We start from the raw sequence: 71,551 nt of genomic DNA, 5'->3' as shown, positions 1-71,551 counted from the left end.
GTCCAGTAAGACTTAAGTATTGTCTCTAAGGTTTAGAGTATATACAGGGTGGACCCATCTTTTCTTTTCTCTTTCTTATTTCTGAGAATTGTTACATGCTAATTGAAGAGTGGTTTTTAATACGGGAACTGGCAGAGTTTCAAGTGTTGTTACCATAGCCATATCCACATTTTAGGAGCAACTGTTTAAGTCTGTGACATATCCAAAAATGAATTTAAAAATGGAGACAGAAAGATACTTTTCCAATGGAATTGTTTGTATTTAAGTTGGTGTCTGTACTGTTCTTTGTAGCTTATGTTCATTTTTAAAATGTGTCTCACAAAAACATTTTTTCCCAAAAAAGCAAAATTAAACAGTCTTAAGTCATACATAATGTTTTTTAAATGTTACCGAAATGTGCTGGAGATGAGTGTGTGTTTCCGTAATGTGAGTGGTGTGTATCACCCGTAATGTTTTGGCTTGTTATCTGAAGATTTGTTTAGAGTGCTTGTTAAAATTACTCCTTCCTGTAAAATCTTGCCTTGCACATATGAGGAGTCACTTGCAAAGCCAATATCTATTGCTGGTATGTTATTATGGTATCTGCCATGGTGGAGTTTGGCTTATGAATATCTTATTAAGCTCTGAAAAATTAAATTGTGCAAGACATTCTGTTGATCATCACTCAAGCTTAACTGTTTGTTTTTGATATTTATATAAAAGCCAGTTTTAACATGTTTATTTTTTTAATCTTTTTTTTTTTTTTTTTTTTTTTTTTTTTTTTTTTTTTTTTTTTTTTTTTTTTTTTTTTTTTTTTTTTTTGTTTTTTTTTTTTTTTGCACATCTCTTAAGGAATTAATAAGTTCTACTAGCCTTGTGGGTTTTCATTCCTTGTTTTGAAGGAGACAGTGTCTGTTATGTTTACATTATCAAAGCTTGTGTGTGTGTGTCTTCATTTCTAGGTCCTGGTTTGCAGAGTCTTTACATAGCTCAGTACAGCAGCTACAGTGTTCAAAATAGGCTGTCTAAATGTGCTAGAAATAAACCCTTTGCTCATCTGAATAAACCTATGTTGTTAATGTTTGACATGGTTTAATCATTAAAACACTTTTGGTGATCTCTGCCTGAATTCTATAGTGAGTTTGTACATATTCTGTGTAAGGCCAAGTAGGAATTGTCTTGATGGAGGGACAGCTGCAGATATTTAGAGAAATTTAGCAAACCAGAGGTTTAGTATCAAATTCCTTACAGAAAACTTTGATTGTTACTAAACAGTTCTGTTGCCTGGCCATAGAAATAATTATCCATGTGATGGACTAAACCTCTCAATGGTTTACTAACTCCTTGACTGCAGAACAGCCTGAATGACTTCTAGACTGAGTGCTGGAAACAAAACTTGTGTGGTCTGAGAGGGACTTTCTGCCTCAGATTTCTCCCGTCTGCAAAATGGCAATAATGCCTCTTTTCAGAATGTGAGCATTAAATAACATTTGTACAACTTTTCTGTAGCTCCAGCTGCCCTTTAGTGATCATTTCTGTGCCCTCTCTGATTTGAGTGTTTAATTAATGTGTTGTGACCAGCTCAGATAGCGCAATGATGATGGACTTAGCAAAACTAGAACTACTTACATAGTTGTCCTTCTTCTAGTTTGTAGACTCTTAATACAAGAAACCTAGTCCAAGGAAATGGGCTTTGCATTTTGCTCAAAAGGCTCAGAGGTTTTATGTTACTCTGGTCTCTTCTGGGAGGGAGCTGCAGGTTCCTGAGACGGTTGCTAGGAAAGCTTTTTCTCCTGCACATACAAATTCAACTGTGAAAGTGAGTGTTTTTCTGAGCAGGGCAGATCTGTTTTGAAAGGTTACCGAGGGCAATACAGGTACAGTACAGATGATCAGCCAAAGCCACAGAGGGTACCTAGGAGGTAGAAGCCGTAATACCAACCTGGAGCTTGCTGGGAGCCAGTGGAGACAGGGCTGCTGTGCTCTGAACCTAGCCTTCAAGGTCAGTGGTACTCTGTGATGAAACATGATTGTTTATGATCATTTTGATTTATGATCATTTGCCACTGTATAAAACCTTGACTCCATCCAAAACTGCCAGGAAATGTGGTCTCATGAAGATGTATAGTTGGGTTTGGGCTGTATTTTGGGGGCTTGGGTGGTGCTCTGGGCCTGCAGACAGCTGCTGTAGCATCCATACCAGCAGATCGGAAGACAGTGGCTGCCAGATGCTCCTTCACTGTCCCAGCAGCAAATGAAAAGTGATCAAGAGCTGCAGAGGTTAGATCAGAGGTCCCTTTTCCAGTCTGTTTGCTGGTTTTGGTAAAATGATGGACTGAGTTGGGAAACTGGGTCTGTGTACCTGGCTCTGCTTCCAGCTCATTACATGATTGGGCGCAAGTCACAGCCTCTCTTTGCCTCCATTTCCTGGTTAACTGAAATTTTACTAATAGTTATCACTGTGATTAGTGTCCGGGATTGTAAGAGTCCTCTGAAAGGACTTTCTTACTTCACATTATAGAGATTGGAGAGGTAAAAGAGGACCAACTGTTGCAAACTGGATTTACTTTTTCACGTAAAGCAGGTTAAGGACACCAAGATACTCCAGTATCCAGTATTTACAGAGTGAAAGGTCAAGCTTCCAACCTTTATGTTAAGATCTCCTGTAGCTGCTGAGTTGACCAAACCACTTTGAGTACTCAGACCTTATAGCTTTTCATGACAGGGAGGTGAATGCTTTTGGTAAACTGGAAATGGGATAGGAACCCTGGCTCAGATGCCTAGGACATGGCTTTTCTTAAAGTAGTCCTGATGCAAATACCCTGAGTGCTGAGTCACTGAAGTATAAGCAGCCTCTAGGGCTGGGTTCACTTAGGTGCTGCAATTGCTGGAGTTTGTGGAGGGTAGAGGAAAAGCAGAGAACAATTCTGGAAATCAAAGAAATCTCTTTATTTTACCTACTTAAAACAAGACAGTTATTCAGTAAGTGCTGGAGCTTCTACCACCAAAACTGGGGCAAAGAAACCCCAAAACCCCAAACATGATGCAGAAATGTTCTAGGGATTGGCCTCTACCTTTGATATTCAGTGGGTGTCTTGAGGCACAAGTTGATAGAAATGTATGTGTGCTGTATGTGACTGGAATATATGTTGTTAAAGGTACATATGTTGTTAAAGGTACACATTATTCAAAAAGATACAAGTAAAAATAAGTGATACATTAGATGTGGAAGAAAAGTGTAAATAAAATCTACAGTGCAGGCTCCACTGGGAATGTGTTATAAACAGTGCAGGGGATGATTAAAATATGGATAGAGATCTCTCTTATTAGAGAAATGCTGCTGAGAATTGTTGTAGTGCGGAAGATTAACTTTACATTGTCATTGACATCGCTTACTAAGACTTACTGAACCAACAAAGATAATTAGTTGTAATCATCAGGATATTGAAAGAACTGGTTGGAAAAACAAAAGAACAATTTTGAACATTCAGTTTGTTCAAACTAGATCTGGACATTTTTTGATTTCAATAGAGCAAATCTGGGTAAGCAAAAGAAGCTTTGAGTCCCCAGGGGATCCAAGGATGTGTCAGTAGAGGTGGCATCTTATTTAAAGTCAAAGGTACTAAAATCATCCCAAACAGGGGAAAAAGTGAGTGGCAAAGGTCCAGTTTTAAAAAGTGTTTTGTTTAAATTGGTCAAGCTGTGATGGGGAGAAGGAGAAAAAGGAATTATATGTCTTGTTTTTCAAGAATGTATAATGTAGATAGTGTGTTTTCTACAGGAAGAATTTATAAAATGACCATGTTGGCTGATAGGCCTGATAGTCTGATCTCAGTATTGTGCAAAGCTTCAGAATAAACGTGGATGGAAAGAATGAAGAAGTGCATGGAAATAAACACAAAATGGAAGAAAATGTAACAGGTTTTCTGGAAGTGATTGCACCTGATTTACCAATATTGTTGTTTAATAAAAACATTGTCAAGACAAAGGAAATATGTATTGCATCCATCTGGAATCAGTAAAATTTTTAATCATAGAAATGTTTATTTAAACTAGAGAGGGTGGTGACTAGCTGCAAGACTTAGGATAAGTAAAGGTCAAACTGGTTGGGAGATGGTATGGCTCAACACTCAGCTTGAAGGGAGCCCATTAGTAATGTTTTTAGTAATGACTGGTATGAAAAGTAGGAATATTTGCAGTCATATTTGCAGATGACAAAGTTGGGAAGCAGTATCAGTGCAGAAGAGGACAAGATATCCTACAGCAACAACCAGATGCCCTTGATGACTGGAGTAAGAGAGATTAGTGTAAGTGTAAAGTCATGCCCTTAGGGAGCAGTAACAGTTTCTGCTATTTCCATGAGAGTTTTATTTGGAAATTACTGAAGAAGATAGAAAGAAAAATCATTGATAATCATCTGATCAAGAGCTTTAAACAACCCCTATGAAAAGAGGGGGAAAAAAACCTCATAATAGGCTAATTAATCTGTTTTTAGTAGAAACAGGAAWGTATTACAGCTGGAGGCAGAGGCTCTGGTAAGACTTCCCTTTGAAGAATACCTTCCTTCCCTCCCCTCCTTCCCTGTGTGGTCACTCATTTTCAAGAAAACTGAGTTTAAAAAACCTGCTAGACAGAAGAGATGATCAGGGGAATGGAGAAAGCTTGCAGAATGAGACTGAAGGAGTTGGGCTTGTTTTGCGTAGCAAAACAAAGGTTGAGAGGGAATGTGATTGCTTTCTATAAATACATCATGAGAGTAGACAGCACGAAGGAAGAAGAACTATTTTAACTGTGTTGACACAAAACAAATGGGTATAAGCTAGCCAAGAATAAACTTAAGCTAGAAACTGGAAGAGTGTCTTTGTCAGTGGAGCAGGACTCGGAGCAGTTTTGCAGTGAGAGCTGTGTGGTGGCTTAGGGTAGCTTGTGCACGGAGTGCTGGCCCAGTTTAAGGGAGACGTCTGTCGGGGTTTGAGCGGTGTTGACAGATCTTGGTTTGCAGGAGCAGAGGATCAGGCTCTGTGGTGTCCGTTTGCAGAAGCGTGGTGACAGTGACTGATCTGTCCTGCAGCCACGGGCTCCTCACAGAGCCCCGCAAGCAGCCTGGGAGCTGGTAACGGAGCACACGCTCCCTCTCGCCTCTGTCAGGGTGGTACAGCAGTTGTTTGTGCGCTTTTTATTCTTATGCACTCAACAGTGCGGGAAGAAAGTGACTTTCTGGCGTGAGAGGAAGGTGTGCCTGTGGCCATAGGGTGCCATGGCACAGGTAAACATAGCCTGAAGGGAATTGGCCATCCTGGCACACCTTGGGCTCTTGTATTCCAGAAAAACAGTCTCTCTGGAGCGAAGCAATTGCATTTTTTTTTCTTTACCGTGTTCCTTCAGAGTCTAATCCATGGTAAGGCAGAGCACCTTTCCCAGGGATCTGGCCTGTAATGCTTAGAGTTTTTAAATGTAATGAGCTCACCTCCCACTTGCTGAGGGAAGATCACAAGGTACCGCGGTGGGAGCATGTCTGGAGTAAGCCTGTGGCCACCAGCAGGGTAAAAAGTGTCCCTGTGAGAGCAGTTGCCCCTTCAGAGGGTGGCTAGAATTCAGTTTTCTCAAACAGGGAAAGGGAGAGTAGTGGATCAGCAGGAAGTGCAGAATGGGTCTTCTTGAGCTTGGTTTGAGAACAGGTAAAACCTCAAGGGAAATGAATCCATTCATGTAAAAATATAATCCCATATAAGGATTCTCTCCACCTGTGCTTGTTTCTTCTGAGTATGCGTAATGGGGAACACATGACCTTTTATGACAGAATTTGACTCTTTCCACCTTAGACTTATTTTGGTTTATGTCAGGAGGAGCAGATATTCGTAGTATTCTCTCTAGTATTAGCCATCACCAGAGAGAATTAGGAGAATTTTGAAAAGAAAAACAATCTATAAAGTTACTTAAGTACCTTGCTCACATTAAAATCAGTGGGATCTTGGTGCTTCAGGGCCTTTGTAGGTCTAGGTTTCTGACATTTTTCTGTACCTTTAGAAAGCATTCCCTCTTTGAAAGATCTTCTGTTAATTTGTCAATATACTTTGCTTCCCACAACACAAGCAGGGAGAAGGAGAGAGAGAGAAACAGTTCTTGGACTTCAGGCATCTTTGATGCAAATAAACTTTTGCTCAGTAGAATAGTGATGAGTTTTCAGAAAAGACTAGGAAATACCTGCCATGCATACAGATGGCATAACTATTATCAGCTGATTATTATCAATTGTGTTTCTTCTTAAAATCTTATTTTTTTTTTTTTTTGCAAGTCATCATGAAAAAGACCCCTCTATCTTCAGAAGTTTTAATAAAGCAGCTAAGAAGTCTGTACGTTTGAGTTTGGTTTCCATGCTAAGTACAGCTTGGCAGGAAACGTTATGAAGAGTTGTTGCCCATTCCCACTGTTATAAAGCTGTACACAAAGATTTTGAGGTGAGCAGGCAGTCCTGAACTCAGACCAGGCAATTTGGTGATGAATGCTCTGCAGGGTATGTTAACACTTTTTTTCATTGCAGTATTTAAGTAAAGCTCCTTTGCAAACAGGAAAATCAGAATAATTAATGACCAACTCTCACTTTGGTCAGAAAGGAAGTGAGGAGGCAAGGTTTTCAGAAATCTCCTAAGTGTCAGCCAACTACCTAGCTCCAGCTGACCAGAGCACTTAGCAAAAATGATGGTCAACATGAGATTTTACTTTATGAAGTAGAAGTTTAAAAAAAAGAAAGAGAAAAACCACAAGAAAACAACCAACCACTCCCAAATCCCAATCAAAAAAACCCAAATGTGACTTCCTTATGAAGGCATCACCATATTCCCTTCCATCCTCAAAAGCAGAGAGGTCAGACCTAAGCTGTAGAGGGGTTTTGTCTCCTGCACAGCTGATTTTAAGGAGGTTTAGGAATGACATAAGCAAACACTTGGATTTTAAACCAAGTCCTCCAAAGATCAGGTCTGATTAAACCCAGGACTGATTTTAACCTATTTTTCCTGCTTCCTACCTGAAAAGGAGAAGCATGACAGGTTATTGTGAAATCCGGTAAATAGAGTGAATATCACACAAATCCTATATTAAAAAGTGATGTTAACTTGGCCTCTCTGAGCAGATTTACTATAACATGATGCCCTCTCCTGGTAGCACATGTGGCATGACAGATGGGGACAGGCTAGCTTCTGTCTACACAGTAAKATCAGAAGGCTTTAATAAATAACTGTAGCTGACGCAAGTAACAAATATGCTGGAATTTAATACAAGCAAGAATAGCATATAAATATTTATATTGTGATACAGATTTCACAGTCTACAATCACTTCACTCTTTTTCTGTGTAATTACACTGTAGTTTGTTTTTCAAAGATCATGTTTAGCCCCCTTTTAAGAGGAGTACCAAATAGAAAGGTAAGATTTAGGTAAACAGAGCCCCCATCGTATATCTGAAACACCTTCAAAATGGTTCCAAGAAGTACTGATGATCAGAGTATCATTTTGCATAACAGAGACAAGAATAAAATAACATCTTGCCCCTTATTTCACCACTGAAAAGATTTTGCAGTCAAGAGTTATTGCTTTCTCTAATGTGAAAGTAGGAAAAAGAGATTAAAAGCAAGCATATCCTACATAATGGCTTTTATCATGCATCTGACCTTGATTATACCAATAACCTTGGGAGCAGTGTTTTCAGGCAAAAAAACAGAAGCTGTTTTGATAAAAGTGATTAGAATGCACATCTGTGTATTCTGATACCCAGGACTATTGCAGAACGTATTATGTTTAGAGGTAAATGAATATGTTTAGGCAAGGAAGGGAAAAAAGGAAAGAATTCATAAAACTCAGCCTAAATCTCAAATCARGTGTATCTGAAGGTTAACCCATAATGGTTATGAACTTAATATATCATCAACTGTCCATCACATAGAAGAGGCTGGTAATTATTTAATAGTATTCAGTATTTATTGTGCTTTATATTAGATAAAATCAGGTAATCAAAATGCCTGGCCTTTAAAAAGCACAAGGAAAGGTGGTCATAGAAGGAGAACAGCGACGCTGTAATAGAGTGAATGTCCTCAATGTGCCAGCAAGCACATCAGACTCGGACTCACCTGGGGGGGGGARGCAAAAAGGTGAGCTTTCAAAACAAAATGCTGGGGGATGGAGGAACTGGGATGTGTTAGTTAGTTAGAATTAATAGTAATTAAGAATCTGCAGTGCTCCAGAGATCACAACTGGAGCAGTGGGGAAAGACCACTGTTGGCCCCTTCCATTGGGCAAAGCAGGAGGCTGTTTAGAAGAAAATGTACACACAGTTCAATGGAAAACTTTCAGAGGAAGCAGAAAACACTTAAACTGTCAGCAGAAAAAGATGAGGAGGAGCTAAAGAGAGAGAGAAAACCTAGTGGGCAAGAAAGAAGGTTGCCCTGGTGACTGTTTTGAGGAGAAGAGGGACAGGAAGAAAAACTGGAGAATATAAACCAAATTGTTCTCATTTTCAGCAAGTCAAAGGGGATTCTGCATAGATGCTAACACGGCACTAGATCAGTATTCTGATCAGCTATATTTAATGTCTGCCTCAGCAACTGGCACTTAACGAATACCCCAGAACGCTCCTTCCCTCTTCAGATCAGTTGCAGCTTGGGCTCGATGCAAGTATAGGATTCCTTGCGGCAGCACCGAGAAGCGCGTTCTCTGCCCTTAGTCCTTCTGCCTTATTTCATAGCAGCCATGTTCATCCTCTAGGCACAGGTTTGCTTCTCGAAGGGTTAGTCTGAGTCAAATGATCAGTGTGGATCAGCTGGCGATCCTACTGCCTCTCTCCCTTTTGGCTGTGTGGAAACTCAGCGGCGGGTTGCTCTGCATACTGGTGTCACTGTGTGCTAGTAGGACCATCTGGAGTAGGCTAACTAGAAACATTTTTTGCCTTAAAAGCTGTTCTGCATCCTGTAACTCTTGTCTCAGGTTTTGACGGTTCTTGCTGAGTAGGATCATTAAAAATAATATAGATGGAGAAATAAATCAGCATGCAGAGCAGCAGGAACAATACCCCAGTACTGACCGTGAAACGAGCACCTCTGCTCTAGGTGGTCATCATGGTCATGAAGCATTTCCGACAGAGCGGTCTGGGGTCTGGAGGTGGTGCAGGAGTCTCTCTGCTGACACCGGGCCTTGGCTTACAGCATAGGAGTTCAGCAGGCAGCAGCTGAAATACAGAGGAGTGCTGGGGACATGGGGCGAGGAAAGGAAGTGGGTTCCAGCCTCCCTCCTCTCGCAGGTCCCCTGGCCCTCCCGTGGCCAAGCTCTGCACAGGCTGCTCCCCAGGGCAGCGCTGCAGAAGGGGGCCGGCACCCCACAGTGAAAGGCAGCGCAAGCATCACAGGCACACACCGCGGTGCGCATGAACCAACCTGAGAGCATCGCATGTGGGTAGGATCGCGGTGTAGCCCGCTGTCAGTATATCACTCATCACTGTCACAAAATGCAGCAAAGAGACACACAAGTCTGTACGTGACATTAATCCAGTATGTCCTGGCATACAGTCAGCACCATTTATTCCACTACAGATAGTTATGCAAGAAGATCATCCCGTTGACTGGAGCCTGTTCTTTCCTCACACTTCTGTCTTTTTTCTAATGCTGCTTACGGGTTTCACTTCAAAGTTTTCAGAGTAATTTTTGCATGGCTGTTAGTGGGTTCCCACTCTCAAATGAAGAACAGAGTTGTAGCTACCACTTTCCAGGGTTTGTGTTCAAGCTACCTCTTTTCACTGGGTTGAATTTATATTTATTCTTTTGGCCAGACTTAGCTAACTTTGGATTCTTTTTATTCCAGTTTGCTGTTCAGAAATGAAAAATAGGGCCTTCAGCTAAGCAATCCTTGGAAGGAAAAAGGAAAAAGTCAGGGATTTTTTTTTAGATGATTTAAGTTTTCATCAGAAATCCAAGATCCCAAATCTGAGTTTCTGATCAGAGTTGTAGGATTATTTCCTTAGCCCAGTTCAGGCACCCCAGGTTTTCATTCTCTCACCTCTGTGGGTGTCCCCGCATCAAAATGCAGACACACTCACTGCAGCAGCCTGGCAAGAGCCCTCAAACCCTCTCCATGAGGATACCCTGTCCCTTGGGCTCCTGAACACCAGGTGCCACTGAGATCCAAAGACAACATTTCCTTACCGCCTATTTTAGCTGAAAATTTTCAGTTCTGTCTTTTGCTGAAAATGTCAAATTTTCCCCATGGAAAAAAAGCAAGTTTCCATTTCTGTCAAAATTATCTATGAAGAAAAACAGATCTCTGAAAAGCAAAAAATCTCTCCTATTAGCAGTACTAAAATATAAATTAAGAGACCTGCAAATTTAATGACTGAATTTCTCTTCTAACCAACTCTCGGCCATGTATTTCAATTACTTCTTTTAAACATAACTTTATAAATTGCTGAAAACCCAGTGTGTCAAATATGTGTGGGCACAGAGTGCTAGGTGTTGGGAAGGCTGCTCAATGTTTGCCATCCTAGAGCAACCACCTGTAAAGCAAGTCTTGTCCTGTAGGCTGGTGAAAGATCAAATCACTTCAGTGCAGCAACTTTCTATCAAAATAATGATGACAACTGTATTTAATGATTGGGTCAGAAGTGCACTTGAGTTGCAGAACTGTAATAACTTTGCTGGCTGTTGAGATGCAGGTTACTCCTGAGGGAAAGGTTATACATTAATCATTTGTGGTATAATGCGAAGAAACCAGGTCACAGGGAGACTGAACACATCCTAAAAATAATGTAATCTGGTTAGAAAATGAAGAGGTCTGCAAGATGCAAAGTTAGAGGACACTCCAGCTTGACTCTTTCATCCTTTGAAACTAAAGATCCCAGATCAAATCCTGTCTTGGTCTTTTACGGCATAAAAACTGAACAAGTAAAGGCAGCATCCCACATTGAACTTCTGATGGAGTGAGGGCTGGATACCCAGCCTGCTAATGATGGGAGRGGGGGCTGTTCCCACTGACTCCACTGGACTTTCTAGGAAACTTGAGATGTTTTAAAGAAGTGCCTTGTCTGTACTTGATCAGTCTTTCAATCATCCTCCCTCTTCTAGAGTGGCTAATGGCAAAGCATCTGTGTTTCCAAGTCCTTGGTCTACCAGAGAGGAACACCAAGATTGCTATGGGGCTGCAATGTAAAGGTAGAGGGGACCTAATCGCTGTCTTCAACTACCTGACAGGTGATTACAAAGGAGGAAGAGCCTGACTCTTCTTGGAAGCTCGCAGCAAAAAGCAGGGGGCATAATGAAAGGACAAAGGCACAAGTGGCAGCCAGGGACATTCAGATTAAATATAAGAAGGGAAATTCAGATTAAATATAAGGAAAATATTCTTCACCATGTTTGACATGTTTCTGAGCGTAGTCCCTGCTACATGACAATTTCCAAGCAATCTGAAGCTTAGTTTGATTTTTGCTAGACTAGTTGGGTGTTCCCCATGCAGGATCTTCCCCACTGGACACAGCATAGCTTTTTTCTCTGCTCTGGAGCTGAGGAAAGATACTATCAAAAAAATGTGAGAGTCATAGATCATGCTACTTTGGGTCCACCTTTCTCAAGCCTCTGCAAATTTCTCCTGGCTTTTGTTTATGTCTTCTAGGTGGTCCCTGGCTCCACCAGTCAGACTTCCACATTTCTTGTGCAGTCATTACAAAATTAACATCTCCTCATGGTTTTCTTTGTCTTATTAAACAATAAATAAATTGATACTCTGATACTTGGACAAGCAGCCCCATATTGATTTTAGGGTGTTTTATGTCCCATATCTGTTAACACTGATTGTCAGAAAAATTCACCCTCACTTCCTCAGTCTTTTGGAGTATGTCCCATCCCTATTTAGCTACCTTAATATTTTACCAAAAAGTCAAGTGTGCTTGGTCTGTTTGCTTCTCTGATGAGCTATTTTCTTCTTTCCTACATTCTGCTTGCTACAAGTGAGGAAAGACTTCAACATTATAAGCTACTTTGCCTTCCAAGAAGCTCATCAAAGCTCATCTGTGCTTTAATGGATGTAAGAAAAAAAAGTTAATAGCCTGGTTTGTAATCAGTGCCACTGAATTACTATTAGCAATAAAGTGCTGTTTACTTGTATCTGTGTCCTACAGGGATTGAGTCAAAGAGTGAGCTGAGTCTTAAAGAAAGGGAGGTAATTAAGGTAAAACAAACAAACAAAAAAAAACCTGGAAGAGAAATTGCTTGTAGAGATGGAAGTAAGAAGAGAAAATGTTATTGACAGCTTTCAGGTATGTATTTGCTTCACAAAGGGAACTGCCTGCTATCTCCTATCAAAGGAAATAAATAAGGGCATTTATCAAAGATATGTTGGTCTGCTTCATCCATGATGATTTGCTGGAGTGCAGCTCACTYGTTTGCTGGATGCTGCTTCACTCTGTGATAGAGCTCTGGCTTTTGGGACCTGCTCTTCCTTCTGTTTCCTACTACATGGTGTGCCAAACCATGTATGTCATTTACTGTCAAACCAGCAAGCCTTTCAACATCCTGATTGTCAAAACTTGCTGTCTCCAAGCTCTACGCTGTGCAGAAGATAGCTTTGTTCCTGCCCTGGACACCTTGTACTTCTGCTTTGCCAAGGACCTGCTGAAACATTGCTAATTAGTTCTTTTAATCACCTGCAAGTGGCAAAGCCAATGAGTCCCAGGAGCAGGGAATCTGCATCATGGTTGTTGGTTTTGGGGGTTGGTTTTTTGGGTTTTTTTTTGGTCTCTATTCTTATTCTGTCCAAAGACTGTAAAATACACAGATCTGTATCACTCTAATGCTCTTAGCAAAGTAAAAGAACATGAAGGAGGGCAAGGAAAACAAACTGCCCCACGCAGTGGCAGGTTGGGTGTGGTGCAGTTTTACCCGAAAGTGGGGATTACAGTGACTCACTGATATATCAGCACCGCGGCACCGAGAGCCATTCCAACATTTCTAGCTAGCGAGATCATTTGTTGTAGTGAAATGATTCAGTGACCTTAAGAAGCAGCCAGAGGCTCACTCCGGAGACTGCTATCCTGGCAGAGTCAACTAATAGATGGGAAACTGCACAGAATATATCTTTTCTTGGTCTTGTTACTGATCTCAGCATGCACAACTCATTTCAGCTCTCTGAATAGATTTGAAAACTTCTATTCTCTCAGAGATTTTCAAACAGTTTTAGGGTTGGTACTTAATTACCACTGAAAAATATAAAACATGGCTGTAGTGTTTGCTTTTCAAAGTGTTTTTTGAGATCCTGCATAACCTGTGGGTTCAAGGGAGCCACCTGAATTTCGTCATTTCTTATTTATAAAGATTTCCACAGAGCACATAAAGAAAATAGCAGAAACAGACATTCTCCTTTCCCCTAAAAAACACCAACGCACCCTAAGGCAAAACTGGAAAAATGTTGGGCATTTGGGTGCAAACTACATTTAGTTTGAGGCAGAAGGAAGCAATTCTACTAAGTGATGGGTTTAGGTGACTCTCAAATTTTGCTATTTCCAATTTCTATGATTCTGGAACATTTTAAACTTTTCATATTCTTGTGCTAAATATGAAGGTACATCACATGAAACAGAGGATCAATTAAAACTCAAAGCAAGAAGATAATGTCTGCCCCTAGGAGCAGCCTGAGGACCTTACAAACTTCCCTTTCAGATCTGTGCTCAGGAACTGCTGCTTCCCATTCTCATCAGATTCAAATGGGAGTTTGCATTTTGCAAAGCTATGGTGAAATAACGATTCCTGAACGTGAAATTATGTCAGTGCATCTGCAGCACTGAGGCTCTGTTGGGCCTTCTCTGTGATCTCTGGGAAACTGGTGATTTCTCAAGATCCTGAAAGTCGGGCCATGTCTCCTCCTGTCTGAGCTCTAGTTCAGATACGAATGAAGAGCTAGTACTGAGGACAAAAGGAAAGCAAGAAAACTGAAAACAGTATCTGACTGCTCCACAGCATTTTAACCTGAGGTACTTACCAGACCTGTTTAGCAGAAGAGGGGCTCAAAGGTGTTTGGAAGTCATTTTGACTTGGGAAGCCACTACATAAGTTGTCGAAGATGGCAAGAGAAATTAGTCCAGAGCAACGTGTAGACGCATATTGTGCATCCTGCACCTGCAGGAAGCCCTTTCTGATTTTGTCCYGTGTTTTTTCTCCAGATTGTCTAAAATTGTAAAATCCAGCCATGTATTTGATTATTTTCCCTAAGGAGATGTTTGTTTCCAACTAGATTACTGAATCAACATTGTATTTTTTTCCTGTGGAAGACTTTGCTGAATGCAAGTGAAAAAAGAAACTTTCCCTGGATGASTAACCACTTAAACTTTTGAATTCCTGGCAGTTTAATGCTTCTTCTTTGTTTTCATTGTTATGTGACTAACAAATGTTGTAGTGGTTGCTATAGTTATGGCTGGTAAAAGTCCCTCTGCACAAATCCTTTACACAAACTGACTGAGTTTTATGGTTTACAAAAAATCTCCAGCAAGCTCTGTTGTTGTTCAACAACAGTCCTCTCCTGCTCTGTAATGATTATTTGTTAAAGGCCTGATACGCAATCCACAGTTCTCACATGTCCCTGAGAAAAGTTGCAGGACCAGTTCTTAATGTCAGTATTGCCCCTTTTCTTGCTCTTGCTTTTCTCTGCTTTTCTGTGCAAAATCTTTTAGAGATTCTTTTGGTGATTTGATTGCCTCAAGGGACAGTACATATTAAAAATCTTAYGTGCCTCAAATGTGCACACTAGCAGCAAGATTAAAAGACATCACTTTTATGCACAAGAGAATTCATAAGAATCTCTTGCCTGTACTTATTTAAAACTTTTAGATGTTTAAAATATTTTGCCTTTTACCTGAGAAGGATGATCAGCAAAATGGAGTGGTCAAACAACAGCTATGAATGTAAGGCATCACTCGCAAGTCCAGATGACTAAACCATAGCCAGTCCGTATGGAAAAGAGAGGGGCCTTGCCCAATGAGGAAAAGGCAGTGGGGAATACATGTCAGACCGGAGTGCAAAAGAAGTTTTTGAAGAAAGTAAGAAAACTGCTGCTGGTTAGAGGCACAAGGACACCACTCTATTTTAGCAGGTCTTCTGAAGATTTCACTCCTCATATGGAGATTTCTGGATCAGTTTGCCTCCTTTGTCAAGGTGAACTAGAGTCCTGCACRTACCATGAGAAGAACAGAACAGAACACCCTGACTTTCGGTGTCTTTCTCATTTTGGAAAAACTTCTGGGTTAGAGACTCGGACAGAACCTTTATGTTGCTGGGGGGTGTTTTAAACACAATTTCACACATGTATCAACAACAATAAAAGGGCATTTTTGCCACAACATTAAGACTGTCAAAATTACCAAAACTACCAAAAGAAGCAACTAGCTAAAATGCAGCTAGAAGAAAGGTAGTTCAGAAAACAACAGTAAAGCAATTTTGGTCTCAGTGCTTCGATGTGAGCCATTTGGCATCACAGGTGCATTTTTTCCTTAAGATTAAGATGGCTAAATACAATCACATAGTCAGTAGGACTTCCTGCAGAACACGGGCAACAGAGCTTAACAAAAATAGTTTTTTATTTCAGTTAACAACCTGGCTCAACTGAAGCACAAATCTGAAGAAGAAGAATAAACCTGAAGGAAGACTTCAGATGATTAAGAATTTATTATATGGTAATATTATCAGTAACATGGAAAATCCATTAGTTAATAGGTAAGGGTGAAAAACACTTTGGGGGGACTGTGATTTCTCTCCCATGAACGGCTCAAACTAATTAAAACCATGCAATCCAGATGAAGACAAAAGACAGACTGAGCAATTAAAAGGCTTCACTGGACACAGAATCATAGAGCAATTTGGAAGGGACCTCTGGAGGTTGCCTGGCCCAACTCCCTGCTCAACATGGGGCTAACTCCARAGTTAGAGCAGCTTGCTCGAGGCCTTGTGCCTGAGTTTTGAATATCTCCAAGGAACTGAGATCCCACAGCCTCTCTGGGCAGGCTGCTCCAGTGTTTGGCCTGCCTTATGGTGAGGAGTCTTTTTCAAAAATCTAATCTGAATTTTCCCTGCTGCAATTTGTGTCCATTGGCCTCTCATTTTTTTGCTGTACCCCTCCAAGAAGAGTCTATATCTGATTTCTATAACCACCTATCAGTCAGGTGAAAATCATCAGTCAGCTAGAACCCCACACACACCTTTTTGTGTCTTCAGGGTAAGCACATCCAGTGCCTTCAGCCTCTTCTCATATGTCAAGTACTCCAGCCCCTCAAGCAGCTTGGTAGCCCTCCACTGAACTCAGTCCAGATAGTCAATGTCATCTTGCCCTGGGAGCCCAAAACTGCACACAGTACTCCAAATGTGCTCTCACCACTGTCAAACAGAGGTGAATAACCATTTCTCTCAACCCTCCCCGGTTGTATTCTTGTCAATACAGCCAGAGTGAGTCTCCTTCACCACAAGGGTTCACAAGCCAGGTCACGTTAAGTTTGCTGTGCATGAGGACCGCCATGTATTTTTCTGCCAAGCTACTTTCCACTGATCAGCACCCAGCTGGTACCATTGTATAGGGTTATTCAGCTTCAGTGCAAGACTCTTGAGGTTCCTCTCAGCCCATTCTCACAGCTTGTCAAGGCCCCTGTGAATAGCAGTCCTGCCCTCCAGGGTGCCAGCTGCTCCCCCCTCTCATTTTGTAGCACCTGTGAACTTGCTGCTGATGCATTACATCTCATCATCCAGGTTGTTAATGAGAACATTAAAAAGTACCAGTCTTGCTAGCAACCCCTGAGGAACTGCTGGAAACTGCCATCACGTAGACTTTAAATTGCTGACAGCTGCTCTTTGAGCCTCTCAGTCCAGCCAGTCTTCCACCCACCTGGTAGTCCATCCATCCAATCCACACCTCCTCAGTTTGGCTACAAGAGTATGACTTATGGGCTTATGTGACTATGTCAGAAGCCTTGCTAAAGCCAAGAGAAACAACCTACACTGCTCTCCCCCTCTCTGTGGAACTGGTCGTCTCACCACAGATGGCAATCAGGTTGGCCAGGAAAACTGTCCCTCAGTAAATCCATGCTGGCTGTTCTCAGTCACCTTTGTCTCCTTCATGAGCCAGAAGTGTAAGCCAAGGGGACTGGCACCATGATTTTCCCAGGGGCAGAAAAGCGGCTGACTGACCAGCCTGTAGTTCCCCAGATGGTCCTTCTTGGCATTTGTGAAGATAGGAGTGATATTTGCCTTTTCCCCATCATCAGGACTCCTCCGTAGCCACCAAAGCCCTTCAAAGATGAGAGAGAGTGGTCTTGCAACAAGCCTGCTCTCTCAGCATCCTTGGATGGAGCCCATCTAGTCTTTGTAGACTAGTGCAGGGGTCCAGTTTGCTTAAGTCGTCCTAAACTTAATCTATTTCTAGTATCCTGAGATTCAAATGGAAGTGGACAATGTTTCCAGTACCACTGCATACTGTGCCAGCATTAGAGACTGATCTTATCTGTATGCACCAATTTGGTAGGCATGCATGTATGTTTTCAGCATGTAGCCCTTACTGAATGTTTGTTATTTTGTTGGCCATCTCGGTCATGAATTTCACGCTAACTCTCCTAGCAGGACTTGAATTTCAGAAGGATGACCAATATTAAGTGACATTACATTAGAAACAACAGGTGGTATTTTCAATGAAAAACACCTCTGTGAAATACATTTCTTAGCTATCCTGATGTACAGCTGGCACCTGTGGGAGCCACCTGACAGGCTAGTCTGTGTCTGCTGCAAAGCAGCAGCAGCAGAAGGTCTCTGGCTCCTTCTGCTATGCCAGCAGAGCACTGAAACACTCACAACCTCTGTGGTGCTCTGCTACAAACAAGAGGAGGCTGTGAACAGGAGTTCAGCAGCTCCTGAAAGTTATGAACGCTTTGTTCAAAGCAGGATTTGGTCAGAGAAAGTATCCCTGAAGTGATACCATCAGCTGAGTCATGAGACCACATCCATGGTACATGCAAACCTGCTAGCGTTGATTACTCCAGGACAGGCTTGGCATAACAGATTCAAAGAAATGAACTTGTCTCCCTTCGAGGTGTGACTTTTACACCTGTGTCTTATTTTCACAGTATGAGATGTATAATATGAGAGGTACATTTGTGGTTATGTACCCTCAAAAGGATGCCTATATTTGTATATATGTATTTGTATTGTATCCCGGCTCTCTTTAGATGCCTACTATATTCTGTTGGTTTGGGCCAAAATCTTATCTCCAGCAAACAGCTCAAATAATAGTTGGTCTCTGTATGGGGCAAGCCCCAGAGTTTGAAGACAATGTGACTGCAACGTGTCTTTCAGAGGCACTGCCCTTTGGTTCGTGTAGTCCTTAGCTCCCTACTGCATCAAAACCATCASGTGAGGTTGGTGGTATCTCTGTCTTCGCTGTCGTTTGGGGGGAGGTAGCTGTGTCAGGGCCCTCACAATTCCTCCCATCTGTCTGTATCTCACAGACAGATTTTTTTGGCTCCAGGAAAGCTTTAAATTGCCTAGATTTTGTTGAACTGCTCCACAACAATGATGCTGAAGCACTCTTACATATCATTACAGGACTGGTGAGAGCTGAAAACATGATGATGAGCTCCAGCTCCTGTTTCATCAAGCATTTGGCTGATGAGCTCCAGCTCTTGTTTCCCAGCACAGGAGACAAACTTGGAAAGGACTGTGACCCYGCTGAGGTAATATTGGTACCGTAAACTATGAATATCATATTTTGGTATGACAGTGCTGTCCACATGCATTAATATTTACTCACAGGATATGCTGACTGATTCAGGCACCACCGTTTTATGCTAAGTTAAGGGAACTGTATGGAAGTCTGTGAGTGTGGCTACTGCCCTTTCATTCAGCATGTACATGTTAATCTTCCTTTGGCACAGAAAGCTGCAATGACAGATGCCTCGGTGCTGGGATGCCAAGCAAAGGACTCTGCCAGTGTGGTTTGAAGAGCTCTGTGGGTGCATTTATGGTGTTGAAGACCATCGGAGCTGGGGTTGCTGTAGACTGTGCTGCCATGTGCTGTGATCCCACCGATGGCGCAGTCAGTTAGTTCAGGGAAATGAGTCAGCTGAAGGTTAACCTTGACAAAATGTCTTGCGTTTACAATCAGTTCAGTCCCATGGGTGAGCGAGTGGAAGACCTGGAGCACGTGCCTGGGGCTGGGCAGAGGGGGACAGACCAGTCTGATGCAGTCTGTCTTCGGCGTTCATTGGACGGTACCGCAAGCATCTGGCAGAAACAGAGGGAGGTAGACGGAAGCCAGGGGTGATGGGAAAGACATTTGTAGCATGCCCTTGAAACTACAATTCTTTAAGTAGCTAAGCTGATCTAACAAGGGCTGATAGCGCTGATAACGCTGAATTAAGAGTTAAAGCAGGCTAGAGCAATATCCATCTCCCTGCAGTCTGTACGAAAGACGAATCAAACGGAGTTTGAGTCCCTTGGGAGAAGCTGATATCTTTGACATGACATAAATGAGAAATAGAAATGGGTTTGACTTCTCATACAGCATGAGGAGCTTTTTGCTAGTCAAGGTGGAAGCACTGCATAAGGATTGTGTTTAGTATCAAAGTGAACAGACAAACTTGTCATGTTTATGGGCTCACAATTATGCATCAGTTCACACACAACAGCCATAAATATTTCCTCTTTATTCAGTCACCCTAATTTGTTCTTGACTTTTAAACAATGTTCTTACAAACAGAACCCCTCTCAGAGGGGAAGAAGAATTAAGCTTTCTGCCCAGATACAAGCAATATTCCTGGCTGCTGCCACTCCTCATTCTTTCCCTTCTTGTATTCCCTCTACCTGATGGCGCCACAGAGGGTAAGGGACTCTCACGCTAACATTTTCAAGGTTTGGTTTCAGGACAGTCAGTGATACTTGCATTTATTCAGTGTGTGCGATTCTGTACCTTTTTTCTTGGTCTCTGATTTTCAGTTTCAACGTCAACAGCAAGTTTCTTATATCTGTGAGGCCAAGACTACATGACATTGTGCTCTCACTCACTGGCATTACTAAGACAATTCCAAACCTGGAACTACTGGTAATAGTCAGGGCAGGAAAAGCTTGGAGAACTTATCTTCATGAAGGACAAATGGATAACTGAAACACAGGGAAAATGAAATACAGACTTGTCCTTCTGTGCTGAAAAGAGCACAAGGTGTAAGAAAACCCACTGATACATACTAAACTCCCACTGCAGTTTGTGCTGCAGCATGAGAGCAGATACGTAGGCAATCACTGGAGCGTATCATCAGATTACCAGGAAATTGCTGCACTGTGTTATTAGATATGCTGAAAACTGTACTGTATTTAGTTTCAAACATAGGGTCCATCTACTGAGAGTGTAATTGTTTGTTAGGAAAAGAATCATAATATCCTGCAATATCAGGCAGCATGTGTGGATGAACTTTTAGCAAGGCTGGCCTAACATCAGTCAAACTGAGCGGAAAGACAGAAAGAAATTCTCCATGTCATGATGTAGTGCAAAACAGGAAAAGTATGGCCAGAGTCAACTACCCTTGGCAGAGCAACCTGGTAATGCAGCTATACAGCTTTCAGTGCCTAACCAACTACATTGCTTTATAGAGACCAACCCAGACTTCAGTGAGCTTGGGATCCAGCATGTATGGGTGCTTCACTAGGTACTCACTCTGCAAACAGGTGGTGCAATGACTTAGTCAAGGTCAAATAAGGGAGGGCAGCCTCAGAGCTAAAGAACAAACCAGGCATCCTGGGCTACCAGTTCTCACACCTACAGTCATATAAGGAAAAAATAAGCTTTAGATATTGTAGATACTATATTGTGCCCTCTCTAGTTAGCTAGGGGATAGGTGAGTGTGATTGAAAAAAGAAGATGGAGAAATAGAAATAACATGGAGAATGGCGTTACTGTCATCACTTTTAGCAAAACCATCTATTACCTTGTGAGGACTTTAGCTGCAGTACAGTTGATTGGATTTTTAGAGAACAAGGTGTCACCTTGTGCTATTGGATTATCTTGTCAGAACTGCAGGATGTCCTAATATGAATCTGCATTACCAAAGAAGCAAAGCATGCAAAGCAGCTACCACAGCTATGACGAGGAAGGGCCATGAGAAAATAGGGAAGGTAGGCCTTTTGTAGAGGGAAGCAAACCTGTGGATGACCTTCAGCTCGTGGAGATAATGCAGACATCAGTCACTGCTCAGGAGCCTGAGCAACTCAGCCATGCATCCTGCTCCAGTGTGAGATGTGATAGTAAGGACAGACAGAACTCCTAAGAAGACAGATTGTTTCAAGCCATACTTGAGACTGAGATAAGCTTAGAAATGCACTGACATGATAAATTTTAGCCACTGGACAGAAAATGAGAAAAGTGCATACTGGCCATAATTTTGACAAGGAAAGAAGAAATTATTACCTCATGGGTACAGGCAGTCATTGCCCATGCTGATGGGCAGATCTGTCTGGCTTTGGCTCGTTTCCAGCTCATGTGTGAGGCAGAAGTGCAGCTGGCCTTTGCCAAATTTTGCTGGGGACCTGTAGGAACAGATGTTGGGGGCTGCTATGAAGGACAAGGAGAAAATGTTTTAATAGAGGATATTGAAGCAGCTTTGGCTGGCTTGGAGGAGACAAGACTGAAGGCATGGAGGGAGCTGAGGGCTTCCAAAGGATGACAGTGAAACCACCTCAGGTGGCCAAGCCAAACTGCTGAACCTGGCCTTATAACTGGGATAGACACTTCCTTCCTAGGAGCAACAGAGGTGAGACCTGGGATCAAATGGATAACCAAGTGCTACTTGGCATTCCCAAAGCTGAAAAAGACATGACCTTGTGTCACTGTTACTATTTCCACCATCCCCTTGGGTATCGAGACCAGCACAATTGAAACAGCAGCTATTCTTTCTCAGGGTCCAAGCAAGGTATGTCCTGTTTCAAAGTAAGCAGCCAGAATGAAACTCTGTTTCTCCCACAAGGTGCTTCTTTCAGCGGCCCAAGCTTTGGAAACATTCCACTCATTCTTGATGTATGACAGGCCAAATTTGTTAAGGCTTTATAATTTCTGCAGGAGCACTTGAATCTGCAAGAAGATGTTATCTGTAGAAACTGGAACACCATGTGCATAAGGAATTGCTATAGCAGCTGATTATACCAAAAACAGTATAGTGGCTAGTCTGAAGTTAGGGCATGATTAACTGACAGGAATTTAATTTGGAATTACTTGTAGCCTGGGCTGGGTTTAACAGCGATAACATTCTAGCTGATCCTGGAGAAAAGTGGGGACTGGTGTCAGAGATGCCAGAAATGAGTCAATCCCTACAAGTACAAAAAAATTAGAAAGCATTTTGCAAAACACAGAGAACAAAGTAAACAATAAACATAGTGGCATACCAAGTGCCTGTTCTGAAGCAGATGGACATGAAGGACAACTCATTTAGCAATTAGACCGTCTTTAGATCACAAAAGGGAAAATTACAAAATTGCAAGGAAAAGAAAAGCACTGTATTTAGTAAGTGTCAATTGCATAAGATGAGATGTTGCATGTATGTGATGTTCATGCCATGTAGAACAGCAGAATTAGAGGTATTACACCAGATGCAAAGACAAGAAACTGAATGTCAAATCAAGAGAGGGCATCAGTGAATGTGCTAGACTATGAAGACTGTCCTATAAGTATGCAAAATAAGAAAGTAGATGGGCCATAAACTAAAGTAATTCTAAAATTACATGATAATACTACCACTAAGATACTGTAAATTATAAGCATAACACACAAAACATATGCCAATTAAAATTTTAGGTGATCCGTAGAAGCCACAGATTACAACAAAAGCATGTGAATTCATGTTCCTAATGAAAAAACATGAAAATGTTTATGCAGTCAGCAAGATGCATGAGTAAAAACAAAACTATATCCAATGCTAACAAACCACCACAGCATCCCAATACTAAAACCATTAAAATATTGCCACACATCATCCCAATACTAAAACCATTACAATATTACCATGGTGTTTTTGCAGCTATGGAATAGCTGCCATTCATTTTACCTCCAGAAGTAAATAAGATGGTTAATATATCACCTACTTTGCAGAGTGTCCAATGTGTTAAGAAAAAAAAACAAAAAAAAGGAGATCAATAAAGCTAACAGAAAAGCTAGACTTTACTGCCAAAGCCTTAGAGGCCACAGGTTTAATAAAGAGCTACTGARAAATGAAGTCAAATTTCTATTTGCGCAGACTTGAGCATCCCAAACAGATCACTGAGAATTGCTCAGTCCAAAACCCTACAGTTGGTACTGTTTCTTTATGTGGCAAAAAAAAAAAGACATATTCTTAGCATTTGATGCCAAAATAGTGCCACAGAGGAAAAAAATCTTCACAGACTGTTCATACTGCTCTGTAAACAGTAATTCATACAGTAATTCATACACCTACCACGCTATCAGCCAAGATTGCCATTTGGGAGCTAACCCACAGTGGACAAATATCAAATATCCTCAACAATACAGAGTAAGAGGCCTGACAGAGGTATTTACCACATGTGATACAACTGTGTGGGCATGAAGTTAATGTGGCAGAATCACATCTGTCTGCAGAGAAGACCCGGGAAAGTAAATCTGAAATGAAACACAAGAGAAAATTGCAGCTGGCTGAAGTATCATTCACAGGACACAGAGGAAAAGTTGAGATGATTGCCAGCTATTGAGTTAGAGCAGGTCAACAAATTGCCATCCCATCAGCGGGATTTTAATACCCACTTAGAAAGGTGCTCCAGTGGTCTGTGTGTGCATCTCTGTTGTGTGCACTCCCGAGTGGTCCAACACCACTGCCCCCAGAGCCTATACCATTGCTGACCTCCCCGAGTTGTGACCTGACCCCATCAACGCAAACGTGATGCAAACTACATATTTGTAGTGTGACAAAGATGAGTCTGAAACATTCAACAGTGAGCCCTGAGGTGAATTCTTGCAATGTGGCCGTCAGCGAACCCTGCAATGCTCATCTAGCAGCGTGGGTCGTGGTACAGGCTTCAGATCACGCTTCTACAAAGAAGATGTCTGGATAGGGGTGGGAAATTAAACTTTTAAATGAAAAAAAAAAGTGTTCAGTGAATGCTACTGAAACAGCAAAATTAGAAGGACTAAACTATCTACAGCAGACTTCTTACCCAGTGCAGTCCTGAATTAAAAAATTTGGTGACTGAATAAAAATATGAGATCATCAACCTATTCTGTATACAGAAAACAGAAAGACATCAAGGACATCAACAAGACCAGTTTAAAGGAAAGAAAAAAGAGTAAAATAAATAAAGAGTATCCAAGAACAAACAAAACCAAACAAAGATCAAAATGCTTACGTTCATCTTTCTTTCAAAGTAGCCAGACTACAGGGGAGAAGCTTTTACTTGTCTCTCTGAACACTGAACTATGAAGACAGCATAAGCATTTAAAATAATATTGAGTATAGAGCCAGGTAATTTGAGAATACGTCAGGGCCATCTGGGAACAAAAGTTTGTCTCCAGAAAACAAGAAGCATCCCCAGTGCAGTTTGGCACAGGCCAAAACTATCTTCTCACTACAAATGACACATTTATCTGTAGTGAGTTTATGCTCTGTGTCTGGGAATTTAATCACATTACTTCATCCTGGTGCCACAGTTGATCAAATAGGAAGGCTGACCTGGCAGATAAAATTGTTATTTTTAAGTCTATTGAATGTAGCTGGGAAAAAACTCAGAGAAAAAATATTAGACCAATTTAAAGAAATATTCCATAGAGAGCATCAGTAGCATATTGATATAGTATTTGTCATCAAAACATGCAAGCCTCTTTGTAGCTGTAGTGCAGCATCATGCAAATCGGCATTAATAAAAGGAGTACCAGAGGAGGAGATGAGACATAGAAAGGCCAAGGCCTGAAATAGCTGACAGGCACAAGACCTTCCAGAAATGCAGCTAGAGCATCTTTCAGTATCAAAATATGTCCTCAGAGCAAATCGTATACTCAAAAGCAAGACATAAGTTATGGAAGACAATGAAACACATGCTGTTGGCAGGACACAAAATATATTGTCCAGCAAGTGGCCAGGAGGAGCACTTCCCCACAGCGCTGCCCTACAGCTACCACATGCATCATGGTGGCTCATCATCACAAAAAACGTTTATGTTTGCTCCAATATCATATGTCCTTCAAGGCACACACAAGACTTCATACAACACTCATTATCTTCCCAAACCCAGAGGCGTAGCTTAGACCATAGCACATACTTAGCATTAGTTCTTGCACAGAGGCCATTAGTTAAGGAAAGAGTCGGTACAGAATTCCAGACATGATGATGCCAATTTTATGGGGTTACCACAGAAGGTTAAGCAGGTTGTGACCATTATGTTTAATCTTGCTGGGTCAAGCAAAAGTGGTGGAAAGCATGCAATGGCAGTCACTTCCCTAAAGAGGTGCTTTCATATGGATACACATCAGATCATGGAGGACTTTGTTTTCAGAAGGGGATTGGTGAGCGACAGTCATGCATGTGGCTGTGATTTGAGAGGAAAAGGCTGAAGAGCCAGGGCTGAAACAGGAGGCTTTTGCTCTAGGAAGGCAAGTGCTGCTGTGTGCATGCTCTGCCCACCCTGAAACAAACTGGATTTTCAGGTGGCAGGAATGAGTCTCGCCTCATTGCTTTGGCTAGCTTTGATGTTACATTATGTTGACTAAAGATACCAGCATCCACATGCAGACTTGTGTACTAGCCAAAGACAAATAGTTAACGGCTGGCACTGGGCTTTGTCCACTTGGCAGAAACGCTGGAATAGGTAACTCAGGCCATGTAAAGGGCCGCTGACTGCATCAGAAATCAGGTAAAGGTTGTCATCAACTGAAAGATGACACCAAAGAGGGAAAAAGGAAGACTGATGTTAGCACTGACAAAAGTATCCACTTTGCAGGGCAGTAAGACAATACAAGTAAGGAGCCTGATCCTGTGAACTCCCTGTGTAATAGCCTAATCCATGCGTCCTTGCATTTTGTCACAGCCTGGCACCTGAACAAAAGGCAGCAGCAGTCAGCTTCTGCAGAAAGGGAACTGCTTTCGCAAGGCACTGTTTTGCAATATTACATACTGTTCTCTGAAACGTGAACCTGAAAGTAAGAACCTTGTTAGGGCTCCAGATTTCTTTTTTTGCCAGCCCAAGATCTCTTGTAATAGATGACTACTGAAGAACTCATGAGTTTTGTCTGTGGTTATTGTTTGAAGGACTGTCCTTCCAAATAAGAGTTTGCAGATTACATTGAATTAATTTAATCTGTACGATCACATAAATTAGTAATACATAATCTCTTTTATAATCCATARTCTTGTTTCTAACCGTGGCCAGCATCAGGTACTTGTAAGGAAGGTAGAAGAAACCTTCCTAATCCTTGCTGGTTAAAATTGCCATAAGCCATAAATATGAGGCTTGATGTCTCTTTCTAACTGTGATTTAATATATTTTAGATATTACACAGATATAAGTATTAAATATCAGATCTTCAAATATTTTTCTTTTTAAGTCTTGTCTAATTTTCAACCTTCATTACATACTAAGCAATACTAACAGTAATGTTATAACACAAGGGTCTGAAGAAGCAAGTGGGGCAAGGCATGTAAAGGAAAAAACTTTCATTAGATCAACTGATATTAATTATATAGTGAGTGATAAATGCATTCCGTTGCCTCAGTTTTGAATTTGCCAGTTGTTGTCACTTTATGCCTCCTGGCTCTTGTGCTGTTCACAGAATCACAGAATGGTTGAGGTTGGAAGGGACCTCTGGAGATCATCTGGTCCAACCCCCCTGCTCAAGCAGGGTTATCTAGAGCACATTGCCCAGGATCACGTCCAGGCAGGTTTTGAATATCTCCAGAGAAGGAGACTCCACAACCTCTCTGGGCAACCTGTTCCAGTGCTCTGTCACCCTCACAGTAAAGAAGTTTTTCCTCACATTCAGATGGAACTTTCTGTGTTTCAGTTTGTGCCCATCAGTTTGTCCTATCGCTGGGCACCACTGAGAAGAGTCTGGCTCCATCCTCTTGACACCCTCCCTTCAGATACTTATTAATAAGATGCCCCCTCAGTCTTCTCTTCTCTAGGCTGAACAGGCCCAGCTCTCCTTCCTCATACGAGAGATGCTCCAGTCTCCTAGTCATCTTTGTAGCCCCCCGCTGGACTCTCTCCAGCAGCTCCATGTCTCTCTTGTGTTGGGGAGCCCAGAACTGGACGCAGTACTCCAGATGTGGCCTCACCAGGGCTGAGTAGAGGGGGAGGATCACCTCCCTCAACCTGCTGGCAACACTCTTCCTGATGCACCCCAGGATACCATTGGCCTTCTTGGCCACAAGGGCACATTGCTGCCTCGTAGTCAACTTGGTGTCCACCAGGACCCCCAAGTCCTTCTCTGCAGAGTTGCTTTCCAGCAGGTCAGCCCCTAGCCTGTACTGGTGCATGGGGTTGTTCCTCCCTAGGTGCCTTCTCTGTATCCTTTGTCACCAGAGCCCCTGCCCCTTAAACAAAGAGATGCTCCCTTCTGCTTCTTCTAGACCCTTCATTATTTTAGGTCATTTTAGTGTGTTCTTGCTTATTTGTCTCTTTTCTAGAGCAAACAGTCCCAGCTTTTATGCATTTCCTGTGCTTTGAGCCCTTTGAAGGGCTCTAGGAAGGACTCATCCTTTTGCACAGTATTATCATAAGTGAGAAAGCTGTGGTGGTCTATGAATTGGCAATATCATAATTTCTTCAATCTTCCTGTATTCTAACAGCCTGTTTGCTTTTGTCTGACACTTCCTATTTATATAGCTCTCTGTACTGATCCCTAGGTCACTGCCATGAGTTATTTAGAGCTCTGTAAGAGAAATAAGTACCTTAAATATTAGTCTTCTACATATGAATTACTCTGGATGGAATATGGTTAGCTTCCTCTGAAGGCCTAATTTGGATACATTTTTGTAATCCGTGCATTTTTTTTCTTCCTTTCTGCTTTCTTCCCTTCCAGCTCATTGGTAGATACATTAAACATTGGACCTTAACCAGAATATTGTTCTGCTGTTCACTTTCTGTGATGATGAGAATATACAAGGAAAAAAAAAAAAGCATAAAAGCAAACCAAAGAGCAGGAAAAGAATTAGCTTACCTTCACYATTACAATTTATCTCACAAAACCCTCTTTATATTGAAACAACACCTTTTGAGGAAATAGAAACCTATTTCAAGCAATGTGTTGCCATTGTGTTTTGGTGCTCTTCAAGAGCCTGCCTTGAGCTACTGTATGGATGGCTCAAATATTTGGGGCAGAATAGGCAGGCATCCAGTTCACAGTCAAAGTAGGAAGCAGCACTTCTCTCCACGTTAGCTGTAGGCAGGAATCCAATGGGAAATTACGGGTAACACTATTTAACAGGCACAATCAATTCCACCACGTTCCAGTGCCAAACTGAGGTGCTATTTAAAGCATATCTTCGCAGTATAGTCATCCCCATTTTTCTTACATGTTTTCTCCAAATCAAGTTAATTCAGCATTGACATTTGAATTGTCACTTTTTATCAGTTTTTATGTCCTGGACCTACCTTTTTCAAGCACTTTGCAAACTCAGGCAACCATGGCTGTGGCTTTCTATATCCCATTCACACTTTGAACAACTCTTTTTTTATACCATAAGAGTCAGACTTAAGGAAGGAAAGAAATCTAAGGTATATTTTCCAGATAATTTTAACTGTTTAATGCTTAGGCATATAATTTTAATTAGTTATCTTGTCTCCTCTGATAGTGAAGAAAGACGTGCTTCTAAAGAGTTAGTCGCCCTATCTAACCTGGCCAGGACCACAGGAATAATTTGCCTCTACAAGTACATAAATCTGCACTGTGTATAAAGGGAGCTTACACAGCTTGCTTATATTGGACACCTAACTTTCAGACAATTGAAATAATTAGCTGGGAGGAATACTATTCAGAGCAAGAGGTCAGAGGAGCTGCGCAATTCCTCAGTTTCAGTCAGAAGAACTACCACAGCTGCTTAGATACTTTTATATGCTTTTATATACTTATAAAGTACAGAATTTGACACAGTAACTCCTCTGGCATGTCTGATTTCTTGATGATATTTTCCTATATGTGCCTATTTTTTCAACCACATACTCTCAAATCTTTCCAGTTAGACCAGTGAACAGCCATTAACYATATTGTAAATAAATGATAAAACCAACTGGAGGTCCAAACAGCAGAAAAATAAAGATAAAAGCAGAACAGGTCTCCATCAACCTAAACTAATCAGTTACTGATCTAACCTGATCTAACTCCTTCATTATATGTCAGCTGGCTGTATGAGAAGGGAGAGGCAGCTCAGGGGGGTTGGGTGAGCTCCTGGCTCCTGCCCCCCATTGCTGGAGTGAAGCCTATGGAGGGGGCACCTCTGAGGTTTCGGGAGAGGAGCGGAGCAGAGTGGAGGAAAAAGAGAAAAAGAAAGACTAGAAGAAAAGGAAAAACAAAAAAATTCAAAACTTAAATTTTGTAAAGCTGCTACACTTCTCTAATAGTTAAAGCTACACACATAACAATCAGAAATGTAATATGCCACATCATCATGTAATTGTAGTTTGAAGTTTTTGCCATTTCAGCCTTTGGCAGCAAGGAGCTAAATTTGTATGATTTACTGTAACTTTGTTTTTAAGGTGTATTTTTCTGAAATTAACTATATGTCTTTCATTAAACCTTAAACTAATACTTAATTTTTATTTCATCTTTATCAATGTAAAATAAAAGAGGAAATATTCCATAGTAAATTATTAAATTTTTCTCTAAGAAGAAAATTAAAAACCAATTTTTAAGCCAGCTCCTTTTGAAAAGTAGTTTTAAAAGCAATGGGAGTGTCATTCTGAATTATATGACAAATCATTTCATGTATTAGAGCAAGTAATAGTCAAGGGTTATTTGTTTAGTAAATTCAACTCCTTTTTCCAATGCAGCTCATATTTTGTTTGTCCTGACTTTACTATCTGCATCTTCACTGTAACTGCAATATGAAAATATATGAAGACCTGATGTTTCTACAGCCATGTGTATTTCTAAGCAGTGATGTTCCCTTCTCCTATAATCTCCCATTTCCTATATTCTGACATCTTTTTTGAACCTGTCATGTCTTAGTTGCTTTTGAACTAACCACACTTCAAATTGCTAAGCACACTGGTGCTAGCTCCCAGGCGTTTCTCCATGGCTGCATGCCAGCTGCAGCTTGTGGCTCCATCAGTGCCATAGCCTGTGCCCAAAGTGGGGCTCTGAGGTGCTGCTGGGGCACCTCACAGCCAAAGGTCTCAGGGTGCTTTGCAAATAGCTACAAACTCTTGCTTTAGGGATGGTAGTATAACATGAGAAATTAAGATCACAAGTATTTTAATAATTGGGTAAACTAAGGACATGAAGACTGAGTGACTTTCAAAGGGCTGTGTATATGCAGAGTCAGAAGAAACAATAAAAGAAATTCTTCTTAATATTAATAAAGTGTGTGAAATAGAATTACATCCAGCAGATTTTACTTCTTCTCTCCCTCCTCTGCCTTTAACAAATCCTTAATTGCTGTAAATTACAGGGACCTCTCTGAAACCATTGAAGCTATTCCACCTTCCAGAAACAGAAAATTTGCCCATTTATTTTCTGATTCACCTTTTCTCTCAGTAATAGCGATTCCCACCAAAGGAAACAACTCCCTAAGCATTTTTATGTCTGTGATCCCTGAAAATAGCTGATACTGAAATTCAGAATAGGGCAACCGCCCACTTTACAAGACTTCAGATGAGAACTGTCAGTTTTAACAACCATACCAGTCTTCTTTTTTCCTTCAGTCAGCTGTTGAAAACACTGTATGAAAATGCAGGTAGCCCAACCTCCTTTTTTATAGTTCCCATCCTTCATGTGACTTATAAGCTCTCAGAGATGCCAGCACTTTTTGGAAGGGCTGAGAGACATTTCATCTGAAACAATATAGCAGTCCCCGCTTGTTGTTCACCTTTGCCGGGTGCAGTATGAGGAAAGTCTAATGGGTGCACAGCGACTGAAAGAGTCCCTAGCAGCTGCTGAGCCGGTCAGTCGGTTYGGCTCTGGAAATACTGAGCCAGAGTCTAATCCCACATATAAAGAGTCTGTCAGCAGAGTTACAAGGCTATAAACCCAATGTGAGAGGAAAATGAGCAAAAGCAGGCAGATGATAACGGCATGATTTGCTTGCCATTACCGATGCCTCTGTAAGATCCCATTTTGTCTCTAAGCTATATTTTCCACTGCATTGTTGGCTTGCAAAACTTTTAATGGAACAAGTTTTTCTGGCAGAAGAACACTGATTTTTATCTTTAATGAGCAGCCTCTCTATCATTTAGCTTCAGGAACCAGCTTCCTGGTTGTAAACTGCTCAAGAGTGCTGACAGCCAGTCAACTTCAAAAGCAGCCAGTAGAGACTTTCTTGCTAAGTTTGGGAAGGAATTCAAAAATGCTGAAAGGTGCAGATGATGTTGTTATGAAACAGGAGGACTCTGCTTCCCGAAATGGAGAAACGGCAAGTTGGGATATTAATGACATCAAACTTCCTCAGGTATGTGTCTGTATCTTAGAAATTCATCCAGTTCTGTCCTGGCTTCTCCATTTCACCACTGCTCTGCAATACTCTCTCAGTGATCTATACCTCATTGTCTTTACTCACTTTGCCACCTTGAGTATGGCACAGTGTTTTGCTGAAGAGCTAGATAACATCCTGTAAAATGTCGAGCTTCCCATGCATTTTTCCTTAAGTGTATTATTTAAAGAACTGTTTATACATTAAAAATAGTGATACTGCAGATTCATTGACTTTCTAGTCCACTCTTGGATGAGATGAAGAGAAAGCAGGGAAAATATTTGTCTCCTTCTTTGAAGATAATTCAACTGGAAATGTCCGGGACATGGGCAGTGCTTTGCGAGAACTGAGCACAGCACCCACGAGCTTCATTGCACCTCTGGTGCTCAGCCTGGCTACAAATGTGAGTCCAGGCAAGCTGGGCTGAATTTCCACATAGAGGCAACGCTCCTCTTGTGAGGAAAAGCCGGCTCCATGTGGTCTGTGGAAGTCTGTTTTACAAAGATTTGCTGACAGGGGCAGAATAGTGACCTTTCCCTCCCTCAGTCCTTTTCCAGTCCTCTCTCTAAAAATCTCATTCATGCTGGCCACTGAAAACCCAAGGCATCCCGTACCCCAGCTTCATGTCCCTGTCTCTCACCACAGCATATTTACAGCAGATTACTCCTGCTGGGCCCCTTCACTATCCAGCTCTGTCTTCTYACCTGGTCCCAGTCACTTCCATACTAAATCACTTTTGTTCACCCAAAGCCTCCCTGTCCCAGGCTGCCTCCTTCACTGCCCTCCACCCCAAGGTCACCTTGCCCTGCATTTCAGCCAGGAGGCTTCCCCACACCCTTCCCTATGCTCTCGGATCGCTCCCACGTAAGCACAGGCAATACAGTTTTTCCCTTCTCAGTTCATAGTCCTGTTGCCATAATGGCTTGAGGTGTCTGGGATCTGCAATTTCAAGGAAAGTCCTACTAAGTTTTTTGTACCCCTGTTATCACTAGCCTTTTTTCCCTCAAAAACAATCAGAGAGCATGTTTCAGGCTTTATAACTTACTGCATTTTACTTGTTGACTGTAACCATTGAGGTAATGTGTACTTCGCCCTTTGTCTTCTTTTCCATGCAGTTTCATTTTTATTGCTCTTTTGAATAATTTTTATTAAAAGTTTTAGAGGGGGGGCTTTTTTTGCTTCATCTATGATAGTGAAAATAAAATTTGACCAAGATGTTCTTTATTTTGGACTTCATAAAAATTGCTGTGGAAATCTTTCATGATACTTAGGCCGAAAGGAACCAAAATCCCAGACCTGAAGACCTACAAATTTGGGAATAGGCTCAGTCTGATGTAGTATGTGCCCTTTTTCCACAGTGAGTCAAGCCAAATGATTCAGTATAACACTGTTGTTAACGGCCATAACGTCAAAGTAGGATTTCTGCCATGAAAGCTAATAGCAGTTACTCAGCTGGTGACTGCTGCGTGCAAGGAAAGCATGTGCTATTTTACATCAAGAGCCCCACCTTCCTCTGCTGGGGTGGTTGTGCACGGAGCTGGACCGGAGAGAGAGTGAGAGCAGCCTGTTGGCCAGGTCTTCCGGCTATTCTGGGGCTCACAGGATCAAAGGGGAGCTGCATACTCCCTTCCAGCACTCCCCCCCCGGAGCCACCAACCAGCACCATCTCCTCAGTGTGAGAGTGGCCCCAGCTAGACGGGATCCAACAGAGAATCAGGTCTGTTAGGCTCATACACAAACCCTTTTCTCCCTCAGCCTAAAATGTGGCTTTCGCTGGTGTCTTAACAGGACGTGAAACAGACGGACTGGTTTCAAGAATGGCCAGACTCCTATGTAAAACATATCTATAGCTCCGAGGATAAAAACGCTCAGCGGCACCATAGTAGCTGGGCAATGAGAAACACCAACAACCATAACTCTCGCATCTTAAAAAAGTCCTGCCTTGGGGTGGTGGTCTGTGGCAATGACTGCTCAACTCTGGATGGGAGGAAGATCTATCTAAGACCAGCCATATGTGACAAAGCTCGGCAAAAACAACAGAGTAAGTATTACTACATGAAGACAGCAACACCAGCCTTGGGCTCTTTATTATGTGACAGTTAATAAGTGAACACAACATAAAAGACATTGAAGTAGAGGAGAGCCACTGGAATAACCAGCCTTTCTTCTGCCATTCCCTATAGTCAAATGCAGCTCTTGATTTTGGAGCAACTCATTTTACATTTATWGCTGTTGAGGGGTTTGCTTGGTTGCTTTCTTTTTTGGAATTCAACTCGTCAGAATGTATTTTCGCAGCCTGGTTAATGGTGGAAACTCCTGTGTGGTGTTCAGCCAGCTGCAGCTGAGCACTGACTTTCAGAGAGGGACAGGTGAATTCGTGCTTCTGTGCGCAGGACACTCGCAGGAAAACATTTCTTAACTTAAAAGGTGATCTTAAGGCAAAAATCACTTGTTTCAGAACTTTTCCTCCTCTCTTTACCCTGTAGGAATATCTTTCCCAGAAAAAAGATGTTTTGTTTTCAATCTTGTTTTCCATGCTAGAATTTTAATCTCTGTTTCTGATGGAAAATGGGTAGGCTTTGGCTCCTGGCCTTCRCAGACCCATGAGCAAGGCTACCAAGAAAGCGGGGCAATACAGACAGCTTTCTGCTGTGCTGCTCCTGCTGGCCTGAGTGTCAATGTCCTTATTTCAGGGGCCCACAAGTAACTCAGGAAAGTTTTGCAGGAAAGACATTGCCCATAAACTATGATGACTGGAAAGTAGGTCAAACAGTGGTGTCACAAGAGACAAGAATATGCTAGCAGAGTAAAGGAGATGGACGGACATTTTTGATGAGACTATTCCAAACAATTTTTTGATTGTTGAGTAGAGCTAGCTTATACTAATTTCTGGAACTGATGAACATTTTGGATGAAGAAAGACTTTAATCAAGATCTCACTGAAGTCAGAAAGGGGTCCTCTAGAAAAATCCAGCAAGAACATATTTGACATTCCAGACACTTCCAAGTTAAAAACAACCAGAAGAAAAATAAAAAAAAAATCTTCAAAGGTAAAAGTCATTTCCTTGGATATAACTGACCATATTAAATGATAAAACTATACTAGAAATAATCTTTGCCAGTCATATTTAAAAATGAAGAAGAATAAAGGTAATAATTAATTTGCTTATGTTAAATTTTCTGTATATTTGAAAGTTTTTTTGCATAGTTTTTTCTCAGTGTAGTTTCTGAGCCCAGAAACAAAAGAGTAGCAATCCACTGCCCACAAATTGTTGTATCAGCTGGGATTTATCTGAATTGATACTGCATAGAAAATATTTCTGTATTACTACCTATGTTCCAGGGAAATGTTGTCCAAATTGCAATGGACCCTTGAGGCTCATTTCCTGCCGAGGCCATGGTGGTTATCCAGTTACCAACTTTTGGAGGCATGAAGGCCAGTTCATATTCTTTCAGGTTGGTATAAAATTACCCTACATTATGCGAGTTAATTATAAAGGATATAAAGACTATGCTTTTTGGATTAATGGAAGACATTTGTTTGTTCCAATAAATAAGGATCATTGAATATGACAAAGTTAACCGGTTGCAAGGAGAAAAAAGTTCACAATGAGTGGTCAAGGTCCTGAACAACCTGACTGGCCTTTGAAGTTAGGCCTACTTGAGCAGGAGGCTTAACTAGACCTCAGGAGGTCCCTTCCAACCTGAATTAGTCTGTGCTTCTATGACTGGACATACACACATAGGAACCTCAAAGAATCAGAAATGCCATGTTATGTTAACCCCTTCTCCAGGACACCACATATAGGTATGAAGATATCTTAGAGCAGGAAATGGTTGTACCCAGGGGATTGTCTGTGGAAAAAAAATACACACATTATGTACAACTTTTACCTGGAAATCAGTGTACTCAGATGTTTAAATAAGGGGCACTATTTTTGGAAGGTGTAGTCCTAGGTTAGTACCCTAAACACTGGATTGTCTCCTGTTTTCCAGGAGATTAGACCTCCTTAGGAGCTAGAGAGCAGTACTGAGACTTTACGATTGTCTTTCACTTACGTGCAGATTAAATAAAATTAATTCTCCATGGAATCTAATCGAAATTAATGTCCTGATAAACATTGTCTGAAGTTCAAAATGAATGGAACCAATTGTGCAGGGACACTGTAGCTAGGTTTCAAATGACCTCATGGCTTCAGTTGGACCTCTAGTGTCGGGACCTTCTTCTGCATACATATGTGCTGCACTGTTTTCATGATTTCAGAAAATTTCTGCCCCATCAGACTTCATCTGAGATATGTTTGTGACTTGAGATGACATTAAATATGTCTCATTAAATAAAAAGTATTAATCCAGTCCATATATTTATTCTGGGCCAGTGCTACAAATCCTGCTTCCTTAAGATTGTTAACAAGGTTCTACTTTTAAGTTTAACATGTCACAATTCCTTTCTAAAGTCCAAAGGGGCTCATGATCATCCACGACCAGAAACAAAACTAGAAGCAGAAGCAAGAAGATCAATCCAAAAAGCACAGACAGCTTTCTCTCCCCCCTGTCCAAAATTAAAAAGAATCCGGGAGATCGAGGTAACTTTTACTATTGATATATTAAATTATTGGGTGAGTGATCTGCAGTCTAGGGCATCTAGGGTGACTGCGGAGGCTAGCTTGGCTTTGGCTCTGGGCATGACCAGGCTTTGCATCTCTGCATTTTGCCACAGGATCGGACAGGCAGAGAGGGGGCTCAGCACAGATAGGACTGTCCCGAGCTCACTGTCGGCTTGGCTCAGCATTGTCATTCCCCGCCAGCACCCCGGGCTGGAGTGGCCAGTCCCTTCAGGCCTGCTGGGAGCAGGAGATGATTGTGTCCATACTGAGGAACAAGACAGCATCAGAGAGAAGGCTCAATCACATCACCCTTCTCAGGAGCCCTGGCATCATCTTGGCCAGTGCGAGCTAGTGCTCGTGGACAAAACACCTGGGCATGGGTCAGGTAGACAGCATGTGTCGGGGACCACTCCCCTGTAGGGTCTGGATATGCTGCACCAGGTTTGGGTCTCTTCACCATATACAGCTGGCCTTGCACCTTCCTGTGGCCCTATATGCGTCGTGCCACAAGCCAGGATAGACAATACGAATCCCAAGCTGATGCTGTGAAAATACCCCTTGGTGGGCTGCAAAGTGGCCCTCACTTTATTCCATGTCAGGTCCAGAGATCACCTAGTGTGGATGCAGCCAGGCCATGCCTTTGGTCCAGTCCTTGATGACAGCCCTTGGACTTGTTTTATTTAGCAGCATGGACATAGTTTTCATGCCACAATTCTTTCCTTGTTTATATGCAAGAGTTGCCTTTAAAAAACTTTCCTACAAGTTCTTTGTTAGTTCTGCTCGAGGACTAATATTATAAAGAAAACAGATATTTAGTCTAATCAGTATGGACATTGAAAGAGAACAGTTAGGAGATTTTAACTGGGTTTAACTACCTATTGATTGCACCACCCCGTAAGAAAATTGTAACAAATGAACACCTGAAAACCAGGAAATCCTTTTGGCAATAACTAAGCTCAGGAGGAGGATTTGTATGTGTGTACACACAAACACAACAAACTCTGTACACTATTTTGCTATAGAATACAATGTATAGTATTACCTAGATGATATACCTGTTATATGTTGCATATGGCATCTCGACAGAACACACTTGTCATTAACAAGGCAAATCCAGAGGTCCTTACTCCTTTTTCCTCTGGTCCCCCAACCTTTATTTAAGAAAAGCCAGTTACTTCAGTAGCTGATCGATTGGCAAACTTGATACCCACCAGGGAGACAAACCTGGGGGTTCCCCATGGGGGAAGCGCGCCCAGAGCAAGGTATTGCCCCTGCAGCCTGCAGATCCCCAGGGTGGACATCAGGGATCGTCAGGCGGGGCAGGATCACTCAGGGAGACTGCGGCAGCACCTGCTTCCCTCCTGCCACCAGCTCCCTGCCTGCAGTACTGCAGACGGGGTCACGCTTCTCCACGTCGATACGTGTTCCAAGAGCCTCCAGTGACATGGAGGAGAGCCACAGAGGAGCTAGGGCACCCTCAAATACGGGAACAATAATTTTCATATTGCAGGTTTAATTTTGTCCTCGTGAACACTGGAATAGTCCTCGGCTAGGAAATGTTCCTGAGCCAGGCGGCTTTGTTTATTTTATACCTGGGCCAACTGGTCTCACTGAGGTGAAGGTCCCTCTAGACAGGTCTTGATCTTTCCCTTCCTACAACATCTTCCTGGTGTTTTGACTTCAAATTGTGTGGGACAAGGAATGGACCAAAGATGTCATAAATGTATAATCTTTGAACCCACTCTTCAGGTAGTTTGACTCTGCATAGTCACTCCAGTGATTCAGAGTTATACCATGGCATTCTAGTTCATTTCTCTTAAGCAGGTTTGTTTTGAGAGTAATCCATCATGTTCTTGTTCTTGCCATGGCCAGTTAGGATAGGATAAACTCAGGAGTCTGATTTCAGATGTAAAGTTTGTGTCGCTGAAGCTGGCAGAAGTCTTTTTAAAAGATTCTACTTCAATGTGCTTACAAGAGAGCAGAAAGGAGAACTGTAGAAAATATATGAGTCAAAAATAGATCAAGTGATATACAGGATGTTTTCTGTGTGGCGTCAGCTGCTCTTTAACTGAAGAAGAGCTGGGTCCTACATAAGGTCATTGGAATTTCTCCTTATCATAGGCTGAGAATAGCTGAAAGAAGCTTTGCTACTCTTGTGGTCAACAAGTTAGAAAAATCACTATAATTAAAGGGATGCAAAAGCAGAATTACAAAGAACAGAGACCTGCAAACCCTAATCATAAATGATAGCACAAAATATGTGTTTTGCAAGGAATTAAAGTTTTAAAATTATAATCCAACAATTAGAGCATTTAAAGAAGTTGCAAAATATCCAGGAAAGAAGACCTAGCAGAATAATTCTAGTGTACTGCTCCTTCTTTGAATGCAATTTGTATTCATGGAGCAAAAATTTTAAATATAAGAAAATTAATCAGTTAAAAATAGAAGTAAATATTCTTGCAAAACTGAAGAGTAATATTACTGGAGTGAAAAAGACGCTTCAAAAAAAAGTCAGTTAAAGAAATCTTATTTCATTTTTCCAGACCCCATAGGAATGATTTAAATTCTGTGAAATCTACTAAGTGAGAATATTTCATTTTCAGGTGTTACTYCAGTATATGCTGGCACCTGATTCTGAGAGCTGTGAATGATAGATCTACCAATGTATTTAGTTTAAAATAGGATTTGGGCAAAAAAAAATGATGAACTAAATCCATAATTGTGATCTTGGAACCCCTCTTCAGCTTGCCCCTAAAAACCGCTAAGACTGCTCTAAGGGAAGGCTCTATAACTGCATCTTTATTATCTATATTAATTAATTGCATTCATAAGGCCCTCTTACAAGAGGGTTTTTAGTTTGTATTACTAAACTACACTTTTTTTTTTTTTTTTAACTAAACTACGCCTTGCTTTCCTAAGTCTCTAGCAGGTGAAATGCAGACCCATGAATATTTGCCTTTACTTCTTTGCAAGCCAGAAGCTTACGTTATACCCGATCATTTCAGCCGACGTTTAAGCAAGAGCTCCCCGGAGCATGCACTCAGCGGCGGTTCGGGGCAGTTGCTGTACCTGGGGGCGGATGCCGAGGGCACAGGTTCAAGCCCTCGCTGCAACAAGCTGGGGGGACCGGGGGTCACGGCTGCACCCTCGACTTGCGGGCCCTCCGGTGGCTTCGGCGAGCCACCACGCTGGGACAAGAGGCTACCGGGTGCCCCCCGGGGCTGCCGCAGCCTCACGCTCGCCCCGGCCCACCTGCCCAGCGAGCCCTTCTGCACCGGCGTCCAGCCTGCTCCTGGTGCGCCACCCACGCCCAAGGGCAGTTATGAGCCCTTCCGGCCCAACACTGGCCCTGCCGGAGACGCATCCTATGAGGGAAAGCCCCATCCGGCCAGCAGCAGCAGCTGCCTCCCCTCCTCGCTGTTCCTCCTGGCACAGCAGGAGCCCTACCTCGTCCCAGCCAGCGCCCATCACCACCGCCACCACTTGGCGCCTCCAAAAGCAAACGGACGGGACTTGGAAGATGAGCAGCAAGGTCTGAACCTGGACTACTGCAGCAGTGAGATGTTTTTTAACCTGTACCCTTTACGGTGACTGTATTTAAATTTCCTCCCTCTGTCCACCTCTGGCAATGGGCCTAAGTCTCCATTCCTGCTGCAAGTGGATGTCAAAGTGCTACCACTCTGATCCCCTCTTCAGCTCCTGTTTGAGATCCAAAGAAGGGCTTTAATGCCTGAAAGCTTGTTGCTATTCTGTTATTTTTTACTGTTATTTTTTTCCCTGCTGTTTCATTGACCTAATAAAAGTTGTCACCTCTTCCTACAAAATACCTCACTACCACTCTGATTTGGAAGCTTTTCACCCCCTGTCGATACCCAGTTTCTTCAAGCATGTAGAATTATGGAAGGTATAGATAAATGCCCTCAAAGACCACAGCAGCTGCATGTAACCCCCTATGCTCTTTCATCATCTTTGACCTGTGAGCTAGGTCTCTTCATTTCACCAGTCCCATGAGTGTTTTGCTTGACCTAGTTTCTCACACATAAATATTTAGTTTGCCTCAGGGTGCTTTTTCCAGCCACTTTTCAGTTCTTTCATTGCAGACAAATCTTTCAGTGTCCTTTCCTGCAAGTCATCCAACTTTCTCATCACTTCTGTAAGCTGTATTTCAGCAGGAGCTATCAGTTCCCTACATTTGTTTGAAAAAGTAGGGTGCCAAATATGAATCTTGTTGCCTAAATTTAGTGGCCAGCTATGAGGGACAGCTTTGCTGGAGCCACATATCATGGCTGGTTTCTTTCACTATAAAGAAGCCAGTGTCCCATGGCTCCGCACGCTACCAAGCCTTTGGAGTTAGTTAGACACAGTTTTTGCAGTCTGGCCCTACCCCTGCTCTCACTCTGAAGCAAGCCATGCCCAGACAGTGTAAGGTGAAATAAATTTTTTACTGGGGTGAGTCTGGGAGGACACTATTACAAAACAAGCAGTAATAAAAACTCTGGAGTACCTCAAACTGGGATATATTTGGTCTCTGTCAAACAGGTTCAGTCTTATCATTTGTCTTGTTTTTCGCTTGTTTTCATCTCTTTGGATTCCCTCTTCTTTTTTTAAACTTTGGAATACGTTAGTTACTAGGGAAACTGCTGTCATTATGAAGGATGGGGTTTAGAGACATTTACGAGACAAGGACAAATTATATTTATAGTGTTTCATAATGTTTATTGCAATTTATGAAATAGAGGATGTGTAGTGATTTTTTTATGTGGAAGAAATCTAAATGTAGATCACAATATGGCAATCCAGTGTTGTACATGAGGGTCAGTTCAGCAAACTTTTCTTTAATCTGTTGGGTACTCCCACCCAAATACCCAAATTTGTGTGTTATGATTGTTCAGATCAATAACTTAGAGAAGAAAATTTTGATCAAGGGTAATAACAATCTCTATCTTTTAAAGACAAAAAGTTGAACAAATCAAAAACAGTTGTAAGTGTCTGTGCTTCAGGACATGCGATGTGCGAGGATGGACAGAGAGAAGATGCCTCTGGGCAATGTGTCCCATAACTGAGATTCTTCTACGACAGCCAAACTGGCTACACCAGCTCGGGACCTGCGTAACACACTAACCACGGCCTGGTGCCGCTTTGCTCTCCCTTGTCTTGCCTTTCCTCTAAATTCTTCAGCTCTCTATTGCACCACTGATAGTATTGCCTTTCATTGATATTATACAAATGTATGGCTAGAAGGTACCTCAAGTATTGTGCCTACACAGTGGTAATATCAATCCCCTTTACACCTACGGAGGCCTTACTCTGCTTTTTTAAATTTCTAGCAAAGGAGAACTGATGACCAATCTCAGAGCCTGTTCCACAGCTTCATCATCCCAATTGTTAGCATTTCTTTTGCTGATATCTGACTTTCTTTCCTGCAGATCAGCCATTTCTCCACGTAACTGGAGATGTGCATGGTTAAATGATTGGTTCACAAGCCCCCTGAAAGACTGCTACTACCAAACCTGTCAAAAGGCAGAATTTCTGATATGTAGGAAGCTTTTAGTTTGACTGTTTGTCTTTAAGTGTGAACCAAGAGGTTTCCAAAATGAACCCTTCCCCCATGAGCACAGACCCACTCAGCAGCCTCCTGGCATCACAGTGCCTGTGACTTCTTGTAGCTTCAGAGCTCGTAGTCCTGTGCCCCTGGGCATGCCTGGCCGCCTCGGGGACAGGCTCCTGCAGCTGTGCTCCAGCTGTACACCCAGCCCRATGACCACCCCCAGGTTGGGGTGACTCCAGCCTCTGCTCACGACAGCTCATCTCACTCAACACATTTCCAAGATACACACGTGATGAAATGCTCTCCCCTTTTAAAAATGAGAAAACCAAGATGCAGGTTGACTTTGTGATTTCTTCTAAGGTGAAGCGCAGAAAGGCTTCCCAGATTTACAAGCTGCCAGTGTCAGTTTGACCTTTCCATGCTCTTGCACTGACTTCTGTGCTGGCAGTAACTCCCTCCATTTTTGGTACAATCAATACCATGCCAGATTTGCAAATATTTGGCTCAAAGTATGAAGATACCCATCCCACTTGTGACCTTTGCAAAAATGACTTTAATACATTTGGGATGTGTGAAAAGAAATGTATATATGTTGCTACTTCAAGCCTCTTTTAACCAGCTCTAAGGTATTTGCTCAACTAAATTTAAAATTGTGGGCAGTGATAAGAATCAGGCATGGAAGATGCCACTATATGCATTTTCCCCTGCAATTTGAACAAAATATATTGAACACTAAAGTTATTCAGGTTATCTTTATGAAGACATACCAATTTACATGTGAGGATCTACTGACAAGCACTCTGTAACCTTATTCTCTGCAACAGAAAGTTGTTTTCTGCAAGGAACAGCTACAGCAAAATATTAGGAAGGCAGATGAGACAAGAAGTTTAGGATATGGTTGATTACATGGACAATGTGTTGTGTTCTGGCTTATCAGTGCTTCAGACACTGATAACTACTATCAAAGCTTATTTGACTATCCCTACATGGATGGCATGGATAGTCTACACTTACTACTTTCCCAGCTTCTTAACTCTGAAAGCACCAGCCTCAGTATTAAAGGGGCATTCTTTGGGATTAATCTCTGTTATTGCTCAAAAGAAAAAAAAWATATATATAATGGCTCTTCTGAGGCCATCAGAAGCACCACAGCAAGGTTACTCAGAATAATATATGTAGTCAGACTGTATCTTACAGAAACACAGATGTGTCTGTTTTTTTTGTCTCATGCAACATTTAAAGTTGAAATCTAGACACATTACCGGAAGGAGCTATGTTAACCATGCAAGAGAGTAGCTGGACTCCTCCATTTTTCCATGTATTTATCCTCAGAATGGCATTGCAAGAAGGAGAAATGCTTCAGTATTCAGTTATACTGATGTGGACATGAGAAGGCAAAACACGGACTTGATACATGTCTACCAAGCCCTGGGCAGATGCCCTGACCAGTTTCCTCTGCCTTTCTCTCTCCAGGGCCTCTAACTTTGCATGTGAAAACRACTGCAAGCCTGACTGAGTACAATCAGCTGTTTTCATTTCCAAACACTAGTACATAAAAAGAAAAAGTCTTTTGGCAAACTGAGACCATAAACTGCAAGATTATGGACTATTTTCTAAAACATAGTCCTAAATGCATTCCCTCTATATTTTTTGGGGTGGGGAAGGACTCCCACAGAGTTAGGTTTAGGGGATACATGCCAAGTAACTCTATAGAGACCTTTCTTGCAGCATGGCCTTTGGGAGGTCTATTAATTCTGTGTGCCTGACATCCCTTGGAAATTCTGCCCTTTGGTATAGTTGCTCTATTGCAAGCAAAATGTAAAAGGGGCCCCTGTGTTGGACATGAGCAGGGATACTGCCTGCCTCTTCCAGGAAAAGGCTTCATGGGTCAGGGCAGTGACTGTGGCAGGGCACCTGGGGAGGCAGACGAGCATGGGAAGGGAGCACCATTTATTAAAGAGAAAAGAGTAAAGGAAGTCTACTTATGTCAGAGTAAAAAGAGATGCACTCAGTAATAAGAGCAAAGCGGGGCGTGCGTAGGATATTAATGCTGCACATGTGAACACTTGAGCAGTGTGGAGCTGGCTCTGGTGCGAGCTGCATACATGCTGGCCCTGCCAGAGCACCCTTTTCCCAGAGATGCTGCCATCCCCAGATACTGTGGAGCTTTTATCTTGCACAAGACATACTTCGCCAACATTTAGGATCAAATGCAGCTATTCTCAGACCAGACAGTTGCAGGTTCCAGCTGCTTCTGTTTGAATTAGCTGCGTACCATATGGCACATCTGGAAAGTCATCCAAAGACCTGACTTACTGGGGACACCCTGGGCAGCAGTACACAGCCTTYGTGGCCCTACAGACAACATCATCAGCAGTGTGGACTTCACAAGCATCCGTCGCTCTCCTTCTCAGATTATTTGATTTTCTGGAAACAACATGAGATGGTCTCCTGGACAGCAGGTAGCTCCTGAAGCATGCTTTAAAGACTGAGCCTGTAGAGGACTGGGCAAGCTAGGAAGGGGCTTTGGCCGGCTTTTCACACTAAGCATACTCCTTCTGTTTCCAGTTAGCAATGGAGGAAGCAAAACTGCCTTGGAGGGCTCATTTCAGAGGAGAGTGTTTTTCATTTCTCAAAACCAGTTATGCCAAGATTTGAACTTGCAGTTCTACACATAATTTGGTAATTGTGTCATCAGTGACATATTTCTAAGTCTTCTGTTGTTACTAAGGGTTGCTCAATATATTTGCTCTTCTAAAGACAAATAGTCATAAACCATACAAATCACAGCATGAGCAACGTCCTCTTGGCTTATTACTTTCTGTGACTGATGGAAACTGCTGAGCCAAGGCCAGAGACGTGATGCAACCGAGCATCCAGCGCCTTTTCACTTCTAGAGGAGTTACCAAATGGCGGTGACAAGGGTCAGGTCCCATTCCCCTGCATGTCCCTGCCGGGATGCAGTGGTGAGAGACCAGCTGGCAGGGCCCCTCCTCTGCCCCAAGGCCAGGTGAGATGACAACATGCTGCCTTCATCACTTCTACGTCTGTGGGACCRGCGCAGCAAGGCGAGCAGGCAGGATCCTGCACTTTCACTCTGAGGCACTTGGGCAGGTTACGGGCACCTATGGCAGTGATAAACAGCTGCCACATGAGCAGCTGTGACCTAGATAATGCCTGTGGATAGCGTAAATAGTGTGTGTCATGAAAAACTGTTGGCCAAATTTCCAGATTTCCTCTGCTCAAGTGACTGCAAAGACAACAGTTTCCAGGAGGATTTCACTCCTGGGCAGAGCGAGGTCCCCGGAAGGCAGAGGCTGCTAAGCCAAAAGCAAACCTTAGCGTTAAATTGCAGGGGGAGGGGGGTGGTTTTGCATGTGTTGCCTCAGGACGTCCCCRAGGCCGTGCCGGGAGGAACGGGAGGAACGGCTTTTGCTGCCTGGCAGGTGTGAAGGAAGGCAGGGACRAGCGAGTGAGTGTCCCTCCTCTGCAGAGCGGGCGCAATGCAGGAGGAGCAAGCAGACCCTGCCTGAAGCGAATTAACATAAGAAGCAAGTGGATGGCGTCATGCCAGCTTGCTCCATTGGAGGCACTGGTCCTTGTGCATCCTAGGAAGAAAACTTTAGGCCAGATCCTAATCCTGCCCTGATTCTATCTCACTTTTACGTACTAACTCACCCCACCCGGACCCCGAACCTCCCAGGGGCCCCATGCACCTGTCAGGAGCCATCCCTGGAGAAATGAAAACCGTGAGTGTCTCCTCTTTGTAAGGATGAGCTAGGAAAAGCGCCAGCCCCTTCCCTGCAGGGCGATGACACTCGGGGCCCAAGGCTGATTTCTGCTTTCCCTCTCCCGCAGGTGCGGCTGGGGCAGGCGCCTCTGCCCCGAGGGGTCCGAGGGGAGCTGCATCCCGCCTGGCGGCCCGGGCTGCCCCGAGGCGACGTGAGTTAGCAGCAGACCGCGGTGCCACCTGTGCAGACTGAAATTGTACCATTGAGGTTACAGGGAGGGGGAGATGGGTGCATTAAAACAAGCCAAGCGCACCTGAAGTGCCTTATCTAGAAGGCTACTGAGCCCCCAGCAGCTGCCTCCCCTTGGCTGCCCAGGCAGTGCACCACTGGGAATGGGCACAAACCTTTCCCCTCCAGTTTTAGTGAGGTATGTTCTAGTTTTATTTTCCTTTTAAAGCTTGCTATTTAACAATAGTTTTACAGCTAACTTAATAGGGGGTTCTAGTGTGTTTGACAAGCTCTAACTTAACTGGAATGTTTGGACAAAATATTTACAAGATTCTTCCTGGAAATGATATTAAAACTTTTTACCAAACATAGGTCTTTTCTCGCAAGCTTTTAGAAAATGAATAATTGCTCCTTTTAAGGTACTGTCTTGGTACAGCTTAACCTGGCTCCCTCCCGGTACCTTGCAGCGCCCTTCTTTGGGGAGCTGAGGAAGTTGCCTAACTGAGATGTTACCGCGTAGCCTGTTAACACACGCGGCAATACTGTAACAGTGCCGCTGTGCGAGGCCGCAGGTGCGGCGGAGCTGAGGTACCTCGCTATCAGCAGGCAGCGCTCAGCCTCCCTGCGCTGCCACCTGGCTCGTCCCGCCGCCTCCCCTGCGCTCAGCCGACCCACGACAAGGCTTGCGGTCTGCTCTTTCCTGTAAAACCAGTGCTTTCTCAAAAAGGTCCCTCCCAGGTGCCAAGGGAGTGTTTCGGTATTTTTTAAATGCTTGGTCTCTTGGAAGCTGTATTCCAGTAAGAGCATTACGCAGCAGCAAGCRCAGAGATTTTTCTCAGTAGATATGTTTAAACGCTGTCAGTCAGTTCTTCTTGGCTGCCCGCAGCCTTGGCACATGGCTGCCATTCTCCAAGCTCTAGTCGGTCCTTCGTCCGGGGAATAACATCCTCCCTTGCGCTGCTCCCTCCTCTCATTGCACTGAACAGACCTGCATTTTTCAAACTTACTCTTGGAGGTTGATTTCACTAAAACAAAACAAAACCCCCCAAAAGCCACTTTTTCAAAACTTCTACCTATTTGATTAAAAATGTGCTCTTGAATGGCAGAAGTTGTGAAGCTTGGGCTTGGTTTCTTGGTTTCCGGCACTCTCCCTTGTGTATTTTTTGATGTCTAACAACATAATACTGTAAAATCTATTTTAGTAGTACAAAAACTATTTTTGACAGCATGGAAACTAAAACCAGAACTCACAGCAGTCTTTCTCTCCATGGAAATACTAGCAGTGTCTCTTTCCATTCATTACCTACTTTCATCAAATGTGTAGGAATTCAATATTATTGAATCTTTGGTCCTTCTGGCAAATTTGTCTGGGAACTGGTCAGCAGGTTCAAAAGTTATTGGTGGGAACTGTCACGCTGACAGCATGAATGCATAATACCTCATTTCCTTAGGGAACTGGCTAAAAATCTATCTGCAAATAATAACAAGTTTTGGTATCCAAGCATGTTTTGGTAATAGTGCACTGAAGAGCGTGTAGCACAGCTGTATTTGCTGCTGCAAGTAGCTGTGATTATCCAGATAAACTGTGGAATGTGGTCTTTTTTCATCAAAATAGTCTCTTCATCTCCATAATGACTGTGACTTTACCAGCATTTATTCCATCTTAACTCTGTTGATGGCTAAATGCAGAGTTGTAGCAAGCAAGCAAAAGAAACTCTCATTAAAATCCTCGCTCAGGATCTCATTTCTCCAACAAGAAATTTTACAGTCACACCATTGCAATTAGCAAAGTGGTGGTAGGCCTAACAGCCAGCCAAGACAGAGTCCATTTGAAAGGTTATTTAGGAATTGAATTTTAAGGGCCAAAATTGTGATCCAGAAAGTCTCGATCTCTCCCTTAGCCTAACTGTGCAGGCAGGTTGCTCTCATTTAGTAGGCAGAGACTTGTTGGAGCCTGAAACTACCTCCACTGAGCTCACCATTCTTGCGCATGAAGAGCGTTATGCCCAGCTGCACAACCCAGAACATAATTCTCCTGCCTAAGTCCATCTAGGATTCAGAAGCAAAGTGTTTCTCTGTATCCAGTTTTTGTCCATTAGAGGAATCAAGTCTTATCCCAGGCGTGGGCTTTTGGGCAAGCTTCAGAGCAAAATGAGAGAAAGATCAAGTTCACATAATGTCCCAGTGCTGGCCAAGATCACCTCTGAAATGTGGATAGTCTGGGCATCTCACCAGGTTCTCCATCGTCAGTCCCCAAATGCCTCATGCCAAAACCACACAGCCAGTGCCACGGAGACTGATCAACCACAGTCCTCCTAAGAACRGGTAGTCTTGCGCAGCAGGAGACAGAGACCTGCGGTTCAGGTTGTCCCTACAACCATTCTGCAGCTCTGCTCCCAGGCTGTGAGCCCTGAGGCCAGCAGGTGGAAAGCTGCGGTCTGCATCACAGGCTCTGCTGCTCGCCAGCTTGCCCTCTGTTTAACCGTACAGAGAGTGCCCAATCCAGCACCGAACCAGGTGGATTCTGAACATTGCTGAAACACAAGGACCCCTCAAAAAACTTAGACACTTACTTTCAACCACATGTTTTCAACCCTTTCTCACTCTACTCTTTAATACCTCTGTAAGCAGAATTTTTAGTAGTCCTTTAATACTATAGTGGGGCAAATAGTACTAAATTTAAGGAGGATAGGGTAACTAGCTTGCTCAGGTTCTTTGGAAAACTTAACTTAGATGTCTTCGCTGTAGAATTGGGGTGACAGTAATCTTTTCTCTGTTCACAAACAATACATTTAACTTTTGTTTAGGTCACATTTGTTCTATAGCAAAGGATTTTCCAGGCCTGATGGGAAGCAGTATAGCAGTTTAAGCATAAGATAATCATAAATAATGCTATGCTGAAGCTCAGAGATCACCAGCTGATCAACAGTGTGCCCCATAATGATTTTTTCATCCTAGTGAACCACAGTAAACATACACACTTATGATCCTGTGTATGATCTTGATCTCATAAAAAACTCTCTAAATTAGAGTCCCTTGAAAAGAAAGAAGAAAAACTGGATTCACTGCTTTGCACATACTCAGACGAATATTCATCTTATCATTAGATTTCTTTTTCTTGTAGTTTTTCAGGTTCTACAGACTTTTTTAATGTGAAATCTTCAAAAAAAAGACAGACTTAAAAGGGGCGCAGGTTCCAAATGGGACTGCTGGCAACAACAGTTGTTCTGTCAGATGCTGCAGAAAGTTTGGGGTTTTTTTTGTTTTGTTTTTTTGTTTTGTTTTTTGTTTTTTGTTTTTTGTTTTAAGAAAACTCCCCTCCCTCCCCCCCGATCTTCTACTTTATTACCACTGGGAAATGTAGCTGACTTTAATAACTTTAAGTTTATTTTTCCCAGACTTTACTTTCCAGATCACCATCTGTCTAGACACTGTCAATTACTAATATGTGTACTCAAGGTGAGTTTAAGGGTATTCAATATTTTCTTTTCCATGTGATTAAATTTCAAGGCAGTACTGAACTGACCCACTAGTATTCATGTTTGTGATTTAAGGCAGATGTCACATTATCTGAAACAAATTAGGATTTTTTCATTGATTTCTACTGAAAGCTAGGTAGAGGAGTTGTTATGAAAAGTACCCTGAATTTCAAAGGCCTTCTTGAAGGTGGCATAATAGGAGCTATCTTTGCCTTAGTTTCCCCCCACCAAAAAAAAACCCCAGACTAGTGAAGTGTGGGGAGAGGGATTCAGCTGAGAGATTTGTGAACTAACATTGCTTACTACAGAGAGAAAATGAAAAAGCTTTTGAGGAGCAATCAGATTGATGATACTCATCCATATATTAATCTGTGCAGGGAACAATTTGGCTGTGCTGGAAGAGAGCAATTACATTTAGCTTAAATACCATTCCCGCAAAGTAGCTTCTAGTGCAGCTGGGCCTTTCTGTGCATGAGAATTACAGAGCACAGGTCAGCAATCCAGGCCAGCGCAGAGTCAGCTCTGCTAACACTGGTACAGATGTCAGATAGCCTGTTTTCATTCTGCCCGTCACGTTAGACATGGTGGTAAAAAGATTAAGCTCTGTCTATGTTTTGTTGTCCAGGATTGCCCTATTGGAGAAAACACAGTCATTGGGATAGATCAGTTAGGAAGAAAAAACCCAAAGCCCTGCTACATACTCTTGGTGAAAAATGATCACTGCTTTCACAGATGTTAATCTGTTTACCTTCACTTTATTGTTTTAAGAGGCTTATGCCTTTTCCTCTAYGCTAAGTCCCTGAATCCCATTCCTCACCAGTCCTGAGCTCTCTGCTCCCCCAGATGAGCCGTCAGCTGTTTGTGTGGCCATAATTCAAGTGAGGAGGCAGGGACTCTGGACATCAGGGAAAAGAGGAGAAAAAAAGACCAATATTTTGCTTACCTTTTTTTTTTTTACTTCAGATCAGTTAGCAGTTGCACATAAAAAGTATATCTCTATAAACATACCTTAATTGGCCAACCCTGGCTAATAAACACTGAACTGCAAAGTATTAGGGCTAAACCTAGTTTCTTAACAGTGTAGGAAGGAGCTTTTTGAACTCCTCTTGGAGTGAGGCACCCCCACAGCATCTTCTTTAAAAATATGAGACAGGATTGCTCTTTCTTGCTCTCCAAAAGTAGCAGGTGGTGCTGTACCACCCTGATCAGAGTTTGGGGGAGATTCTCATAAAAGTTATAAATACGCTTTCAGCTCACAGATTCATCCCTCCCCTCTGCCTAAGAGGGATTCCAGTCAAATCCTCACCTACATTTACCAGTTTTATAGGGTTTTGGGGGAGATGTTCAGTCTTTCTTGTTAAAGCTGTTCTACAATAAATCACAGAATCACAGAATGGTTGAGGTTGGAAGGGACCTCTGGAGATCATCTGGTCCAACCCCCCTGCTCAAGCAGGGTTATCTAGAGCACATTGCCCAGGATCACGTCCAGGCAGGTTTTGAATATCTCCAGAGAAGGAGACTCCACAACCTCTCTGGGCAACCTGTTCCAGTGCTCTGTCACCCTCACAGTAAAGAAGTTTTTCCTCACATTCAGATGGAACTTTCTGTGTTTCAGTTTGTGCCCATTGCTTCTTGTCCTATCGCTGGGCACCACTGAGAAGAGTCTGGCTCCATCCTCTTGACACCCTCCCTTCAGATACTTATTAATAAGATGCCCCCTCAGTCTTCTCTTCTCCAGGCTGAACAGGCCCAGCTCTCCTTCCTCATACGAGAGATGCTCCAGTCTCCTAGTCAACTTTGTAGCCCCCCACTGGACTCTCTCCAGCAGCTCCATGTCTCTCTTGTRYTGGGGAGCCCAGAACTGGACGCAGTACTCCAGATGTGGCCTCMCCAGGGCTGAGTRGAGGGGGAGGATCACCTCCCTCGACCTGCTGGCAACACTCTTCCTGATGCASCCYAGKATACCATTGGCCTTCTTGGCCACAAGGGCACATTGCTGCCTCATGCTTAACTTGGTGTCCACCAGCACTCCCAGGTCCTTCTCCGCAGAGCTGCTTTCCAGCAGGTCAACCCCCAGCCTGTCCTGGTGCCTGGGGTTATTCCTCCCCAGGTGCAGGACCCTGCACTTGCCTTTGCTGAACTTCATGAGGTTCCTTTCAATAGGTTCATTATATATACTGTGGGACAACGTAAGCAAAAAAACCTGAAAGAGCATCTGCCTGGCCTAGTGGTTAGGGCCATCAACTCTGACATAACAAACTTGGACTGTGAACAAAAATGTACACAGCAGGGCAGGGACTGAAATCATAATTGCCACTGTGGGAATATAAGCTCTCCAAATAGCAGTGTTTAACATGCACTTCTTCTTGGCATATCTTACTTAGTCAAATAAGGATGCTCCTGCTTAGCATACTGGCTGCTTTAGATCCCATTCAAAAGCTGTCCCCTACCATTCAGGAATCAAACTCAGGACCGAAGGCTCCATTCTGCGATTCAGGCACTTAAAATGCTGGTGTGAGCTGGCCTTCCTTTTTACTCCTCTTCAGTTGTGCTATCATGGAGGCCTTACTAGCACAGAAGCCTAAGGTGCTGAATGCTTGGCAGGCTACACACAAAGCTAAACTATAACTTGTTGCATTTTCTCCTTTTTCGCTGGAATGTTCTCAATTTTTAAAGAAGCTTTTGGGGAAAAATAAATGTATTAAGTATACTCAATACAAAAGAAAGCTTCAAACTGTGGCCTGCCACCTAGTGGCAGAATAGCATCATTCTGCACTGGTAGCACTAAACGCCTGGCAATCAGGAAGCCACATCCCAAAGTTCTTGTTTACCACTAAGCTGCAACAAACTGAATGGATAGCGCTATTTTGAAAGAAAAAATCAAACGAGAAAATTCCTTTGCCCCCCTCCACCCCCAAATAAAATTATCTATTACCAACTAAGCCGAGCATAACTTCTGTTTTAGCAATTTTAGCAACCTTGTACCATTACACAGATAGAATTAATGAAGATAAATTTACTCAGGGTGTAAATTTAGCCTGGAGACAGGTAGGGGTCACCATGTTTGTATACATCTTTTGAAGGGAAGATCCATTCATTCAGAAATAAAATACGTGTTTAAAAAAGAAAAGGCAATTGATCTTGGCTTTCTACATTAAAGACTAATTTAATTTGACAGAATTCACTAGTCTTATTTTTTTCTCAGCTCTGCATCAGGCCCAGCTATTTCTCACAGAACGTTCTGAGACTAAATTAACCTGTGTGCTACCGGCATCTTCAAAAGATGTCAAAATAGCTTTACTTGCTATGGCAGGAAAGCTGTCAATCCTGAAATATGGAGGAGTATTGTCTTCAAATGAAATCCTATTTTTTTCTGTTCATATTCAGAATGCATGTCTCAATCACATTGTATTGTGTATTTTTATAATCTCTTATTGCCTTGAAAGATAAGCACGCATATCAGCATGGGTGTATCCGGACGCTCTCAAATGGGCTATGCTACTAGAGCTCAAAGAAGTTTTAGCTAAGGGAGAATGCCACTTTTATACACCTCTAATGGTTCCATGCAATAATAGACACTAGTTTTGTTGCAGCTCCTGTGCTTCAGCCAACATTATCTAGGACTAGCAGTTTTACAAATTATTTTAAGGCCTCAGGAGCTAAATCCCAGACAAGATAGATGCATGGCAAAGCACTCACTGTTTCTTTTAAGCAAACCATTATGTAAGTCATTTTAGCAAAAAAGCAGCTAGTCCTAGCATAAAGGATGAAACTTGAATCCAGAGTGATTCCTTGCACTATCAAATTTAAAATGTCAGTTTCTCTACATATACTATTAATATTTAGTAATATATGTAACATTAAATTCTAAAAGGCTACCTGTTTTTCAAAAGTATATAAACTTCTGTATTTTTTTTCTCAACTTGAACAGTAGAAAAGATGAAACCAAAAAAGCACCCCATAATCTAGCTACTTTAATGTTGGCACCAACTTCCAAATATACTGGCATATACTTTACGGAATTTTGTTGGGATTAGAAAAAATCAAAATGGACTCTATTGTTTTCTTGCTTTCTTTTAAACAATACCCTTGTGAAAACGCTGTGTATTTTGGAACCTCTTAACTGGCTTGGCTCAAGGTTATTGAGCAAATCAGGAGCTCAACCCAGCAGTTGGAAAGTGTCCRGAGCTGGTCCTTTGCTCACTGCATTAAATCACTCTGTCACTACTTCCTCCCCCCACATTCAAGCCAGCATTACAGGCACATGTTTCACTGGTGCTAATTTCTTATTGAAGAGATATTATTTGACTGACTCAAATTAGCATAACAGTTGATCAGCTGAACAKGCTTCTCTCAACAAAATTCACTTACTGTTTAAAGAATGTTGACTGTAAAATGGGGGCTGGGGCCCAGTGCTGTGACAGTGTTCTGTTCTGGTTTATTCTCTGATCTCTGCTTAAAGAAAGGGCAAAAATGCACTGGCATCTAATTGTAGGTTTAGCTTCTATATTGTGGTGTGTTACAATCACCTGGATTAGGACACCTGGCCATATATATTTCCCCCCCCCCCTTTTTTTTGTTTTCTTGTTCAGAAAGTATTTCTATGGGAAAAATGCCAGGAAGCAAAGACCTCCTCAAAGAGTACAAAAGGCAGCTGACTTTAATCCAGCACATAAAAATAGTGACGTGAACTACTAGTTGATCACCCATTGTAGCCCTCCTTCCATTTATGATGGATTTTCTCACACCTTGTCATAATTCACACAAACTCTTGGGAAAAGGATTGAGTAGGTGTATACCCAATTCTTTCATTCAAGTTACTGATATAATTAGTAAAGGACAATCTCCCAGCAGTAGGCTGGTTATACTGACTAGTGTCTTTATAGGCTAATTAAAAGGACAATAAAACTAAACAATAAGAACACGGAGCCTTTAGCCACTAAAGTCCTGGACTATTAAAATTGCTAGACAGAATGAAGGAAAAGTCATCCCTTTCTTTGCTTAAACAAGTATTTTAATAGATGCGTGTGAACAGACAGTAATAATCTTTGCTGATGAGAAACCATTTTAAAATGCAAACTAGCTTGGCTTTCTCATATTGCTAAATGTTGGGGAGGAAGCACATTAGTCATAGCTCAGTCTGATAGACAGAAGGCTCACACAGTTTTCTTGGTGAAGGAATCTTTACTTTAAGATTATACTAAACATTTCCTGAAACTTTTCTTGAATCTACACCTTAATTTATAAGAGAACATCAGCTAGCTTTCCCACTGTCCCCAGAGTATACTTCAAACAGGGCCAGGGCAGGAAAAAAAAAGCTCAGATAATGCAGGTATTTCTTGGTATGAAAAGGGCTTTGAACTTAAAAGATATTTTTACTATATTCAGCTTGGTTACTGAAGGACAAAACTGCATCTAAACACATAATCAGTATCATTTTTTTTGATTCTTGTCACAGAAATCAACTTTTGACATTTCTCACTAGGCAGAATCAGATCAGAATCAGATCATCACCCTCAACATAAGTGCAAGTAACTAACATCTTTTTCCATTTACACACATGGCAATATTTCATTAGTTATCATCAAAACATGAAGTTGATAGTCTAAGCAATTGTTTTCCCCTTCAATCATAATACAATATCCTCCTTATTAAATGCTCTGTTGTGTGTAGTAAGATTACAGCTGCAGTTGCACTATTAAGGACATAGAACAGAGAGGGTTGTAGGTAGAGTCTTACTAGACTAGCTAGAAGAAGTCAGAAGTTCCAGGCATACGTGTTTGTATTCAGAACTTAAGCACCTGAAAGCATCTCTACTTTTCCTGGATATCCTGTAGGTAATATAATAAAAAGTCATTATGATATTAACTCTACCTACCAACCTTGCCAATAGTTCATGTACGGTAACTCTTAAGTATTTGTTTTATTGTATGAAAGTAATGATTTCTTGGCAAAATAAGAAATTGCAAGGGATTGTGTGTTCAAAATCATGATTTATTGATGTTTTTAGTTGTGTAGCTCCTTGCAAAGATACACTTTATAAATTATGGAACAAGTATAGTTCTTTCAACAGTTCTTTCACACTTTAGTCCTCAAGTCCAGGTCAGTATTTTGAAATGAGATGTTCAAAGGAAAATTATGCAAAATGCCTTTAAAAAAACCATTACACTAGAAAGCTTCAGTTCTTTCAGAATCCAAGATACATATATAATAAGCAGCATTACAGTGTCTGCACTACACCCCCAAGCGATATATGCAGGAGAAGCAGCAAACAGTACCTGCAATTAACCTCAAGGTACACTTCATGATTAGCAGTACACAGCACCTGAACATCTACAGCAGCCTCAAAATTTATCTTAGTATAATAAATGCCCAATGGATTTACAGCATCTGTAGCAAGGTTAGATGAAGGGTTATAACACATTACAAACATGTTCAAGTGAGCTCTGCTCTTACTTGTGCAATTAGGCCTGGCCAATGCACAACCAGTGTACATTCCAGTATTTCACCATGACCACTGTGACACTTCCCGAGCAGAGCCATGTACCCTGCCAATTCCTCCTGCAGTACAAGAGAACAACTCACTCCCCAAATCCTGCTCCCCTTCAGGCCCATCCCATCAAGGTGGCAGGCTCCACTGAACTTGTATCAAGATCAAATTACATTAATGACCAACTGACATCACTGTGTTGGTGGTGATGTACCTTTGCGGTTAAATTTGTACTTCACGTTTGTCTGCCCTCGATTGCTTTTTCTTAACGTTCATGTTGACAGAATGTCAGATCTTAAAGGCAAACAAAATAAGTTTAAATTAAAGAAAACATTTATTTGAAGTTCTTGTATGTCACACAGTTTAACAGATATAAGACAATTTTCTCCCCTTCACATTTCAAGCCTTCACCAGAGAGCATGCGCACACTGTCCCATGGACAATGAGATTTTCCTATAACAACTCCTTCTGGACAAACCATTAAGGTGCCCAGGCAGATGAAGACTCACATTTTAGGCAGACTGATTTATAAAATCTGTTTAAAAAAAAATAAAAACTTTGTTATCAAAGTCTTGTCACAAAGTAAAGATGTGTAATACTCATAAGCTTGATCTCCAGCCATCCCTAATCAAATAGAACATATGGCCTTCCCAAAAAATCCCCCGAATTTTAAAATGTTCCAAATATATACACATTTATAACTTAAGTGCTCATTTGCTACAACCTTTTATTCATGCAAGAGTTGTGAGAGGAAAAGGTGTTTCTTAGAGCGGCTTTTCTGAAAATGCAGTAAAACTCTTCACTCGTGCAAAGAACAAAGGTGTGTACATCTTGTCAATGTCAAAAGTAGTAACTGCTGTTTCACCGGTCGATCTACAAAGAATAGACAATAAAATAAAAGTTACATCAGATGTAAGTTGCTGTTTAAATCCTTCAATTATGTAATCACATTCCACAGTAAAATGTGTACACTAAAGTACAGTTGGAACGCAAGCTAAATAAGCGTCTTTCATACCACTTCATTCTGAAAGCATTTGAATGTTGGCTAGATCACACTTGTATTTTAATAACAAAGAAACCACTCTCTGCCTTCAATTCCTCTTATTAGCTCCAAGACCTGGAACAGTGCAGAATATCGCTTAAGTCATTTGTTTCAGTTAGAATCATGGACTTCAGAATACTGAATGACAGCTCTAAGTTGTCCGCATGTTTACAAGACTAACACCACCCCCAAGCATTTTGGGACATCAGTGACAAAAAGCATACATCCTCCCAGCTATGGTTTCTGCTCACCTTTACTCTAGTTTCTAAAGGACATGCCGTACTGAAAGGTTAAGTAGAACCTGACTAGMACAGAAACTTCCTGCTGAAAAGAATCTTTGATATTGTCACAACTTCTTCATAAATTAGGTATGAAAATATTTGTTTTTATAAAAGTTAGTCTTCTGCTTATGAAAGCTACCTATACTCTAAACTGCCAGTAGGTTAGATTCATAGATTTTTACATACTTACAGCTCGATATCTGAGCTTTGACCCTATAAAAAGACTGAATATGAAGGTTAAAAAGACCGGAAGACAAGGCCTAAATCCAGCCTAAATGCCAATGTCACACATCTGACTAGCCAGTCTGCCAGTAGTCTAGAGTGACAGGAGAAAGAACAAGGGCCATGGCTCTTCCTGGGTCCATGATGAGAACAGCTGGTCACAGTATTTTGCACTGCTGGGCCATGTAGTTTGTAAGCACTACAGTTCTACACAAAACGGGTGCAGAGACCCTCACATAATTGGCTCTTTCTACAGCATTTCTAGCTTGCACTTTTACAGAGGAAAAGAAACAGACCTTAATGAATACATGTTTTCCACACCTCTTTACTAGCACCACAATTAAGTCATTCAGCCCTGATTCAGTCCTGAAATCATTTAAACGCTGTTCATAAATCCCTTAAATACTTAAATGCTGCAGTTCTACTAATGACAATTTCCATACCATTAGCAAAAATTACTGAAATTTGGGGAAAAAAGTTGATTACAATATATTGAATCAAAACCAGTTATTTTTTCAAGGTACTTTTTAAAGCCTCAGAAGTTTCGCACTTTTTATATTTTTCTCAACTTAAAACTGGACAAATTAATGCCACCCATGTTTCTACAATTAAATATCCTTCTTTGAGCTTATTCTCTGTTTATTTACTTACTTGTAAGTTATGTGACAAGAATGATGTATCCAAACAAGTTTGTTGAATCTCTGGCGCCCACTGGAGCACAACTGCAGACCTACATGAAAACTGTGATCCGTTTCTTGTACAGGAACACGGCGGAAGTACCTGTATTTGTGGTAGTCAATTGGTTTCTGTACAAAGACAATAGAAGTTTTGTGACCTACAAAGAACGCATCATTCAACTATTTATCCTGAGGCTTAAATAAAACTGTGAGGACAGATGGTTAAACTCTCATACAGGAGAATCTTTAAAAGTAAGTATGGGTATTGCTTGAAAACACGTTAATTTAGATGTTAATTAGGGAAGAAGTTTTCACAGAAATTAAAAAGTGGGTAGAAGAGCCCACCCAAACTATGCTAAATCATTGTAAAGTAACATAACACTTGTAACTATTTTCTCTTGACAGACACCTGGTTAATCAGAACATTTCTTGAGGAAAATAAGTTGACCAAATTATTCAGAGTTCAATTCATGAATACTGCTTATTTAAGTTTTATTTAACACTGTGTAACATAACAGCATATAGTCGAAAGGTGATCTCAGACAAAGACCTCTTCACCTGTCCCTCCCCAGTCCTGTCTTATTTTGGTTAATTCTAGTGTTCCCATTATCTTCCCAGGAGGGAATATGTATTGCCTTTTCATATTTAGAGGACTAAAAAGTTAAACAAATGACCTAATGCCTATCACCATGTGCAACAATCTAGCCTAAGGGAGAGAACTGTTGCTTAGATGTAAACCAAATATTTATCTGTCTTAATACAGACTATTACAGGTTTGGAAAAAAATGGTAAGATAAATTGTCATACTTATTTATGTATTTATTTTTAAATCAGTTTGTGAATATTATATTTTAAACATGAAATTTATTTTTAATCCTCTGATGTAATGCAAATCTCCTTGTGCCTTAAAATATACAGTCTGAGAAAAATCTTAATTAAAAAGCCCTTTCTCCTTAAACTATTTTTCTCTGTTCTATTTTGGTACCTACCTCTTCCTTTTTCTTCATTATTACAGCAAATACTTTGGTTTGATTGTCTGTTTCCTGGGAAAGGCGATAATGGCCAAGTAAGATTGCATCAGTTCTGGAAGGTTAAGAGGACAGTGTCAAGCACATAAAAAAATACTCTCTGTCCCAAAAGAGTCATGTACTTATAGTCCAAATACGAGTAATGAAAGGAAGACTACATCCCTTACTCAAGGAAACCAATTTTTATTTGCATTTGGTAGAGTACCAGGCTGACTGATGGTAATAAATGATGAAAACTTTTTGGAAGGTTGCTTTTATAATTGTCCCAGATAGCACAGTAAAGATGAATTAGTTGGTTCGCTCTAGCTTACTGCTAAATATTTTCAGATTCCTAATGAACAGCTCAAACCTGTTCGGAAGCTGCAAACCCTCTTCTACAAGATTTTTAACAAGCTGTGCAAACACCAAAGAGAAATCAAGCAATAGTTTAGTTAGGTCCCACTGAAAACTTCACCTTCCTTCACACGGACAAGGAAGTGTAAGAATGTAGTCAATACTGAAATAATATCTTTCAAAGCATTCTAAAACCACAATAGCCAATAGCATGTATTCTTCCATCTACTTCCTTTAAAAGTCTTCCTAGACATTGTCCTAGCACAGAACCTGTAAAAGAAATCTACTTAAAACACCAGGACCTTAAATAACAATAACATCATATTTTTACTCTTGTTTTTGCTAAGCCCAGATATAGAAGCCTAGACAAAGGTAAATAGAAATTGCCAAGTAAAAGCAAGAAAAAAAACTGTATAACCAAATATTTTATTTCAATAACCTTGTATTTTTAGTCCGTAAGCGAGGAACAATAGATTGAGGATCTTCAGGAGTTGTTAGCATCATAACTTGGCCATCTGAAAAGAATCTCAAATACCTGCAGAAATATAATTACACAATCTATACGTAGAAAAAATGTCTTTTTTTGGAATCATCACAGGTAATAAAGTTCAGAATTTGAAAACAGATTTCTTCACACATAGTAAAGCACAAAAAGAGATCAGAAATCAAAAGAGTTTTAAGAATTAAAAAAAAAAAAATCAAGCTATGCAGGCTTACGCAACAGGGCAGAAATTCAGTTTTGTCAACTTTAATTAAAGCAAGAAGGCTACTCAGGAATCAAAACTGATCTCAAATAAGTTTCTCCATTCCCAGCATCGACTGAGACAAACATAATAAAATCTTAATTACAGTATTAATACAGAATGGACAATGCCATATGGACTTCATTCAGGTTCTGGAATTCGATCAGTTTTTACAATACTCAGATACTGTCTTAATGCTTGTAAGACTATATATATAGCCATAAGATTCAATGGTTTCTATTAACAGTTTCCAGCCACAGAAGGGACAGCAGAATGAAACAATGCACTTTGTGAATAGCAGGATGAGGAACAGCAAGAAAAACAGGCTACAGTAACAAATGGCAAAGCATTTAGAGCAATTTGAGAGATCCCAGCCTTTAGATTACTTACAGGTGGTTACAAGTAAGTTAAAAGACAGTTCTTGTGTAATCACTTTTTTCCYTTTGCTGAAAACAATTATTATATCAGAAATGTAAAGTGACTTGGGGATGGAGAAGAAATCTGTGGATGAGTGTTACCACTATTACCATTTAAGTTTTATCCACGTGGAAAAGTGTAACTGAGGAGAAAATGTGTTTCTGAGTCCATCTCTAGCAATTATAACACATTCTATTCCTTAAGATCTACTCTCAAAAAAAAATATATAGCTTTACACACAGTAATGTTTCCACTGAGTTTTACAGAATAATTAATGTTTGTGATACCAAGGGCTGGATTTTGATGAACAGTACTTAGAGAGAGAAACATTTCACTCACTCATTGTACTACAGTTCTACCTGTAATATTCCACTTGGTGCCAGGCCCTATAGAAACCATCAAGAGATTGTTCTCCTTGACGTATGTACGTTGTCTTGCTGATATATACACCTACAGGAAAGGAAGAAATAAGTATATGAAGAAAAATTAAGTATGCAAAAAATATAAAATGTAAAAAAAAATCCCAAACTTTTTATTTTTGTCCCTTGCACCCTCCTCCGGCCTTTACAGATATTTTACAGCTTCAAAAGCCCAAATAAATTCAGATTAGGTATAACAACAATGTCATAAATACTAAACCTGACTAACTGTTTCTGTAATAGTTACATGCAATATGAAAAATCTGTTTCCAAGAGTACACCTTACCATCAAATCGAACACGAGGCCTTTCCAAAAACATTTCCCTCCAAGAGGCATATGGAACAAGTTTATTGCAGCTTCTGCCCCATACTTTCAAACAGACTTGATGCCAGATTTCAGGATCTCTAATGAAAATAAGAAAAAAAGCAAAACCTATAACTTTCCTGCAAAGCTTGCTTAGTATTTGTATCAAAGTAACACACTCCAATATTTGTGTTGGATGCAACTGGAAGAAATTTTCTTGAACAAGAATAACACATAATTTAAATCACTAATTAATTTACTTAATCCTTGAGAATCTGAAAGCTAGTTCCTCCTCCCAGTGAAATGCAAGACACAACGCAATTTCAGCTAAGTACAGTACAACAACATTGCAATAGCTTGGTACTGCTCTACTTGACCATATGATGATGACAACACAGCAGACGTACTATTTTGGAGACCCTGCAACTCTGATTTTCAAACAAAGTCTAGAAGCAATTTTTCTTACAGTTAAGTCCTCTATCTAATATACCAATAAGTGGCACATTCAAAAGCTGGTCAGCACTGTGAGGAACATAACATGCAAATTGTCATGGGAAGAGAAAGCAGGATGTAGTCCCACATGTAAGATTTAGAGGCCTAAAAACAAAAGAAAAATCTTTCCAGTACAGGTAATTTTGCACCATGGATTTACTATCAACCTCTATATATTGTTTACTATAAATCACAGATTCAGCTGAAAAAAGCTCTTTTTTCTTTCCTTAGAGCAGAAAGAAACTTCACTTTAGATAACTTTTCTATAATACCTGGCACAAATGTAAAATCCTCGACAAACAAGAGATAATTGCTCTAATGATCTTAAGTCCAAGTCGCTGGAAACCACCCATCGGAAAATGTACATTAGTACTTCCATAGGCAACACTGCAAATAGAAAAGAATTCCATATTAGACAGTAACATGTAAATCAGTAACTTATCCATATTTCCACAGGAAATCCTACTTTTGTACATCTTAGATACCAGGGAACATACCAAAGAAAATTATTTTTCATAAAAAAATTACTATATATTACAAAAAAGTCACATAAGGAAAGAACAAAAATCAAGAGTTCAAAGTGCATTATGGTAAGAAATTCTAAAAACATAGTTTTAGACTACAAATATACAAGACCGTAGGGACTTCAGTTTTCTCAGCTGACTTAGAAGTCACATCAAAGATTCCAGGTGTACACTGTACATACAGTGTCTATAAGCTAACATTTTGTTCAAACCAACCTTATGTGTAACACTACCCTGATATAGAATCAGATAAAAAAAAACAGGAGATACAAAAATGCATTCTCCTCACAGAACAATTGCCTCTTATTCACACTTAAAAATTGTAATAAATATGTGCAACCTTTCCCCCCCCCCCCAAAAAAAAAAGAATATATATACACAACATTTCACTTTTTCAAACACTTAGTGGAAGAAAAACTAGAACATACTTACTTCAGTAGGTCTGTTTCTAGAAGTTGCTATTTTTAAGTGTGACTCTAATCCTGAAAAATGCTACTCAGTAGCAGTAGGGCATGGAGGAGCTTCTGAGATTTAGGCAAAATCATTTTTTTCATACTTTTTATATGAAACAAAAGATCCATTTAGCTAGCTGGTGATCTTTTTTTCTTTACAGCTAAAGTTGAAGAGTTAGATGTATACTATATGTACTATAAAGAGATACTGTGTACAGATTCTTCATTCTAAAGCTATCTTTGAAGGAGATGAATATTTTAACATCTCTAAAAATTCCTCTTCTGACCTTAACTCCTACCTGAGATATGGGTCTGGCTGACATCAAGCTCAGGCTGACAAAGTTTGACTGAAGATTCCTGAAGAGTTAGCTGCTGCTGGAAATCCGTCAAAAGATCAGCCATCTTGCCATCGTCTTCATTATCCTCAACACTGTATAAAGGGGGAATGTCAACACCTTGATATTGGATAAAACGTACCCATAGATGTTCTTATGTAGGCTTCAATCAGCTTTCTTTTCTTCATTCAATATAATTTCCTTGTTTGTTTTGCAAGCAATCTCACTTTATCATATAATAAAACAACCTGAGCAATTCTATCCAGTTCATATAGATTTTGCTGGGACACATCTGGCAATATATATTTCTCCATTTAATTCCAATCTAAGCAGTTTCTTTCTGGATTTACAGGTTCACTGTTTTTAGTGACATAATATTTTTGTAATTCCTGTCACAGCTTAAGATACTGAAAACATCTAGAGATTTCTAGTTTTTTTTTTAAACTCCTGCTTTATTTGGGGAATTCAGGGAACATCTTGTTTTTCTTCACGAAACATTTTGTCTTTAAAAATTTTTTTTTTTTTTACAAATTCTGTAAATCAGCAGATTTAAAAATTTTAGGATAGTGAACTAGATGGCAAAACAAAAGCCATCTACTACTGCTCAGTACACTTGAAGACTTACTAGGTAGTAAGAGAATATTACTGCATTCAAAAAATCTCAATTTAAGGGATCATATTACAGCATACAACTTCACAAGTGCATGCAATAACCAAAAACTACACAACTCTCCTTAATCTCATCACAGAATACTTTCCTTAACTGTTTTGGGTCAAAGACTTGCTAGCAGATCTTCCAGTAAGTCTTTGTATTATTCAATTTTACTCTAAACAAGCTTAATAGGAAGAGCTGATAACATAGGGCCCCATAAGCAACTAATAGACCTACCAGCAAGTTTTAAAATATTATACAGGGCAGACAATTATGTTTGGGCCTGTCATAACTAAAACCATTATAAGATGTTACACAGCACATAACTTCCCTTATTCTGATCAATGAGATGGCCAATACCTACAGGGTATATTGTAACTTGTATGTAATTTGTTTTTTCTCACAAAGACAGTATGAGAAACACCTACAACACTAATTCGGAAAGCAAAACCACCACCACTGGCATCTCTTGAAAAGATACATCACTACAAATACTGCTTTTAAACAACAGTTAAGAGTCCTGGCTGGTTTCCCCTCACTGTTACATAGTGCTGGGGATGGGGCAGCAACATTTTTAAAACAGCTGCATGAAAATTCATACACAGACTGATAGATGGAAAGAGTGGCTTAAAGAAGACCAAGTGAAAAAATAATGCTAAGAATATCGAGAATTTTACATGACTGTACTCTGCAACCCAGTATTTTTCCTAGAGCATAAATGTACAGTAAAAATATCATGCCAGCAATGCATTCAAATACTAAAGTAACAGATGTAAATTAAGCAATTAGTTCATCTCACTTTCTTTTATATTGAACCAGTGCTGTACTGAAGCTGTACTGCCTTGGGGCAACAAGACTGAGTTAGTAATACCACATGAGCGATGTTGTGCTTTCCCCTCCATTTTTATTTTCAGTTTTAAAACTCTAATTTCTTGTAGCTATCAGCATCTATGGATGCTATCAGTGAGCAGCAGATTTGGAAGCTCTGTTTCATGAGCTTGTCTTCACAACACCGTCTGAGCTGTATTAGAAGCTTTGGCCCAAACCTGAATCCTGTCCTCAAACCACAAGTTTTTGGCTCAAGTCAGGTTAACTTTAAGCTGCTACTTATTTGGTGTGTTGAGGCTACAGGTATTCCAATGCTTGTAATGATGAAGAATGAGACTACTCAGATTATAATGTATAAACTTCTAAATTTATTTTTCTACTTATTGTGAATGTTCCTATCTGGCTGTGTTAGTCAGCACAAGAATTGCAATATATTGCCTTGCTTAAGTATTATGCTTATTTCAGGCCACAAAACTTTCAGTAACTGATCTTTTTAACTAATACAATTATGTAGATGTTCCTATAATGTACAATTCATAAATCTGAAAATCAGARGTCAAAAGTAATAATGTGGCTGATGCATTTTATTAAATAACCACATAAGTATTTTAATTTTTCTACTTAAATTTAACTGGCTCCAAATGAGTCTTTTACCTCCTTTAAACTACAGTGTAGAAATGTCTTCCCTAGACCGTTAGTGCATCTGTGTTACTTTCTATGAAGCATTCTATTAAAATGAAATTAAGAGAAGCTTTCCAAATGCTCAGAGACTTGCAGCTGTGTATCACAATATAGCACTGATGTGCATTAGAAACAAAATTTCATGTTTCAGTACTTCTGTGCTCTTTATTAATAAATCTTTTCTTACTTACCACCTCTTTCCAACTCCATCGCCATCCGGGGAACGTGTATAGGTGATCTTAAATTCTATGTCAGGTACAAGTTGCATGGCTAGACGATAAAACTTGATGGCTGAAAACAAAGGTTTACTATCTGAACTTGTTTGATGTCTATACTAGCTTATCAAAGCAAAGCTTCTTCCAGAGAGATGACCAGCTATAGCATTCTGGCTTGCTAAAAGCACTAAAAAGGTGGAAAATACCTTTGCCTAATAAATCTTGTTAACAATCTTTACTGATTAGAATAAAGGTTTAAATTCAGTACAGAAGAGAGGCAAATTAAATGCATTTTAAAAATTAAAACCTCCCTCAGATATATATCAGCTTTTACAGATCTAACAATCACTAAAAATTCAATTAGGGAGTACAAAGGTTTACAGTAAAAAGTTAGAAAGTCCTGTTTTTGTTTGTTGCTCAATACTTACAAAGCTTTTCCAAAAAAGCATAAATATTTTAGGCACTGTAGTCATAAATAACAACAAGGAAAGTGAAAAAGAGTTTGAAAGATAATGTAGGTGTACCTTAAATCTCCAGTACACAATACAGACAATCATTTAAACATACATCACATTATAAAACTGCAAGAGAGCAGAAAAACTATTGCTGTTCTTTTAAATATCAACAACAGATACAAAGTGAATAAATTTTGCTGTGGCAAAACCATGGAAGCTACAGAAAGCACAGGAGCAAGCCACTCAAACACTGAGTATGAGAAACCTGACTGGAGGAGAGCAGCCTTTTCAAAAAGCTGTATAGCAAACAACTGTGAGGATAAACTGTCAGGGTTTCTTCTTCCAGCAGTCAGAGAAAGTACTTCTACCTTTAATATTCCAAAGATGCTACGAACAGAGTAGTGAAAGAAGAAGAAAGAAAAAAAAAAAATCAGAAAAAAAACACCCTCTGGGAAAGAACTGTTACTTAAGCTGCAGAATATCTTTCTTCTGAGTTAACGCTGTGGATCCTGTTCAAGGTAAAGAGATTCACCGTACATGAATTCAGTCTTTCTAAATACTTGTATTATACATGTATGTATTCATGTGCCTCTCTATATTCTCCTGTGAGGGTACCAAGAGCAGAGGGCAATTCACCCTCAGTTTGGGCCTTCAAAAACACAACAAAGCAAACATCACAGTGAGTTTGAGCTCAGAATTTGATCTACTAACTAATCTGAGAAGCAGGAGTGCAGGGTGAGTAAGTATTCCTATTTCCTTGAGTACGTCAGTGCCGGTAGCTGACAAGTAGTATTCTTTGGCTGGTGAGGATGAAGAATACCAGAAACCTCATTTGAGTATACCAGTCTCAATTTTAGCAGTTAATCTAGCAGCTAGGCCTGTACCGTACTTAAACATGAACAGGCTGCTTCACATAACTGTCTCACGAACTTCGGGTATCAGCAGATTGCAGAAGCAGGCCGAAACGTCACTTGGATTCTGGTGAACTGGGCCAGRTCAGCAGATAAAAGCATGGTCTAAAAACAGATGGCCCAATATATACTCAGCAATTTATCTGTGCCTGGTGTAGGACGTTGTCTCTAAGGACTCATATGGATGTACGAGTAGGAGCAGTTTATTTTTGTTTCTTTAACCCTCAAATCAAATTCAGCTCAGAAAGAATGGATTCACCATGCAGTCCGGATGCCTAGGACGCCCTTGTGAATGCAAACCTCTGATAGGTGTTACTACTCTGCTGCTGCGTGTAGTGTACGAGGACTACATTCAGGCAGATGAAGCTATCAGTTTCACTTTATACACATAATGCTTAAATAGTCTGCTTTTCAGTCTGCTTCTCCTGGCTTTTTTGTAAAAATTTACTTGTACACTGTTGGTACGAACAAACCTTCACAATGTACTGCATAATTTCCTAAATGGTAGACTGTATTTAGATCTAAGGCCTTTTTTTTTTAACTAGGTATTTAACTATACATCTAACACACAAAATACTTTTGCCTGAAGTAACTTTGCCCTGTAAAAACACATAATAAATTGAAAACTGAAGAACTAACTAGCTTTATTACCTACTGGGGACTCGCAACTCTCAGCTGATTTGAGATCTGGAACAAGCAGAATTCCCTAAGAAGGGGAAGAAAGTTCCCATGGTGGAGCAGAAATATTCTCTCCAACAGGTGGCTGAGCTCAGAAACTTCTTGAGTACTCCCAGTTTTCCACTTCCATCTCTTTACCTTGCCATACTTTGTACCCGCACTTTAACCAACATGGCCATACATACCATCTTGCTTGTCCACTGTTACATTCTGTGTTCCACTTTTTTAAATGAAAGAAACRGTAAACTCAATATAATAATTGGTTCCCTAGTTATTACTTAATATCTCCACTACTGATCTACAGGACTTTGAGTTAGGATGGGTATCTTACTCTATATATTCTGAAAGCTAAGTATGAGGAGGAAAACTTTGAATATCTATTTTTGCTGGTGGATATAAGACGACAAGCAAGCGAAGCATCTTAAATATTTATGGCAAAGCTGACAAAGTGAGACTACCAGATTCAAACTTTCATTTTAGGAAATCTTAAAGAAGCTATCTTAACATGCCATATATCAAAAAACATTTGATGGGTTAACTAGGTCTATTCAACATCAAACAACAAAAACTACCATTAGCTAGTTAATCAGAAGCAATCTAGTGCTTCAGTAAATTGAAGCTGGTGTGAATGCTGCTAGATTTCAAAATATCCTCACTATTTTTTGTCTAGAAGCTAGAAATACATTCCTTGAATTAAGTTTGCTTCACCTCAACCTTAGAACTGTGATATGACGGTTACTTTTACAGCAGGTTTGTTTTCTTATTCACCCAGTCTAGTTTTCAAATTACTATTAGCCTTCAGTTTAAGTTCACCGGCATCATACAGCAGTATTTTTCCAAGCACAGCAAAGAAAAACTATTTTTAACATCTCGTACAGAAATGAAAGAGTGTTAGATTCCTCTGTAATAAGGGTGCTCATTATAGACTTCCATATTACCTTCATAAAGGGCCCCATTTTGTTCTTGCTCCACTGCCTTCAGGAAAAGCTCTTTTGCCTGCACAATAAATCACACAGAAAACTTCTTATATTTCTTACAAATACCTGTGCAAAGTCAGTTAACTTAGAATATGATAAGCAAGATGACAAACAGTTCTATGAAAGAGTAAGATAACTCCGTTAATAAAATGAGAAGACAAATTCATGTGCTACAAGCCATAACTGAATTTCCTAATCATCAAACAGTGCATCTTCTTTTCAGCAATTTTAAGCAGTTCCACCAAACTGAATCATGGCATTATGTTGGAGTTGTAAAGAGTTACCAAAATTCTAATACTGGATCACAGTACTCCCATTATGAATCTCTTTCACAGCATTATATAAATTAAATCCCTTCAGGAGTATGACCCCTTTAAAATTTAACTGTAGTTGGACTTGCAGGTATGACAATGCTTTGTAAAGCCTTGCAGCTTTGCAAAAACATAGCATATCCACTCTAGAAAGAACTGGGGAGATGAAAAGGAGCAAAAAAAGAAGAAAAAAAAAAAAGAGGTCTATCCTAAGCCTTCTTTTTGGAAATTTTACAGACATTGATGATCAAAGTAGTACTGAAAAATTTCAGGAGGAGGAAACGCACTTCATTCATCTGAAAAACTTTCAGAAAGCACAGCACAGGTAAACACCAAGCCAAAGCAGGTACCCTAAGCAGAAGAAAAGCACAACTTCAGCATTTGTGCTGTCTTCAGCCTGGTTCACTGAAGGAAAAGGGGACTATACTATTATACGAAACTTGGTAAAATTCTTCTTCATCCTCTCCCTCCCCACATTGATGTGAGAAAACGAAAGGAGGAATGGCAGAGAGCTATTCACATCTTTCAAATTGATGTCACAATTCTTTCTATTACTTGACTACAAGGGACAGGTTATTAACCCACCCACTCTCAGTTTCAGCTCTCTCTAATACACACAAAAATATGGATGTCTGATCAGCTGACCTAATTTGACCTCGTAATGTGTAACACTCACTTAATGAATGGCAATGTTGTCTCATTGCTCTGTAGTAAAGGCCTTTAACAGGGTTCAGCAAACTATAGCTCATATGGTACACACTATAATCACTACTGGCCTATAAACCAAGCCATCTTGAGGCAGGAAGCTTCTGCTCCTGCATCCCACTGATTTTCAGCCTATTCAGTAGGCTCCTCCTTCTCCCTCTGCCTGAATTTCTACTAACAAGTTGAAATCGGTGATTTACACAAACTGGCAAAACCCTTCGGAAAGGCTGCTCACCCCTTACCTACAGCCTTTCAGAAAACAGACCGGGAACATGAGGCAAGCACAAAGCCAAGCACAGAAACTTATCAGGAAGACATTCGTGTGGGGACAACGGCTTAATTGCCACTCTAGTTTCTTTGGATTTAATTCCACTTTAACTTTTGATATAGCTTGCAACACTAAAAGGAAAAAAAAAAAATCTATAAATTAATTTTTTGTACCTTTTCCTCTTTTGCTAGCTCCTGTTTCCCTTTGGTATCTACAGACTTTACTCCAGGTCCTCTTGATGATGATCTGCATGGCAGAGTTTCCAACCCACTAGAACTCATACCTGGGGCAAGCTCAAACATCCACTGAGCTCTGAACATCTGGAGCTCTGCCTAAAAAATCCAATTAATTCTGACTTAGTGTCACATTCAGACAGTACATTTTCTGAGTAGAGATTATAAAGAACAAAAACAGAGTTTCAAAATTTTCAAATTATGCTTTACGCTTCCAAGTCTTAGATGGCTTCAGCGAGTTTAGACCCAGACAATCAGCAATTGTTTTATAGTAAATTAAAAAAAAAAAAAAAAAGAAATCATGCATAAGTATTTGTCCAGTGTCACTGAATAAGATAACTGCTTTTATCAGGGCTGCTAATCACAGAAGAAAAACTGGAATGTTCCAAGAAAAGATTGTTCATACCATGGTATCACCTAAGATTCCTTAGAAAATCATTCTTTCTGGAAATGGCTTTTGTACTTCTTGTTTACTGAGAGCTATCTTAAGCAAGAAGTCACCTAGCTGTTGTAATTAAAAATTAGAAAAGCTACCTTTTTGTATATAAGCATACTAAGCTTTATCATAATCAAGGTTGTCATTTATATTACACACAAATTAAGCCTTACACTCCTTCCTCTTTTAAAAAGAAAGTACTATGCTCTGTGAAACAAGACAACCTGTAATTTTTGCCAGGCGTTTTTTTGAGTATCTCTGAAGTTATATTTTAAATGTCTCTTGCAATCAAGACTTCTGGAGAGCAACTACATAGAAAACTAGTATCATACGAAAACAGGCTCTTGTATCAGGCTGCTTTTATCAGCTTTCTGCTCCAGAAGAAAGTGACAATTTAAACTTGAGTTTGATCCATACAGAAACTGCTGTCTGACTTCTACAGTTCTTCAAAGAAATTCCAAATCTGCCACAGACTTTCTTTTTATCTGTACACATAACAGAACATTGAATTTGACGCCTGGAACACAATCCAAAATTTATCTGTTTCACCTCTGGAGGGGCAAACAAAATAAGTATTTGTCAATTCAACAAACATATGGTAACTAAATGAGCATAAGTAGTACGGCATAAATCAAAACAGTACTATGTTTGTAATAAAACACTAGCATATGAGATGTACCTGAAGATTTGCTTCACCAGGTCTTTCATTGTCATCGGTTCTTACCAGATCAGAGTGACAATCTTCTTCAGCTTCTGCCTAGAAGAGAGCAGTCAGACATGATTACAGAGTCTTCATATGTCCCTACAGCACTTTCACAAAGCCCAAGTCTCACAGACGCTCAGTATAAAAATTTAAGCACACTCCCCCTTTCCCCAGACTACCCACCTACTCCACTGATCAGTCTTAATTAATGATAAAAATTAAAATAACTATTACTTACACTATCTTATTAACTCACTGAAGTTGTTTTCTGCATTTCAGTCATGCCATTCCAACACTGACTAGTTGTGTCACTTGCACACTTACATGCATCAGTACACTGACACAGTATCTAAATAAAAACCCTCAGCACCTAAGTCAAAGCACAGAACCAAAATTTCAGTACTAAACCATAGCGTGCTCTGTATTAGATATTAAAAAAGAATCACTGTCTTCTCACTGGAAAGATAATCTGTAGTTCTGATTCATTTAATATTTAAGAAAG

At 40.7% G+C, this 71,551-nt stretch overlaps 2 protein-coding genes across 10 annotated transcripts in view; one reads left to right on the top strand and one right to left on the bottom strand.

Moving 5' to 3' along the window:
• The first annotated feature begins 17,481 nt into the window (after positions 1-17,481).
• Positions 17,482-40,040, top strand: GCM1 (glial cells missing homolog 1). Of its 4 annotated transcripts, none has more exons than XM_026086203.1 (7): positions 17,482-17,503; positions 18,581-18,708; positions 31,412-31,623; positions 33,433-33,685; positions 34,988-35,100; positions 36,102-36,230; positions 39,171-40,040. In XM_026086203.1, exons 3-7 carry the CDS (start codon positions 31,522-31,524, stop codon positions 39,840-39,842), a joined length of 1,269 nt encoding a protein of 422 aa, XP_025941988.1. In that variant the 5' UTR covers positions 17,482-17,503; positions 18,581-18,708; positions 31,412-31,521; the 3' UTR covers positions 39,843-40,040. The 4 variants fall into 4 exon arrangements, with proteins under 4 accessions (XP_025941988.1, XP_025941989.1, XP_025941987.1 ...); XM_026086204.1 differs by lacking the exons at positions 17,482-17,503; positions 18,581-18,708 and adding exons at positions 21,667-21,777; positions 26,048-26,159; XM_026086202.1 differs by lacking the exons at positions 17,482-17,503; positions 18,581-18,708 and adding an exon at positions 25,799-26,159.
• Positions 40,041-55,210: 15,170 nt separating this feature from the next.
• FBXO9 (F-box protein 9) overlaps positions 55,211-71,551 on the bottom strand; it is a 20,036-nt gene continuing 3,695 nt past the window's right edge. For 2 of the 6 annotated variants that reach the window (XM_026086173.1, XM_026086168.1), the window contains exons 2-13: positions 71,026-71,103; positions 69,851-70,009; positions 68,355-68,412; positions 65,349-65,448; positions 62,961-63,091; positions 61,958-62,072; positions 61,176-61,294; positions 60,830-60,920; positions 59,750-59,845; positions 58,939-59,032; positions 57,924-58,078; positions 55,211-56,600 (exon numbers count right to left, since the gene is read on the bottom strand). In XM_026086173.1, coding sequence (XP_025941958.1) covers positions 56,492-56,600; positions 57,924-58,078; positions 58,939-59,032; positions 59,750-59,845; positions 60,830-60,920; positions 61,176-61,294; positions 61,958-62,072; positions 62,961-63,091; positions 65,349-65,448; positions 68,355-68,412; positions 69,851-69,997 — 1,215 coding nt within the window. In that variant the 5' untranslated portion in view covers positions 69,998-70,009; positions 71,026-71,103 and the 3' untranslated portion in view covers positions 55,211-56,491. Of the gene's footprint in view, positions 56,601-57,923; positions 58,079-58,938; positions 59,033-59,749; positions 59,846-60,829; positions 60,921-61,175; positions 61,295-61,957; positions 62,073-62,960; positions 63,092-65,348; positions 65,449-66,092; positions 66,215-68,354; positions 68,413-69,850; positions 70,010-71,025; positions 71,104-71,551 lie in introns of those variants that run through there. The other 4 variants (XM_026086167.1, XM_026086169.1, XM_026086170.1 and 1 more) reach the window with 4 other exon arrangements.

The sequence above is a fragment of the Apteryx rowi genome, unplaced genomic scaffold (genome assembly GCF_003343035.1).
Source record: "Apteryx rowi isolate R43461 unplaced genomic scaffold, aptRow1 scaffold_685, whole genome shotgun sequence".
Lineage (NCBI taxonomy): Eukaryota > Metazoa > Chordata > Aves > Apterygiformes > Apterygidae > Apteryx > Apteryx rowi.
Note: the sequence above shows the minus strand (reverse complement) of the source record. Positions and strands in the feature narration are given on the sequence as shown.

What these genes read in the sequence shown, in the direction of transcription:
- GCM1 (XM_026086203.1), top strand. Translation starts at nt 31,522, where the DNA reads ATGCTGAAAGGTGCAGATGATGTTGTTATGAAACAGGAGGACTCTGCT. An exon ending in GCCAGTTCATATTCTTTCAG is followed by an intron (nt 35,101 to 36,101) that starts GTTGGTATAAAA and finishes TCCTTTCTAAAG; the next exon opens with TCCAAAGGGGCTCATGATCA. An exon ending in AAAGAATCCGGGAGATCGAG is followed by an intron (nt 36,231 to 39,170) that starts GTAACTTTTACT and finishes TGCTTTCCTAAG; the next exon opens with TCTCTAGCAGGTGAAATGCA.